The following is a 68,665-nucleotide window of genomic DNA, read 5'->3' on the forward strand; positions in this document are numbered from 1 at the left end:
GTCTGGCGAGGAAAAACTGTGCCCTCACAGAAAACAGCTCCCATCGTGTTCTAGACGTTCCACGGAGGTCTGCCAAGTGTTTGGAAGGAAGCAAAGAAAAGTTGTCCAAAACAGCTTCCAGTCGACTGTTCATGTGATTGGAAAAGTCAGGAGAGTGCTAAGGTACTGTTTTCTATCAGTTGGCAAGCTGCGCACGCAATCCCAGTGTTGTACAGCTTCCTTCTGCGCCTTTCCGAAGCTGCCGCTCTCTCCGGCTCCTGGAGGCGAAGAAGCGGCTTCTTCGCGCAAAGACGATTGTGCCGCTCGCAGGGCTCTCCTTAGCGCGGCTTCTGCCGAAAGACGCCCGGGAGCGGCGCTTAGCTCCGGAGAGCATCGTACCTTGGTCTTTAGCGTCTTTTGTAGTCTACATCTTAGCAGAAAGCTTTTCCACTATGTCTGGCGAGGAAAAGCTGTGCCAGCACAGAAAACAGCTCCCATCGTGTTCTAGACGTTCCACGGAGGTCTGCCAAGTGTTTGGAAGGAAGCAAAGAAAATTGTCCAAAACAGCATCAAATCGAATGTTCGTGTGATTGGAAAAGTCAGGAGAGTGCATAGGTACTCTTTTCTATCAGTTGGCAAGCTGCGCACACAATCCCAGTGTTGTACAGCTTCCTTCTGCGGCTTTCCGAAGCTGCCGCTCTCTCCGGCTCCCGGAGGCGAAGAAGCGGCTTCTTCGCGCAAAGACGATTGTGCCGCTCGCAGGGCTCTCCTTAGCGCCGCTTCTGCCGAAAGACGCCCGGGAGCGGCGCTTAGCTCTGGAGAGCATCGTACCTTGGTCTTTAGCATCTTTTGTAGTCTACATCTTAGCAGAAAGCTTTTCCACTATGTCTGGCAAGGAAAAACTGTGCCAGCACAGAAAACATCTCCCATCGTGTTCTGGACGTTCCACGGAGGTCTGCCAAGTGTTTGGAAGGAAGCAAAGAAAAGTTGTCCAAAACAGCTTCCAGTGGAATATTCATGAGATTGGAAAAGTCAGGAGAGTGCTAAGGTACTGTTTTCTATCAGTTGGCAAGCTGCGCACGCAATCCCAGTGTTGTACAGCTTCCTTCTGCGCCTTTCCGAAGCTGCCGCTCTCTCTGGCTCCCGGAGGCGAAGAAGCGGCTTCTTCGCGCAAAGACGATTGTGCCGCTCGCAGGGCTCTCCTTAGCGCGGCTTCTGCCGAAAGACGCCCGGGAGCGGCGCTTAGCTCCGGAGATCATCGTACATTCGTCTTTAGCGTCTTTTGTAGTCTACATCTTAGCAGAAAGCTTTTCCACTATGTCTGGCTAGGAAAAACTGTGCCAGCACAGAAAACAGCTCCCATCGTGTTCTAGACGTTCCACGGAGGTCTGCCAAATGTTTGGAAGGAAGCAAAGAAAAGTTGTCCAAAACAGCTTCCAATCGAATGTTCATGTGATTGGAAAAGTCAGGAGAGTGGTAAGGTACTGTTTTCTATCAGTTGGCAAGCTGCGCACGCAATCCCAGTGTTGTACAGCTTCCTTCTGCGCCTTTCCGAAGCTGCCGCTCTCTCCGGCTCCCGGAGGCGGAGAAGCGGCTTCTTCGCGCAAAGACGATTGTGCCGCTCGCAGGGCTCTCCTTAGCGCGGCTTCTGCCGAAAGACGCCCGGGAGCAGTGCTTATCTCCGGAGAGCATCGTACCTTGGTCTTTAGCGTCTTTTGTAGTCTTCATCTTAGCAGAAAGCTTTTCCACTATGTCTGGCGAGGAAAAACTGTGCCAGCACAGAAAACAGCTCCCATCGTGTTCTAGACGTTCCACGGAGGTCTGCCAAGTGTTTGGAAGGAAGCAAAGAAAAGTTGTCCAAAACAGCTTCCAGTCGACTGTTCATGTGATTGGAAAAGTCAGGAGAGTGCTAAGGTACTGTTTTCTATCAGTTGGCAAGCTGCGCACGCAATCCCAGTGTTGTACAGCTTCCTTCTGCGCCTTTCCGAAGCTGCCGCTCTCTCCGGCTCCCGGAGGCGGAGAAGCGGCTTCTTCGCGCAAAGACGATTGTGCCGCTCGCAGGGCTCTCCTTAGCGCGGCTTCTGCCGAAAGACGCCCGGGAGCGGCGCTTAGCTCCGGAGAGCATCGTACCTTGGTCTTTAGCGTCTTTTGTAGTCTACATCTTAGCAGAAAGCTTTTCCACTATGTCTGGCGAGGAAAAACTGTGCCAGCACAGAAAACAGCTCCCATCGTGTTCTAGACGTTCCACGGAGGTCTGCCAGGTGTTTGGAAGGAAGGAAAGAAAAGTTGTCCAAAACAGCTTCAAATCGAATGTTCGTGTGATTGGAAAAGTCAGGAGAGTGCTAAGGTACTGTTTTCTATCAGTTGGCAAGCTGTGCACAGAATCCCAGTGTTGTACAGCTTCCTTCTGCGGCTTCCCGAAGCTGCCGCTCTCTCCGGCTCCCGGAGGCGAAGAAGCGGCTTCTTCGCGCAAAGACGATTGTGCCGCTTGCAGGGTTCTCCTTAGCTCGGCTTCTGCCGAAAGACGCCCGGGAGCGGCGCTTAGCTCCGGAGAGCATCGTACCTTGGTCTTTAGCGTCTTTTGTAGTCTACATCTTAGCAGAAAGCTTTTCCACTATGTCTGGCGAGGAAAAACTGTGCCAGCACAGAAAACATCTCCCATCGTGCTCTGGACGTTCCACGGAGGTCTGCCAAGTGTTTGGAAGGAAGCAAAGAAAATTGTCCAAAACAGCTTCCAATCGAATGTTCATGTGATTGGAAAAGTCAGGAGAGTGGTAAGGTACTGTTTTCTGTCAGTTGGCAAGCTGCGCACACAATCCCAGTGTTGTACAGCTTCCTTCTGCGCCTTTCCGAAGCTGCCGCTCTCTCCGGCTCCCGGAGGCGAAGAAGCGGCTTCTTCGCGCAAAGACGATTGTGCCGCTCGCAGGGCTCTCCTTAGCTCGGCTTCTGCCGAAAGACGCCCGGAAGCGGCGCTTAGCTCCGGAGAGCATCGTACCTTGGTCTTTAGTGTCTTTTGTATTCTACATCTTAGCAGAAAGCTTTTCCACTATGTCTGGCGAGGAAAAACTGTGCCAGCACAGAAAACATCTCCCATCGTGCTCTGGACGTTCCACGGAGGTCTGCCAAGTGTTTGGAAGGAAGCAAAGAAAATTGTCCAAAACAGCTTCAAATCGAATGTTCGTGTGATTGGAAAAGTCAGGAGAGTGCATAGGTACTCTTTTCTATCAGTTGGCAAGCTGCGCACACAATCGCAGTGTTGTACAGCTTCCTTCTGCGCCTTTCCGAAGCTGCCGCTCTCTCCGGCTCCCGGAGGCGAAGAAGCGGCTTCTTCGCGCAAAGACGATTGTGCCGCTCGCAGGGCTCTCCTTAGCGCGGCTTCTGCCGAAAGACGCCCGGGAGCGGCGCTTAGCTCCGGAGAGCATCGTACCTTGGTCTTTAGCATCTTTTGTAGTCTACATCTTAGCAGAAAGCTTTTCCACTATGTCTGGCAAGGAAAAACTGTGCCAGCACAGAAAACATCTCCCATCGTGTTCTGGACGTTCCACGGAGGTCTGCCAAGTGTTTGGAAGGAAGCAAAGAAAAGTTGTCCAAAACAGCTTCCAGTGGAATATTCATGAGATTGGAAAAGTCAGGAGAGTGCGAAGGTACTGTTTTCTATCAGTTGGCAAGCTGCGCACGCAATCCCAGTGTTGTACAGCTTCCTTCTGCGCCTTTCCGAAGCTGCCGCTCTCTCTGGCTCCCGGAGGCGAAGAAGCGGCTTCTTCGCGCAAAGACGATTGTGCCGCTCGCAGGGCTCTCCTTAGCTCGGCTTCTGCCGAAAGACGCCCGGGAGCGGCGCTTAGCTCCGGAGAGCATCGTACCTTGGTCTTTAGCGTCTTTTGTAGTCTTCATCTTAGCAGAAATCTTTTCCACTATGTCTGGCGAGGGAAAACTGTGCCCTCACAGAAAACATCTCCCATCGTGTTCTGGACGTTCCACGGAGGTCTGCCAAGTGTTTGGAAGGAAGCAATGAAAAGTTGTCCAAAACAGCTTCCAGTGGAATATTCATGAGATTGGAAAAGTCAGGAGAGTGCGAAGGTACTGTTTTCTATCAGTTGGCAAGCTGCGCACGCAATCCCAGTGTTGTACAGCTTCCTTCTGCGCCTTTCCGAAGCTGCCGCTCTCTCCGGCTCCCGGAGGCGAAGAAGCGGCTTCTTCGCACAAAGACGATTGTGCCGCTCGCAGGGCTCTCCTTAGCGCGGCTTCTGCAGAAAGACGCCCGGGAGCAGCGCTTATCTCCGGAGAGCATCGTACCTTGGTCTTTAGCGTCTTTTGTAGTCTTCATCTTAGCAGAAAGCTTTTCCACTATGTCTGGCGAGGAAAAACTGTGCCCTCACAGAAAACAGCTCCCATCGTGTTCTAGACGTTCCACGGAGGTCTGCCAAGTGTTTGGAAGGAAGCAAAGAAAATTGTCCAAAACAGCTTCCAGTGGAATGTTCATGTGATTGGAAAAGTCAGGAGAGTGCGAAGGTACTGTTTTCTATCAGTTGGCAAGCTGCTAACACAATCCCAGTGTTGTACAGCTTCCTTCTGCGCCTTTCCGAAGCTGCCGCTCTCTGCGGCTCCCGGAGGCGATGAAGCGGCTTCTTCGCGCAAAGACGATTGTGCCGCTCGCAGGGCTCTCCTTAGCTCGGCTTCTGCCGAAAGACGCCCGGGAGCGGCGCTTAGCTCCGGTGAGCATCGTACCTTCGTCTTTAGCGTCTTTTGTAGTATACATCTTAGCAGAAAGCTTTTCCACTATGTCTGGCTAGGAAAAACTGTGCCAGCACAGAAAACATCTCCCATCGTGTTCTGGACGTTCCACGGAGGTCTGCCAAGTGTTTGGAAGGAAGCAAAGAAAAGTTGTCCAAAACAGCTTCCAGTTGACTGTTCATGTGATTGGAAAAGTCAGGAGAGTGGTAAGGTACTGTTTTCTATCAGTTGGCAAGCTGCGCACGCAATCCCAGTGTTGTACAGCTTCCTTCTGCGCCTTTCCGAAGCTGCCGCTCTCTCCGGCTCCCGGAGGCGAAGAAGCGGCTTCTTCGCGCAAAGACGATTGTGCCGCTCGCAGGGCTCTCCTTAGCTCGGCTTCTGCAGAAAGACGCCCGGGAGCAGTGCTTATCTCCGGAGAGCATCGTACCTTGGTCTTTAGCGTCTTTTGTAGTCTTCATCTTAGCAGAAAGCTTTTCCACTATGTCTGGCGAGGAATAACTGTGCCCTCACAGAAAACAGCTCCCATCGTGTTCTAGACGTTCCACGGAGGTCTGCCAAGTGTTTGGAAGGAAGCAAAGAAAAGTTGTCCAAAACAGCTTCCAGTCGACTGTTCATGTGATTGGAAAAGTCAGGAGAGTGCTAAGGTACTGTTTTCTATCAGTTGGCAAGCTGCGCACGCAATCCCAGTGTTGTACAGCTTCCTTCTGCGCCTTTCCGAAGCTGCCGCTCTCTCCGGCTCCCGGAGGCGAAGAAGCGGCTTCTTCGCGCAAAGACGATTGTGCCGCTCGCAGGGCTCTCCTTAGCGCGGCTTCTGCCGAAAGACGCCCGGGAGCGGCGCTTAGCTCCGGAGAGCATCGTACCTTGGTCTTTAGCGTCTTTTGTAGTCTACATCTTAGCAGAAAGCTTTTCCACTATGTCTGGCGAGGAAAAACTGTGCCAGCACAGAAAACATCTCCCATCGTGTTCTGGACGTTCCACGGAGGTCTGCCAAGTGTTTGGAAGGAAGCAAAGAAAATTGTCCAAAACAGCTTCAAATCGAATGTTCGTGTGATTGGAAAAGTCAGGAGAGTGCTAAGGTACTGTTTTCTATCAGTTGGCAAGCTGCGCACACAATCCCAGTGTTGTACAGCTTCCTTCTGCGCCTTTCCGAAGCTGCCGCTCTCTCCGGCTCCCGGAAGCGAAGAAGCGGCTTCTTCGCACAAAGACGATTGTGCCGCTCGCAGGGCTCTCCTTAGCTCGGCTTCTGCCGAAAGACGCCCGGAAGCGGCGCTTAGCTCCGGAGAGCATCGTACCTTCGTCTTTAGCGTCTTTTGTAGTCTACATCTTAGCAGAAAGCTTTTCCACTATGTCTGGCGAGGAAAAACTGTGCCAGCACAGAAAACATCTCCCATCGTGTTCTGGACGTTCCACGGAGGTCTGCCAGGTGTTTGGAAGGAAGGAAAGAAAAGTTGTCCAAAACAGCTTCAAATCGAATGTTCGTGTGATTGGAAAAGTCAGCAGAGTGCTAAGGTACTGTTTTCTATCAGTTGGCAAGCTGTGCACAGAATCCCAGTGTTGTACAGCTTCCTTCTGCGGCTTCCCGAAGCTGCCGCTCTCTCCGGCTCCCGGAGGCGAAGAAGCGGCTTCTTCGCGCAAAGACGATTGTGCCGCTTGCAGGGTTCTCCTTAGCTCGGCTTCTGCCGAAAGACGCCCGGGAGCGGCGCTTAGCTCCGGAGAGCATCGTACCTTGGTCTTTAGCATCTTTTGTAGTCTACATCTTAGCAGAAAGCTTTTCCACTATGTCTGGCGAGGAAAAACTGTGCCAGCACAGAAAACATCTCCCATCGTGCTCTGGACGTTCCACGGAGGTCTGCCAAGTGTTTGGAAGGAAGCAAAGAAAATTGTCCAAAACAGCTTCCAATCGAATGTTCATGTGATTGGAAAAGTCAGGAGAGTGGTAAGGTACTGTTTTCTGTCAGTTGGCAAGCTGCGCACACAATCCCAGTGTTGTACAGCTTCCTTCTGCGCCTTTCCGAAGCTGCCGCTCTCTCCGGCTCCCGGAGGCGAAGAAGCGGCTTCTTCGCGCAAAGACGATTGTGCCGCTCGCAGGGCTCTCCTTAGCTCGGCTTCTGCCGAAAGACGCCCGGAAGCGGCGCTTAGCTCCGGAGAGCATCGTACCTTGGTCTTTAGTGTCTTTTGTATTCTACATCTTAGCAGAAAGCTTTTCCACTATGTCTGGCGAGGAAAAACTGTGCCAGCACAGAAAACATCTCCCATCGTGCTCTGGACGTTCCACGGAGGTCTGCCAAGTGTTTGGAAGGAAGCAAAGAAAATTGTCCAAAACAGCTTCAAATCGAATGTTCGTGTGATTGGAAAAGTCAGGAGAGTGCATAGGTACTCTTTTCTATCAGTTGGCAAGCTGCGCACACAATCGCAGTGTTGTACAGCTTCCTTCTGCGCCTTTCCGAAGCTGCCGCTCTCTCCGGCTCCCGGAGGCGAAGAAGCGGCTTCTTCGCGCAAAGACGATTGTGCCGCTCGCAGGGCTCTCCTTAGCGCGGCTTCTGCCGAAAGACGCCCGGGAGCAGTGCTTATCTCCGGAGAGCATCGTACCTTGGTCTTTAGCGTCTTTTGTAGTCTTCATCTTAGCAGAAAGCTTTTCCACTATGTCTGGCGAGGAAAAACTGTGCCAGCACAGAAAACAGCTCCCATCGTGTTCTAGACGTTCCACGGAGGTCTGCCAAGTGTTTGGAAGGAAGCAAAGAAAAGTTGTCCAAAACAGCTTCCAGTCGACTGTTCATGTGATTGGAAAAGTCAGGAGAGTGCTAAGGTACTGTTTTCTATCAGTTGGCAAGCTGCGCACGCAATCCCAGTGTTGTACAGCTTCCTTCTGCGCCTTTCCGAAGCTGCCGCTCTCTCCGGCTCCCGGAGGCGGAGAAGCGGCTTCTTCGCGCAAAGACGATTGTGCCGCTCGCAGGGCTCTCCTTAGCGCGGCTTCTGCCGAAAGACGCCCGGGAGCGGCGCTTAGCTCCGGAGAGCATCGTACCTTGGTCTTTAGCGTCTTTTGTAGTCTACATCTTAGCAGAAAGCTTTTCCACTATGTCTGGCGAGGAAAAACTGTGCCAGCACAGAAAACAGCTCCCATCGTGTTCTAGACGTTCCACGGAGGTCTGCCAGGTGTTTGGAAGGAAGGAAAGAAAAGTTGTCCAAAACAGCTTCAAATCGAATGTTCGTGTGATTGGAAAAGTCAGGAGAGTGCTAAGGTACTGTTTTCTATCAGTTGGCAAGCTGTGCACAGAATCCCAGTGTTGTACAGCTTCCTTCTGCGGCTTCCCGAAGCTGCCGCTCTCTCCGGCTCCCGGAGGCGAAGAAGCGGCTTCTTCGCGCAAAGACGATTGTGCCGCTTGCAGGGTTCTCCTTAGCTCGGCTTCTGCCGAAAGACGCCCGGGAGCGGCGCTTAGCTCCGGAGAGCATCGTACCTTGGTCTTTAGCGTCTTTTGTAGTCTACATCTTAGCAGAAAGCTTTTCCACTATGTCTGGCGAGGAAAAACTGTGCCAGCACAGAAAACATCTCCCATCGTGCTCTGGACGTTCCACGGAGGTCTGCCAAGTGTTTGGAAGGAAGCAAAGAAAATTGTCCAAAACAGCTTCCAATCGAATGTTCATGTGATTGGAAAAGTCAGGAGAGTGGTAAGGTACTGTTTTCTGTCAGTTGGCAAGCTGCGCACACAATCCCAGTGTTGTACAGCTTCCTTCTGCGCCTTTCCGAAGCTGCCGCTCTCTCCGGCTCCCGGAGGCGAAGAAGCGGCTTCTTCGCGCAAAGACGATTGTGCCGCTCGCAGGGCTCTCCTTAGCTCGGCTTCTGCCGAAAGACGCCCGGAAGCGGCGCTTAGCTCCGGAGAGCATCGTACCTTGGTCTTTAGTGTCTTTTGTATTCTACATCTTAGCAGAAAGCTTTTCCACTATGTCTGGCGAGGAAAAACTGTGCCAGCACAGAAAACATCTCCCATCGTGCTCTGGACGTTCCACGGAGGTCTGCCAAGTGTTTGGAAGGAAGCAAAGAAAATTGTCCAAAACAGCTTCCAGTGGAATGTTCATGTGATTGGAAAAGTCAGGAGAGTGCGAAGGTACTGTTTTCTATCAGTTGGCAAGCTGCTAACACAATCCCAGTGTTGTACAGCTTCCTTCTGCGCCTTTCCGAAGCTGCCGCTCTCTGCGGCTCCCGGAGGCGATGAAGCGGCTTCTTCGCGCAAAGACGATTGTGCCGCTCGCAGGGCTCTCCTTAGCTCGGCTTCTGCCGAAAGACGCCCGGGAGCGGCGCTTAGCTCCGGTGAGCATCGTACCTTCGTCTTTAGCGTCTTTTGTAGTATACATCTTAGCAGAAAGCTTTTCCACTATGTCTGGCTAGGAAAAACTGTGCCAGCACAGAAAACATCTCCCATCGTGTTCTGGACGTTCCACGGAGGTCTGCCAAGTGTTTGGAAGGAAGCAAAGAAAAGTTGTCCAAAACAGCTTCCAGTTGACTGTTCATGTGATTGGAAAAGTCAGGAGAGTGGTAAGGTACTGTTTTCTATCAGTTGGCAAGCTGCGCACGCAATCCCAGTGTTGTACAGCTTCCTTCTGCGCCTTTCCGAAGCTGCCGCTCTCTCCGGCTCCCGGAGGCGAAGAAGCGGCTTCTTCGCGCAAAGACGATTGTGCCGCTCGCAGGGCTCTCCTTAGCTCGGCTTCTGCAGAAAGACGCCCGGGAGCAGTGCTTATCTCCGGAGAGCATCGTACCTTGGTCTTTAGCGTCTTTTGTAGTCTTCATCTTAGCAGAAAGCTTTTCCACTATGTCTGGCGAGGAATAACTGTGCCCTCACAGAAAACAGCTCCCATCGTGTTCTAGACGTTCCACGGAGGTCTGCCAAGTGTTTGGAAGGAAGCAAAGAAAAGTTGTCCAAAACAGCTTCCAGTCGACTGTTCATGTGATTGGAAAAGTCAGGAGAGTGCTAAGGTACTGTTTTCTATCAGTTGGCAAGCTGCGCACGCAATCCCAGTGTTGTACAGCTTCCTTCTGCGCCTTTCCGAAGCTGCCGCTCTCTCCGGCTCCCGGAGGCGAAGAAGCGGCTTCTTCGCGCAAAGACGATTGTGCCGCTCGCAGGGCTCTCCTTAGCGCGGCTTCTGCCGAAAGACGCCCGGGAGCGGCGCTTAGCTCCGGAGAGCATCGTACCTTGGTCTTTAGCGTCTTTTGTAGTCTACATCTTAGCAGAAAGCTTTTCCACTATGTCTGGCGAGGAAAAACTGTGCCAGCACAGAAAACATCTCCCATCGTGTTCTGGACGTTCCACGGAGGTCTGCCAAGTGTTTGGAAGGAAGCAAAGAAAATTGTCCAAAACAGCTTCAAATCGAATGTTCGTGTGATTGGAAAAGTCAGGAGAGTGCTAAGGTACTGTTTTCTATCAGTTGGCAAGCTGCGCACACAATCCCAGTGTTGTACAGCTTCCTTCTGCGCCTTTCCGAAGCTGCCGCTCTCTCCGGCTCCCGGAAGCGAAGAAGCGGCTTCTTCGCACAAAGACGATTGTGCCGCTCGCAGGGCTCTCCTTAGCTCGGCTTCTGCCGAAAGACGCCCGGAAGCGGCGCTTAGCTCCGGAGAGCATCGTACCTTCGTCTTTAGCGTCTTTTGTAGTCTACATCTTAGCAGAAAGCTTTTCCACTATGTCTGGCGAGGAAAAACTGTGCCAGCACAGAAAACATCTCCCATCGTGTTCTGGACGTTCCACGGAGGTCTGCCAGGTGTTTGGAAGGAAGGAAAGAAAAGTTGTCCAAAACAGCTTCAAATCGAATGTTCGTGTGATTGGAAAAGTCAGCAGAGTGCTAAGGTACTGTTTTCTATCAGTTGGCAAGCTGTGCACAGAATCCCAGTGTTGTACAGCTTCCTTCTGCGGCTTCCCGAAGCTGCCGCTCTCTCCGGCTCCCGGAGGCGAAGAAGCGGCTTCTTCGCGCAAAGACGATTGTGCCGCTTGCAGGGTTCTCCTTAGCTCGGCTTCTGCCGAAAGACGCCCGGGAGCGGCGCTTAGCTCCGGAGAGCATCGTACCTTGGTCTTTAGCATCTTTTGTAGTCTACATCTTAGCAGAAAGCTTTTCCACTATGTCTGGCGAGGAAAAACTGTGCCAGCACAGAAAACATCTCCCATCGTGCTCTGGACGTTCCACGGAGGTCTGCCAAGTGTTTGGAAGGAAGCAAAGAAAATTGTCCAAAACAGCTTCCAATCGAATGTTCATGTGATTGGAAAAGTCAGGAGAGTGCTAAGGTACTGTTTTCTGTCAGTTGGCAAGCTGCGCACACAATCCCAGTGTTGTACAGCTTCCTTCTGCGCCTTTCCGAAGCTGCCGCTCTCTCCGGCTCCCGGAGGCGAAGAAGCGGCTTCTTCGCGCAAAGACGATTGTGCCGCTCGCAGGGCTCTCCTTAGCTCGGCTTCTGCCGAAAGACGCCCGGAAGCGGCGCTTAGCTCCGGAGAGCATCGTACCTTGGTCTTTAGTGTCTTTTGTATTCTACATCTTAGCAGAAAGCTTTTCCACTATGTCTGGCGAGGAAAAACTGTGCCAGCACAGAAAACATCTCCCATCGTGCTCTGGACGTTCCACGGAGGTCTGCCAAGTGTTTGGAAGGAAGCAAAGAAAATTGTCCAAAACAGCTTCAAATCGAATGTTCGTGTGATTGGAAAAGTCAGGAGAGTGCATAGGTACTCTTTTCTATCAGTTGGCAAGCTGCGCACACAATCGCAGTGTTGTACAGCTTCCTTCTGCGCCTTTCCGAAGCTGCCGCTCTCTCTGGCTCCCGGAGGCGAAGAAGCGGCTTCTTCGCGCAAAGACGATTGTGCCGCTCGCAGGGCTCTCCTTAGCTCGGCTTCTGCCGAAAGACGCCCGGGAGCGGCGCTTAGCTCCGGAGAGCATCGTACCTTGGTCTTTAGCGTCTTTTGTAGTCTTCATCTTAGCAGAAATCTTTTCCACTATGTCTGGCGAGGGAAAACTGTGCCCTCACAGAAAACATCTCCCATCGTGTTCTGGACGTTCCACGGAGGTCTGCCAAGTGTTTGGAAGGAAGCAATGAAAAGTTGTCCAAAACACCTTCCAGTGGAATATTCATGAGATTGGAAAAGTCAGGAGAGTGCGAAGGTACTGTTTTCTATCAGTTGGCAAGCTGCGCACGCAATCCCAGTGTTGTACAGCTTCCTTCTGCGCCTTTCCGAAGCTGCCGCTCTCTCCGGCTCCCGGAGGCGAAGAAGCGGCTTCTTCGCGCAAAGACGATTGTGCCGCTCGCAGGGCTCTCCTTAGCGCGGCTTCTGCAGAAAGACGCCCGGGAGCAGCGCTTATCTCCGGAGAGCATCGTACCTTGGTCTTTAGCGTCTTTTGTAGTCTTCATCTTAGCAGAAAGCTTTTCCACTATGTCTGGCGAGGAAAAACTGTGCCCTCACAGAAAACAGCTCCCATCGTGTTCTAGACGTTCCACGGAGGTCTGCCAAGTGTTTGGAAGGAAGCAAAGAAAATTGTCCAAAACAGCTTCCAGTGGAATGTTCATGTGATTGGAAAAGTCAGGAGAGTGCGAAGGTACTGTTTTCTATCAGTTGGCAAGCTGCTAACACAATCCCAGTGTTGTACAGCTTCCTTCTGCGCCTTTCCGAAGCTGCCGCTCTCTGCGGCTCCCGGAGGCGATGAAGCGGCTTCTTCGCGCAAAGACGATTGTGCCGCTCGCAGGGCTCTCCTTAGCTCGGCTTCTGCCGAAAGACGCCCGGGAGCGGCGCTTAGCTCCGGTGAGCATCGTACCTTCGTCTTTAGCGTCTTTTGTAGTATACATCTTAGCAGAAAGCTTTTCCACTATGTCTGGCTAGGAAAAACTGTGCCAGCACAGAAAACATCTCCCATCGTGTTCTGGACGTTCCACGGAGGTCTGCCAAGTGTTTGGAAGGAAGCAAAGAAAAGTTGTCCAAAACAGCTTCCAGTTGACTGTTCATGTGATTGGAAAAGTCAGGAGAGTGGTAAGGTACTGTTTTCTATCAGTTGGCAAGCTGCGCACGCAATCCCAGTGTTGTACAGCTTCCTTCTGCGCCTTTCCGAAGCTGCCGCTCTCTCCGGCTCCCGGAGGCGAAGAAGCGGCTTCTTCGCGCAAAGACGATTGTGCCGCTCGCAGGGCTCTCCTTAGCTCGGCTTCTGCAGAAAGACGCCCGGGAGCAGTGCTTATCTCCGGAGAGCATCGTACCTTGGTCTTTAGCGTCTTTTGTAGTCTTCATCTTAGCAGAAAGCTTTTCCACTATGTCTGGCGAGGAATAACTGTGCCCTCACAGAAAACAGCTCCCATCGTGTTCTAGACGTTCCACGGAGGTCTGCCAAGTGTTTGGAAGGAAGCAAAGAAAAGTTGTCCAAAACAGCTTCCAGTCGACTGTTCATGTGATTGGAAAAGTCAGGAGAGTGCTAAGGTACTGTTTTCTATCAGTTGGCAAGCTGCGCACGCAATCCCAGTGTTGTACAGCTTCCTTCTGCGCCTTTCCGAAGCTGCCGCTCTCTCCGGCTCCCGGAGGCGAAGAAGCGGCTTCTTCGCGCAAAGACGATTGTGCCGCTCGCAGGGCTCTCCTTAGCGCGGCTTCTGCCGAAAGACGCCCGGGAGCGGCGCTTAGCTCCGGAGAGCATCGTACCTTGGTCTTTAGCGTCTTTTGTAGTCTACATCTTAGCAGAAAGCTTTTCCACTATGTCTGGCGAGGAAAAACTGTGCCAGCACAGAAAACATCTCCCATCGTGTTCTGGACGTTCCACGGAGGTCTGCCAAGTGTTTGGAAGGAAGCAAAGAAAATTGTCCAAAACAGCTTCAAATCGAATGTTCGTGTGATTGGAAAAGTCAGGAGAGTGCTAAGGTACTGTTTTCTATCAGTTGGCAAGCTGCGCACACAATCCCAGTGTTGTACAGCTTCCTTCTGCGCCTTTCCGAAGCTGCCGCTCTCTCCGGCTCCCGGAAGCGAAGAAGCGGCTTCTTCGCACAAAGACGATTGTGCCGCTCGCAGGGCTCTCCTTAGCTCGGCTTCTGCCGAAAGACGCCCGGAAGCGGCGCTTAGCTCCGGAGAGCATCGTACCTTCGTCTTTAGCGTCTTTTGTAGTCTACATCTTAGCAGAAAGCTTTTCCACTATGTCTGGCGAGGAAAAACTGTGCCAGCACAGAAAACATCTCCCATCGTGTTCTGGACGTTCCACGGAGGTCTGCCAGGTGTTTGGAAGGAAGGAAAGAAAAGTTGTCCAAAACAGCTTCAAATCGAATGTTCGTGTGATTGGAAAAGTCAGCAGAGTGCTAAGGTACTGTTTTCTATCAGTTGGCAAGCTGTGCACAGAATCCCAGTGTTGTACAGCTTCCTTCTGCGGCTTCCCGAAGCTGCCGCTCTCTCCGGCTCCCGGAGGCGAAGAAGCGGCTTCTTCGCGCAAAGACGATTGTGCCGCTTGCAGGGTTCTCCTTAGCTCGGCTTCTGCCGAAAGACGCCCGGGAGCGGCGCTTAGCTCCGGAGAGCATCGTACCTTGGTCTTTAGCATCTTTTGTAGTCTACATCTTAGCAGAAAGCTTTTCCACTATGTCTGGCGAGGAAAAACTGTGCCAGCACAGAAAACATCTCCCATCGTGCTCTGGACGTTCCACGGAGGTCTGCCAAGTGTTTGGAAGGAAGCAAAGAAAATTGTCCAAAACAGCTTCCAATCGAATGTTCATGTGATTGGAAAAGTCAGGAGAGTGCTAAGGTACTGTTTTCTGTCAGTTGGCAAGCTGCGCACACAATCCCAGTGTTGTACAGCTTCCTTCTGCGCCTTTCCGAAGCTGCCGCTCTCTCCGGCTCCCGGAGGCGAAGAAGCGGCTTCTTCGCGCAAAGACGATTGTGCCGCTCGCAGGGCTCTCCTTAGCTCGGCTTCTGCCGAAAGACGCCCGGAAGCGGCGCTTAGCTCCGGAGAGCATCGTACCTTGGTCTTTAGTGTCTTTTGTATTCTACATCTTAGCAGAAAGCTTTTCCACTATGTCTGGCGAGGAAAAACTGTGCCAGCACAGAAAACATCTCCCATCGTGCTCTGGACGTTCCACGGAGGTCTGCCAAGTGTTTGGAAGGAAGCAAAGAAAATTGTCCAAAACAGCTTCAAATCGAATGTTCGTGTGATTGGAAAAGTCAGGAGAGTGCATAGGTACTCTTTTCTATCAGTTGGCAAGCTGCGCACACAATCGCAGTGTTGTACAGCTTCCTTCTGCGCCTTTCCGAAGCTGCCGCTCTCTCTGGCTCCCGGAGGCGAAGAAGCGGCTTCTTCGCGCAAAGACGATTGTGCCGCTCGCAGGGCTCTCCTTAGCTCGGCTTCTGCCGAAAGACGCCCGGGAGCGGCGCTTAGCTCCGGAGAGCATCGTACCTTGGTCTTTAGCGTCTTTTGTAGTCTTCATCTTAGCAGAAATCTTTTCCACTATGTCTGGCGAGGGAAAACTGTGCCCTCACAGAAAACATCTCCCATCGTGTTCTGGACGTTCCACGGAGGTCTGCCAAGTGTTTGGAAGGAAGCAATGAAAAGTTGTCCAAAACACCTTCCAGTGGAATATTCATGAGATTGGAAAAGTCAGGAGAGTGCGAAGGTACTGTTTTCTATCAGTTGGCAAGCTGCGCACGCAATCCCAGTGTTGTACAGCTTCCTTCTGCGCCTTTCCGAAGCTGCCGCTCTCTCCGGCTCCCGGAGGCGAAGAAGCGGCTTCTTCGCGCAAAGACGATTGTGCCGCTCGCAGGGCTCTCCTTAGCGCGGCTTCTGCAGAAAGACGCCCGGGAGCAGCGCTTATCTCCGGAGAGCATCGTACCTTGGTCTTTAGCGTCTTTTGTAGTCTTCATCTTAGCAGAAAGCTTTTCCACTATGTCTGGCGAGGAAAAACTGTGCCCTCACAGAAAACAGCTCCCATCGTGTTCTAGACGTTCCACGGAGGTCTGCCAAGTGTTTGGAAGGAAGCAAAGAAAATTGTCCAAAACAGCTTCCAGTGGAATGTTCATGTGATTGGAAAAGTCAGGAGAGTGCGAAGGTACTGTTTTCTATCAGTTGGCAAGCTGCTAACACAATCCCAGTGTTGTACAGCTTCCTTCTGCGCCTTTCCGAAGCTGCCGCTCTCTGCGGCTCCCGGAGGCGATGAAGCGGCTTCTTCGCGCAAAGACGATTGTGCCGCTCGCAGGGCTCTCCTTAGCTCGGCTTCTGCCGAAAGACGCCCGGGAGCGGCGCTTAGCTCCGGTGAGCATCGTACCTTCGTCTTTAGCGTCTTTTGTAGTATACATCTTAGCAGAAAGCTTTTCCACTATGTCTGGCTAGGAAAAACTGTGCCAGCACAGAAAACATCTCCCATCGTGTTCTGGACGTTCCACGGAGGTCTGCCAAGTGTTTGGAAGGAAGCAAAGAAAAGTTGTCCAAAACAGCTTCCAGTTGACTGTTCATGTGATTGGAAAAGTCAGGAGAGTGGTAAGGTACTGTTTTCTATCAGTTGGCAAGCTGCGCACGCAATCCCAGTGTTGTACAGCTTCCTTCTGCGCCTTTCCGAAGCTGCCGCTCTCTCCGGCTCCCGGAGGCGAAGAAGCGGCTTCTTCGCGCAAAGACGATTGTGCCGCTCGCAGGGCTCTCCTTAGCTCGGCTTCTGCAGAAAGACGCCCGGGAGCAGTGCTTATCTCCGGAGAGCATCGTACCTTGGTCTTTAGCGTCTTTTGTAGTCTTCATCTTAGCAGAAAGCTTTTCCACTATGTCTGGCGAGGAATAACTGTGCCCTCACAGAAAACAGCTCCCATCGTGTTCTAGACGTTCCACGGAGGTCTGCCAAGTGTTTGGAAGGAAGCAAAGAAAAGTTGTCCAAAACAGCTTCCAGTCGACTGTTCATGTGATTGGAAAAGTCAGGAGAGTGCTAAGGTACTGTTTTCTATCAGTTGGCAAGCTGCGCACGCAATCCCAGTGTTGTACAGCTTCCTTCTGCGCCTTTCCGAAGCTGCCGCTCTCTCCGGCTCCCGGAGGCGAAGAAGCGGCTTCTTCGCGCAAAGACGATTGTGCCGCTCGCAGGGCTCTCCTTAGCGCGGCTTCTGCCGAAAGACGCCCGGGAGCGGCGCTTAGCTCCGGAGAGCATCGTACCTTGGTCTTTAGCGTCTTTTGTAGTCTACATCTTAGCAGAAAGCTTTTCCACTATGTCTGGCGAGGAAAAACTGTGCCAGCACAGAAAACATCTCCCATCGTGTTCTGGACGTTCCACGGAGGTCTGCCAAGTGTTTGGAAGGAAGCAAAGAAAATTGTCCAAAACAGCTTCAAATCGAATGTTCGTGTGATTGGAAAAGTCAGGAGAGTGCTAAGGTACTGTTTTCTATCAGTTGGCAAGCTGCGCACACAATCCCAGTGTTGTACAGCTTCCTTCTGCGCCTTTCCGAAGCTGCCGCTCTCTCCGGCTCCCGGAAGCGAAGAAGCGGCTTCTTCGCACAAAGACGATTGTGCCGCTCGCAGGGCTCTCCTTAGCTCGGCTTCTGCCGAAAGACGCCCGGAAGCGGCGCTTAGCTCCGGAGAGCATCGTACCTTCGTCTTTAGCGTCTTTTGTAGTCTACATCTTAGCAGAAAGCTTTTCCACTATGTCTGGCGAGGAAAAACTGTGCCAGCACAGAAAACATCTCCCATCGTGTTCTGGACGTTCCACGGAGGTCTGCCAGGTGTTTGGAAGGAAGGAAAGAAAAGTTGTCCAAAACAGCTTCAAATCGAATGTTCGTGTGATTGGAAAAGTCAGCAGAGTGCTAAGGTACTGTTTTCTATCAGTTGGCAAGCTGTGCACAGAATCCCAGTGTTGTACAGCTTCCTTCTGCGGCTTCCCGAAGCTGCCGCTCTCTCCGGCTCCCGGAGGCGAAGAAGCGGCTTCTTCGCGCAAAGACGATTGTGCCGCTTGCAGGGTTCTCCTTAGCTCGGCTTCTGCCGAAAGACGCCCGGGAGCGGCGCTTAGCTCCGGAGAGCATCGTACCTTGGTCTTTAGCATCTTTTGTAGTCTACATCTTAGCAGAAAGCTTTTCCACTATGTCTGGCGAGGAAAAACTGTGCCAGCACAGAAAACATCTCCCATCGTGCTCTGGACGTTCCACGGAGGTCTGCCAAGTGTTTGGAAGGAAGCAAAGAAAATTGTCCAAAACAGCTTCCAATCGAATGTTCATGTGATTGGAAAAGTCAGGAGAGTGGTAAGGTACTGTTTTCTGTCAGTTGGCAAGCTGCGCACACAATCCCAGTGTTGTACAGCTTCCTTCTGCGCCTTTCCGAAGCTGCCGCTCTCTCCGGCTCCCGGAGGCGAAGAAGCGGCTTCTTCGCGCAAAGACGATTGTGCCGCTCGCAGGGCTCTCCTTAGCTCGGCTTCTGCCGAAAGACGCCCGGAAGCGGCGCTTAGCTCCGGAGAGCATCGTACCTTGGTCTTTAGTGTCTTTTGTATTCTACATCTTAGCAGAAAGCTTTTCCACTATGTCTGGCGAGGAAAAACTGTGCCAGCACAGAAAACATCTCCCATCGTGCTCTGGACGTTCCACGGAGGTCTGCCAAGTGTTTGGAAGGAAGCAAAGAAAATTGTCCAAAACAGCTTCAAATCGAATGTTCGTGTGATTGGAAAAGTCAGGAGAGTGCATAGGTACTCTTTTCTATCAGTTGGCAAGCTGCGCACACAATCGCAGTGTTGTACAGCTTCCTTCTGCGCCTTTCCGAAGCTGCCGCTCTCTCCGGCTCCCGGAGGCGAAGAAGCGGCTTCTTCGCGCAAAGACGATTGTGCCGCTCGCAGGGCTCTCCTTAGCGCGGCTTCTGCCGAAAGACGCCCGGGAGCGGCGCTTAGCTCCGGAGAGCATCGTACCTTGGTCTTTAGCATCTTTTGTAGTCTACATCTTAGCAGAAAGCTTTTCCACTATGTCTGGCAAGGAAAAACTGTGCCAGCACAGAAAACATCTCCCATCGTGTTCTGGACGTTCCACGGAGGTCTGCCAAGTGTTTGGAAGGAAGCAAAGAAAAGTTGTCCAAAACAGCTTCCAGTGGAATATTCATGAGATTGGAAAAGTCAGGAGAGTGCGAAGGTACTGTTTTCTATCAGTTGGCAAGCTGCGCACGCAATCCCAGTGTTGTACAGCTTCCTTCTGCGCCTTTCCGAAGCTGCCGCTCTCTCTGGCTCCCGGAGGCGAAGAAGCGGCTTCTTCGCGCAAAGACGATTGTGCCGCTCGCAGGGCTCTCCTTAGCTCGGCTTCTGCCGAAAGACGCCCGGGAGCGGCGCTTAGCTCCGGAGAGCATCGTACCTTGGTCTTTAGCGTCTTTTGTAGTCTTCATCTTAGCAGAAATCTTTTCCACTATGTCTGGCGAGGGAAAACTGTGCCCTCACAGAAAACATCTCCCATCGTGTTCTGGACGTTCCACGGAGGTCTGCCAAGTGTTTGGAAGGAAGCAAAGAAAAGTTGTCCAAAACAGCTTCCAGTGGAATATTCATGAGATTGGAAAAGTCAGGAGAGTGCGAAGGTACTGTTTTCTATCAGTTGGCAAGCTGCGCACGCAATCCCAGTGTTGTACAGCTTCCTTCTGCGCCTTTCCGAAGCTGCCGCTCTCTCCGGCTCCCGGAGGCGAAGAAGCGGCTTCTTCGCGCAAAGACGATTGTGCCGCTCGCAGGGCTCTCCTTAGCGCGGCTTCTGCAGAAAGACGCCCGGGAGCAGCGCTTATCTCCGGAGAGCATCGTACCTTGGTCTTTAGCGTCTTTTGTAGTCTTCATCTTAGCAGAAAGCTTTTCCACTATGTCTGGCGAGGAAAAACTGTGCCCTCACAGAAAACAGCTCCCATCGTGTTCTAGACGTTCCACGGAGGTCTGCCAAGTGTTTGGAAGGAAGCAAAGAAAATTGTCCAAAACAGCTTCCAGTGGAATGTTCATGTGATTGGAAAAGTCAGGAGAGTGGTAAGGTACTGTTTTCTATCAGTTGGCAAGCTGCGCACGCAATCCCAGTGTTGTACAGCTTCCTTCTGCGCCTTTCCGAAGCTGCCGCTCTCTCCGGCTCCCGGAGGCGAAGAAGCGGCTTCTTCGCGCAAAGACGATTGTGCCGCTCGCAGGGCTCTCCTTAGCTCGGCTTCTGCAGAAAGACGCCCGGGAGCAGTGCTTATCTCCGGAGAGCATCGTACCTTGGTCTTTAGCGTCTTTTGTAGTCTTCATCTTAGCAGAAAGCTTTTCCACTATGTCTGGCGAGGAATAACTGTGCCCTCACAGAAAACAGCTCCCATCGTGTTCTAGACGTTCCACGGAGGTCTGCCAAGTGTTTGGAAGGAAGCAAAGAAAAGTTGTCCAAAACAGCTTCCAGTCGACTGTTCATGTGATTGGAAAAGTCAGGAGAGTGCTAAGGTACTGTTTTCTATCAGTTGGCAAGCTGCGCACGCAATCCCAGTGTTGTACAGCTTCCTTCTGCGCCTTTCCGAAGCTGCCGCTCTCTCCGGCTCCCGGAGGCGAAGAAGCGGCTTCTTCGCGCAAAGACGATTGTGCCGCTCGCAGGGCTCTCCTTAGCGCGGCTTCTGCCGAAAGACGCCCGGGAGCGGCGCTTAGCTCCGGAGAGCATCGTACCTTGGTCTTTAGCGTCTTTTGTAGTCTACATCTTAGCAGAAAGCTTTTCCACTATGTCTGGCGAGGAAAAACTGTGCCAGCACAGAAAACATCTCCCATCGTGTTCTGGACGTTCCACGGAGGTCTGCCAAGTGTTTGGAAGGAAGCAAAGAAAATTGTCCAAAACAGCTTCAAATCGAATGTTCGTGTGATTGGAAAAGTCAGGAGAGTGCTAAGGTACTGTTTTCTATCAGTTGGCAAGCTGCGCACACAATCCCAGTGTTGTACAGCTTCCTTCTGCGCCTTTCCGAAGCTGCCGCTCTCTCCGGCTCCCGGAAGCGAAGAAGCGGCTTCTTCGCGCAAAGACGATTGTGCCGCTCGCAGGGCTCTCCTTAGCGCGGCTTCTGCCGAAAGACGCCCGGGAGCGGCGCTTATCTCCGGAGGGCATCGTACCTTGGTCTTTAGTGTCTTTTGTAGTCTACATCTTAGCAGAAAGCTTTTCCACTATGTCTGGCGAGGAAAAACTGTGCCCTCACAGAAAACAGCTCCCATCGTGTTCTAGACGTTCCACGGAGGTCTGCCAAGTGTTTGGAAGGAAGCAAAGAAAAGTTGTCCAAAACAGCTTCCAGTCGACTGTTCATGTGATTGGAAAAGTCAGGAGAGTGCTAAGGTACTGTTTTCTATCAGTTGGCAAGCTGCGCACGCAATCCCAGTGTTGTACAGCTTCCTTCTGCGCCTTTCCGAAGCTGCCGCTCTCTCCGGCTCCCGGAGGCGAAGAAGCGGCTTCTTCGCGCAAAGACGATTGTGCCGCTCGCAGGGCTCTCCTTAGCGCGGCTTCTGCCGAAAGACGCCCGGGAGCGGCGCTTAGCTCCGGAGAGCATCGTACCTTGGTCTTTAGCGTCTTTTGTAGTCTACATTTAAGCAGAAAGCTTTTCCACTATGTCTGGCGACGAAAAACTGTGCCAGCACAGAAAACAGCTCCCATCGTGTTCTAGACGTTCCACGGAGGTCTGCCAAGTGTTTGGAAGGAAGCAAAGAAAATTGTCCAAAACTGCTTCAAATCGAATGTTCGTGTGATTGGAAAAGTCAGGAGAGTGCATAGGTACTCTTTTCTATCAGTTGGCAAGCTGCGCACACAATCCCAGTGTTGTACAGCTTCCTTCTGCGGCTTTCCGAAGCTGCCGCTCTCTCCGGCTCCCGGAGGCGAAGAAGCGGCTTCTTCGCGCAAAGACGATTGTGCCGCTCGCAGGGCTCTCCTTAGCGCCGCTTCTGCCGAAAGACGCCCGGGAGCGGCGCTTAGCTCTGGAGAGCATCGTACCTTGGTCTTTAGCATCTTTTGTAGTCTACATCTTAGCAGAAAGCTTTTCCACTATGTCTGGCAAGGAAAAACTGTGCCAGCACAGAAAACATCTCCCATCGTGTTCTGGACGTTCCACGGAGGTCTGCCAAGTGTTTGGAAGGAAGCAAAGAAAAGTTGTCCAAAACAGCTTCCAGTGGAATATTCATGAGATTGGAAAAGTCAGGAGAGTGGTAAGGTACTGTTTTCTATCAGTTGGCAAGCTGCGCACGCAATCCCAGTGTTGTACAGCTTCCTTCTGCGCCTTTCCGAAGCTGCCGCTCTCTCTGGCTCCCGGAGGCGAAGAAGCGGCTTCTTCGCGCAAAGACGATTGTGCCGCTCGCAGGGCTCTCCTTAGCGCGGCTTCTGCCGAAAGACGCCCGGGAGCGGCGCTTAGCTCCGGAGATCATCGTACCTTCGTCTTTAGCGTCTTTTGTAGTCTACATCTTAGCAGAAAGCTTTTCCACTATGTCTGGCGAGGAAAAACTGTGCCAGCACAGAAAACAGCTCCCATCGTGTTCTAGACGTTCCACGGAGGTCTGCCAAGTGTTTGGAAGGAAGCAAAGAAAAGTTGTCCAAAACAGCTTCCAATCGAATGTTCATGTGATTGGAAAAGTCAGGAGAGTGGTAAGGTACTGTTTTCTATCAGTTGGCAAGCTGCGCACACAATCCCAGTGCTGTACAGCTTCCTTCTGCGCCTTTCCGAAGCTGCCGCTCTCTCCGGCTCCCGGAGGCGAAGAAGCGGCTTCTTCGCGCAAAGACGATTGTGCCGCTCGCAGGGCTCTCCTTAGCGCGGCTTCTGCCGAAAGACGCCCGGGAGCGGCGCTTAGCTCCGGAGAGCATTGTACCTTCGTCTTTAGCGTCTTTTGTAGTCTACATCTTAGCAGAAAGCTTTTCCACTATGTCTGGCGAGGAAAAACTGTGCCAGCACAGAAAACATCTCCCATCGTGTTCTGGACGTTCCACGGAGGTCTGCCAGGTGTTTGGAAGGAAGCAAAGAAAAGTTGTCCAAAACAGCTTCCAATCGAATGTTCATGTGATTGGAAAAGTCAGGAGAGTGGTAAGGTACTGTTTTCTGTCAGTTGGCAAGCTGCGCACACAATCCCAGTGCTGTACAGCTTCCTTCTGCGCCTTTCCGAAGCTGCCGCTCTCTCCGGCTCCCGGAGGCGAAGAAGCGGCTTCTTCGCGCAAAGACGATTGTGCCGCTCGCAGGGCTCTCCTTAGCTCGGCTTCTGCCGAAAGACGCCCGGGAGCGGCGCTTAGCTCCGGAGAGCATTGTACCTTCGTCTTTAGCGTCTTTTGTAGTCTACATCTTAGCAGAAAGCTTTTCCACTATGTCTGGCGAGGAAAAACTGTGCCAGCACAGAAAACATCTCCCATCGTGTTCTGGACGTTCCACGGAGGTCTGCCAGGTGTTTGGAAGGAAGGAAAGAAAAGTTGTCCAAAACAGCTTCAAATCGAATGTTCGTGTGATTGGAAAAGTCAGCAGAGTGCTAAGGTACTGTTTTCTATCAGTTGGCAAGCTGTGCACAGAATCCCAGTGTTGTACAGCTTCCTTCTGCGGCTTCACGAAGCTGCCGCTCTCTCCGGCTCCCGGAGGCGAAGAAGCGGCTTCTTCGCGCAAAGACGATTGTGCCGCTTGCAGGGTTCTCCTTAGCTCGGCTTCTGCCGAAAGACGCCCGGGAGCGGCGCTTAGCTCCGGAGAGCATCGTACCTTGGTCTTTAGCATCTTTTGTAGTCTACATCTTAGCAGAAAGCTTTTCCACTATGTCTGGCGAGGAAAAACTGTGCCAGCACAGAAAACATCTCCCATCGTGCTCTGGACGTTCCACGGAGGTCTGCCAAGTGTTTGGAAGGAAGCAAAGAAAATTGTCCAAAACAGCTTCCAATCGAATGTTCATGTGATTGGAAAAGTCAGGAGAGTGGTAAGGTACTGTTTTCTGTCAGTTGGCAAGCTGCGCACACAATCCCAGTGTTGTACAGCTTCCTTCTGCGCCTTTCCGAAGCTGCCGCTCTCTCCGGCTCCCGGAGGCGAAGAAGCGGCTTCTTCGCGCAAAGACGATTGTGCCGCTCGCAGGGCTCTCCTTAGCTCGGCTTCTGCCGAAAGACGCCCGGAAGCGGCGCTTAGCTCCGGAGAGCATCGTACCTTGGTCTTTAGTGTCTTTTGTATTCTACATCTTAGCAGAAAGCTTTTCCACTATGTCTGGCGAGGAAAAACTGTGCCAGCACAGAAAACATCTCCCATCGTGCTCTGGACGTTCCACGGAGGTCTGCCAAGTGTTTGGAAGGAAGCAAAGAAAATTGTCCAAAACAGCTTCAAATCGAATGTTCGTGTGATTGGAAAAGTCAGGAGAGTGCATAGGTACTCTTTTCTATCAGTTGGCAAGCTGCGCACGCAATCGCAGTGTTGTACAGCTTCCTTCTGCGCCTTTCCGAAGCTGCCGCTCTCTCCGGCTCCCGGAGGCGAAGAAGCGGCTTCTTCGCGCAAAGACGATTGTGCCGCTCGCAGGGCTCTCCTTAGCGCGGCTTCTGCCGAAAGACGCCCGGGAGCGGCGCTTAGCTCCGGAGAGCATCGTACCTTGGTCTTTAGCATCTTTTGTAGTCTACATCTTAGCAGAAAGCTTTTCCACTATGTCTGGCAAGGAAAAACTGTGCCAGCACAGAAAACATCTCCCATCGTGTTCTGGACGTTCCACGGAGGTCTGCCAAGTGTTTGGAAGGAAGCAAAGAAAAGTTGTCCAAAACAGCTTCCAGTGGAATATTCATGAGATTGGAAAAGTCAGGAGAGTGCGAAGGTACTGTTTTCTATCAGTTGGCAAGCTGCGCACGCAATCCCAGTGTTGTACAGCTTCCTTCTGCGCCTTTCCGAAGCTGCCGCTCTCTCTGGCTCCCGGAGGCGAAGAAGCGGCTTCTTCGCGCAAAGACGATTGTGCCGCTCGCAGGGCTCTCCTTAGCTCGGCTTCTGCCGAAAGACGCCCGGGAGCGGCGCTTAGCTCCGGAGAGCATCGTACCTTGGTCTTTAGCGTCTTTTGTAGTCTTCATCTTAGCAGAAATCTTTTCCACTATGTCTGGCGAGGGAAAACTGTGCCCTCACAGAAAACATCTCCCATCGTGTTCTGGACGTTCCACGGAGGTCTGCCAAGTGTTTGGAAGGAAGCAATGAAAAGTTGTCCAAAACAGCTTCCAGTGGAATATTCATGAGATTGGAAAAGTCAGGAGAGTGCGAAGGTACTGTTTTCTATCAGTTGGCAAGCTGCGCACGCAATCCCAGTGTTGTACAGCTTCCTTCTGCGCCTTTCCGAAGCTGCCGCTCTCTCCGGCTCCCGGAGGCGAAGAAGCGGCTTCTTCGCGCAAAGACGATTGTGCCGCTCGCAGGGCTCTCCTTAGCGCGGCTTCTGCAGAAAGACGCCCGGGAGCAGCGCTTATCTCCGGAGAGCATCGTACCTTGGTCTTTAGCGTCTTTTGTAGTCTTCATCTTAGCAGAAAGCTTTTCCACTATGTCTGGCGAGGAATAACTGTGCCCTCACAGAAAACAGCTCCCATCGTGTTCTAGACGTTCCACGGAGGTCTGCCAGGTGTTTGGAAGGAAGGAAAGAAAAGTTGTCCAAAACAGCTTCAAATCGAAAGTTCGTGTGATTGGAAAAGTCAGGAGAGTGCTAAGGTACTGTTTTCTATCAGTTGGCAAGCTGTGCACAGAATCCCAGTGTTGTACAGCTTCCTTCTGCGGCTTCCCGAAGCTGCCGCTCTCTCCGGCTCCCGGAGGCGAAGAAGCGGCTTCTTCGCGCAAAGACGATTGTGCCGCTTGCAGGGTTCTCCTCAGCTCGGCTTCTGCCGAAAGACGCCCGGGAGCGGCGCTTAGCTCCGGAGAGCATCGTACCTTGGTCTTTAGCGTCTTTTGTAGTCTACATCTTAGCAGAAAGCTTTTCCACTATGTCTGGCGAGGAAAAACTGTGCCAGCACAGAAAACATCTCCCATCGTGCTCTGGACGTTCCACGGAGGTCTGCCAAGTGTTTGGAAGGAAGCAAAGAAAATTGTCCAAAACAGCTTCCAATCGAATGTTCATGTGATTGGAAAAGTCAGGAGAGTGGTAAGGTACTGTTTTCTGTCAGTTGGCAAGCTGCGCACACAATCCCAGTGTTGTACAGCTTCCTTCTGCGCCTTTCCGAAGCTGCCGCTCTCTCCGGCTCCCGGAGGCGAAGAAGCGGCTTCTTCGCGCAAAGACGATTGTGCCGCTCGCAGGGCTCTCCTTAGCTCGGCTTCTGCCGAAAGACGCCCGGAAGCGGCGCTTAGCTCCGGAGAGCATCGTACCTTGGTCTTTAGTGTCTTTTGTATTCTACATCTTAGCAGAAAGCTTTTCCACTATGTCTGGCGAGGAAAAACTGTGCCAGCACAGAAAACATCTCCCATCGTGCTCTGGACGTTCCACGGAGGTCTGCCAAGTGTTTGGAAGGAAGCAAAGAAAATTGTCCAAAACAGCTTCAAATCGAATGTTCGTGTGATTGGAAAAGTCAGGAGAGTGCATAGGTACTCTTTTCTATCAGTTGGCAAGCTGCGCACACAATCGCAGTGTTGTACAGCTTCCTTCTGCGCCTTTCCGAAGCTGCCGCTCTCTCCGGCTCCCGGAGGCGAAGAAGCGGCTTCTTCGCGCAAAGACGATTGTGCCGCTCGCAGGGCTCTCCTTAGCGCGGCTTCTGCCGAAAGACGCCCGGGAGCGGCGCTTAGCTCCGGAGAGCATCGTACCTTGGTCTTTAGCATCTTTTGTAGTCTACATCTTAGCAGAAAGCTTTTCCACTATGTCTGGCAAGGAAAAACTGTGCCAGCACAGAAAACATCTCCCATCGTGTTCTGGACGTTCCACGGAGGTCTGCCAAGTGTTTGGAAGGAAGCAAAGAAAAGTTGTCCAAAACAGCTTCCAGTGGAATATTCATGAGATTGGAAAAGTCAGGAGAGTGCGAAGGTACTGTTTTCTATCAGTTGGCAAGCTGCGCACGCAATCCCAGTGTTGTACAGCTTCCTTCTGCGCCTTTCCGAAGCTGCCGCTCTCTCTGGCTCCCGGAGGCGAAGAAGCGGCTTCTTCGCGCAAAGACGATTGTGCCGCTCGCAGGGCTCTCCTTAGCTCGGCTTCTGCCGAAAGACGCCCGGGAGCGGCGCTTAGCTCCGGAGAGCATCGTACCTTGGTCTTTAGCGTCTTTTGTAGTCTTCATCTTAGCAGAAATCTTTTCCACTATGTCTGGCGAGGGAAAAACTGTGCCCTCACAGAAAACATCTCCCATCGTGTTCTGGACGTTCCACGGAGGTCTGCCAAGTGTTTGGAAGGAAGCAATGAAAAGTTGTCCAAAACAGCTTCCAGTGGAATATTCATGAGATTGGAAAAGTCAGGAGAGTGCGAAGGTACTGTTTTCTATCAGTTGGCAAGCTGCGCACGCAATCCCAGTGTTGTACAGCTTCCTTCTGCGCCTTTCCGAAGCTGCCGCTCTCTCCGGCTCCCGGAGGCGAAGAAGCGGCTTCTTCGCGCAAAGACGATTGTGCCGCTCGCAGGGCTCTCCTTCGCGCGGCTTCTGCAGAAAGACGCCCGGGAGCAGCGCTTATCTCCGGAGAGCATCGTACCTTGGTCTTTAGCGTCTTTTGTAGTGTTCATCTTAGCAGAAAGCTTTTCCACTATGTCTGGCGAGGAAAAACTGTGCCCTCACAGAAAACAGCTCCCATCGTGTTCTAGACGTTCCACGGAGGTCTGCCAAGTGTTTGGAAGGAAGCAAAGAAAATTGTCCAAAACAGCTTCCAGTGGAATGTTCATGTGATTGGAAAAGTCAGGAGAGTGCGAAGGTACTGTTTTCTATCAGTTGGCAAGCTGCGCACGCAATCCCAGTGCTGTACAGCTTCCTTCTGCGCCTTTCCGAAGCTGCCGCTCTCTCCGGCTCCCGGAGGCGAAGAAGCGGCTTCTTCGCGCAAAGACGATTGTGCCGCTCGCAGGGCTCTCCTTAGCTCGGCTTCTGCCGAAAGACGCCCGGGAGCGGCGCTTAGCTCCGGAGAGCATCGTACCTTGGTCTTTAGCGTCTTTTGTAGTCTTCATCTTAGCAGAAATCTTTTCCACTATGTCTGGCGAGGGAAAAATGTGCCCTCACAGAAAACATCTCCCATCGTGTTCTGGACGTTCCACGGAGGTCTGCCAAGTGTTTGGAAGGAAGCAAAGAAAAGTTGTCCAAAACAGCTTCAAATCGAATGTTCGTGTGATTGGAAAAGTCAGGAGAGTGCGAAGGTACTGTTTTCTATCAGTTGGCAAGGTGCGCACGCAATCCCAGTGTTGTACAGCTTCCTTCTGCGCCTTTCCGAAGCTGCCGCTCTCTCCGGCTCCCGGAGGCGAAGAAGCGGCTTCTTCACGCAAAGACAATTGTGCCGCTCGCAGGGCTCTCCTTAGCGCGGCTTCTGCAGAAAGACGCCCGGGAGCAGCGCTTATCTCCGGAGAGCATCGTACCTTGGTCTTTAGCGTCTTTTGTAGTCTTCATCTTAGCAGAAAGCTTTTCCACTATGTCTGGCGAGGAAAAACTGTGCCCTCACAGAAAACAGCTCCCATCGTGTTCTAGACGTTCCACGGAGGTCTGCCAAGTGTTTGGAAGGAAGCAATGAAAAGTTGTCCAAAACAGCTTCCAGTGGAATGTTCATGTGATTGGAAAAGTCAGGAGAGTGCTAAGGTACTGTTTTCTATCAGTTGGCAAGCTGCGCACACAATCCCAGTGTTGTACAGCTTCCTTCTGCGCCTTTCCGAAGCTGCCGCTCTCTGCGGCTCCCGGAGGCGATGAAGCGGCTTCTTCGCGCAAAGACGATTGTGCCGCTCGCAGGGCTCTCCTTAGCTCGGCTTCTGCCGAAAGACGCCCGGGAGCGGCGCTTAGCTCCGGTGAGCATCGTACCTTCGTCTTTAGCGTCTTTTGTAGTATACATCTTAGCAGAAAGCTTTTCCACTATGTCTGGCTAGGAAAAACTGTGCCAGCACAGAAAACATCTCCCATCGTGTTCTGGACGTTCCACGGAGGTCTGCCAAGTGTTTGGAAGGAAGCAAAGAAAAGTTGTCAAAAACAGCTTCCAGTCGACTGTTCATGTGATTGGAAAAGTCAGGAGAGTGGTAAGGTACTGTTTTCTATCAGTTGGCAAGCTGCGCACGCAATCCCAGTGTTGTACAGCTTCCTTCTGCGCCTTTCCGAAGCTGCCGCTCTCACCGGCTCCCGGAGGCGGAGAAGCGGCTTCTTCGCGCAAAGACGATTGTGCCGCTCGCAGGGCTCTCCTTAGCGCGGCTTCTGCCGAAAGACGCCCGGGAGCAGTGCTTATCTCCGGAGAGCATCGTACCTTGGTCTTTAGCGTCTTTTGTAGTCTTCATCTTAGCAGAAAGCTTTTCCACTATGTCTGGCGAGGAAAAGCTGTGCCAGCACAGAAAACAGCTCCCATCGTGTTCTAGACGTTCCACGGACGTCTGCCAAGTGTTTGGAAGGAAGCAAAGAAAAGTTGTCCAAAACAGCTTCCAATCGAATGTTCATGTGATTGGAAAAGTCAGGAGAGTGGTAAGGTACTGTTTTCTATCAGTTGGCAAGCTGCGCACACAATCCCAGTGCTGTACAGCTTCCTTCTGCGCCTTTCCGAAGCTGCCGCTCTCTCCGGCTCCCGGAGGCGAAGAAGCGGCTTCTTCGCGCAAAGACGATTGTGCCGCTCGCAGGGCTCTCCTTAGCTCGGCTTCTGCCGAAAGACGCCCGGGAGCGCCGCTTAGCTCCGGTGAGCATCGTACCTTCGTCTTTAGCGTCTTTTGTAGTCTACATCTTAGCAGAAAGCTTTTCCACTATGTCTGGCGAGGAAAAACTGTGCCAGCACAGAAAACATCTCCCATCGTGTTCTGGACGTTCCACGGAGGTCTGCCAGGTGTTTGGAAGGAAGCAAAGAAAAGTTGTCCAAAACAGCTTCCAATCGAATGTTCATGTGATTGGAAAAGTCAGGAGAGTGGTAAGGTACTGTTTTCTGTCAGTTGGCAAGCTGCGCACACAATCCCAGTGCTGTACAGCTTCCTTCTGCGCCTTTCCGAAGCTGCCGCTCTCTCCGGCTCCCGGAGGCGAAGAAGCGGCTTCTTCGCGCAAAGACGATTGTGCCGCTCGCAGGGCTCTCCTTAGCTCGGCTTCTGCCGAAAGACGCCCGGGAGCGGCGCTTAGCTCCGGAGAGCATTGTACCTTCGTCTTTAGCGTCTTTTGTAGTCTACATCTTAGCAGAAAGCTTTTCCACTATGTCTGGCGAGGAAAAACTGTGCCAGCACAGAAAACATCTCCCATCGTGTTCTGGACGTTCCACGGAGGTCTGCCAGGTGTTTGGAAGGAAGGAAAGAAAAGTTGTCCAAAACAGCTTCAAATCGAATGTTCGTGTGATTGGAAAAGTCAGGAGAGTGCTAAGGTACTGTTTTCTATCAGTTGGCAAGCTGTGCACAGAATCCCAGTGTTGTACAGCTTCCTTCTGCGGCTTCCCGAAGCTGCCGCTCTCTCCGGCTCCCGGAGGCGAAGAAGCGGCTTCTTCGCGCAAAGACGATTGTGCCGCTTGCAGGGTTCTCCTTAGCTCGGCTTCTGCCGAAAGACGCCCGGGAGCGGCGCTTAGCTCCGGAGAGCATCGTACCTTGGTCTTTAGCATCTTTTGTAGTCTACATCTTAGCAGAAAGCTTTTCCACTATGTCTGGCGAGGAAAAACTGTGCCAGCACAGAAAACATCTCCCATCGTGCTCTGGACGTTCCACGGAGGTCTGCCAAGTGTTTGGAAGGAAGCAAAGAAAATTGTCCAAAACAGCTTCCAATCGAATGTTCATGTGATTGGAAAAGTCAGGAGAGTGGTAAGGTACTGTTTTCTGTCAGTTGGCAAGCTGCGCACACAATCCCAGTGCTGTACAGCTTCCTTCTGCGCCTTTCCGAAGCTGCCGCTCTCTCCGGCTCCCGGAGGCGAAGAAGCGGCTTCTTCGCGCAAAGACGATTGTGCCGCTCGCAGGGCTCTCCTTAGCTCGGCTTCTGCCGAAAGACGCCCGGGAGCGCCGCTTAGCTCCGGTGAGCATCGTACCTTCGTCTTTAGCGTCTTTTGTAGTCTACATCTTAGCAGAAAGCTTTTCCACTATGTCTGGCGAGGAAAAACTGTGCCAGCACAGAAAACATCTCCCATCGTGTTCTGGACGTTCCACGGAGGTCTGCCAGGTGTTTGGAAGGAAGCAAAGAAAAGTTGTCCAAAACAGCTTCCAATCGAATGTTCATGTGATTGGAAAAGTCAGGAGAGTGGTAAGGTACTGTTTTCTGTCAGTTGGCAAGCTGCGCACACAATCCCAGTGCTGTACAGCTTCCTTCTGCGCCTTTCCGAAGCTGCCGCTCTCTCCGGCTCCCGGAGGCGAAGAAGCGGCTTCTTCGCGCAAAGACGATTGTGCCGCTCGCAGGGCTCTCCTTAGCTCGGCTTCTGCCGAAAGACGCCCGGGAGCGGCGCTTAGCTCCGGAGAGCATTGTACCTTCGTCTTTAGCGTCTTTTGTAGTCTACATCTTAGCAGAAAGCTTTTCCACTATGTCTGGCGAGGAAAAACTGTGCCAGCACAGAAAACATCTCCCATCGTGTTCTGGACGTTCCACGGAGGTCTGCCAGGTGTTTGGAAGGAAGGAAAGAAAAGTTGTCCAAAACAGCTTCAAATCGAATGTTCGTGTGATTGGAAAAGTCAGGAGAGTGCTAAGGTACTGTTTTCTATCAGTTGGCAAGCTGTGCACAGAATCCCAGTGTTGTACAGCTTCCTTCTGCGGCTTCCCGAAGCTGCCGCTCTCTCCGGCTCCCGGAGGCGAAGAAGCGGCTTCTTCGCGCAAAGACGATTGTGCCGCTTGCAGGGTTCTCCTTAGCTCGGCTTCTGCCGAAAGACGCCCGGGAGCGGCGCTTAGCTCCGGAGAGCATCGTACCTTGGTCTTTAGCATCTTTTGTAGTCTACATCTTAGCAGAAAGCTTTTCCACTATGTCTGGCGAGGAAAAACTGTGCCAGCACAGAAAACATCTCCCATCGTGCTCTGGACGTTCCACGGAGGTCTGCCAAGTGTTTGGAAGGAAGCAAAGAAAATTGTCCAAAACAGCTTCCAATCGAATGTTCATGTGATTGGAAAAGTCAGGAGAGTGGTAAGGTACTGTTTTCTGTCAGTTGGCAAGCTGCGCACACAATCCCAGTGTTGTACAGCTTCCTTCTGCGCCTTTCCGAAGCTGCCGCTCTCTCCGGCTCCCGGAGGCGAAGAAGCGGCTTCTTCGCGCAAAGACGATTGTGCCGCTCGCAGGGCTCTCCTTAGCTCGGCTTCTGCCGAAAGACGCCCGGAAGCGGCGCTTAGCTCCGGAGAGCATCGTACCTTGGTCTTTAGTGTCTTTTGTATTCTACATCTTAGCAGAAAGCTTTTCCACTATGTCTGGCGAGGAAAAACTGTGCCAGCACAGAAAACATCTCCCATCGTGCTCTGGACGTTCCACGGAGGTCTGCCAAGTGTTTGGAAGGAAGCAAAGAATATTGTCCAAAACAGCTTCAAATCGAATGTTCGTGTGATTGGAAAAGTCAGGAGAGTGCATAGGTACTCTTTTCTATCAGTTGGCAAGCTGCGCACACAATCGCAGTGTTGTACAGCTTCCTTCTGCGCCTTTCCGAAGCTGCCGCTCTCTCCGGCTCCCGGAGGCGAAGAAGCGGCTTCTTCGCGCAAAGACGATTGTGCCGCTCGCAGGGCTCTCCTTAGCGCGGCTTCTGCCGAAAGACGCCCGGGAGCGGCGCTTAGCTCCGGAGAGCATCGTACCTTGGTCTTTAGCATCTTTTGTAGTCTACATCTTAGCAGAAAGCTTTTCCACTATGTCTGGCAAGGAAAAACTGTGCCAGCACAGAAAACATCTCCCATCGTGTTCTGGACGTTCCACGGAGGTCTGCCAAGTGTTTGGAAGGAAGCAAAGAAAAGTTGTCCAAAACAGCTTCCAGTGGAATATTCATGAGATTGGAAAAGTCAGGAGAGTGCGAAGGTACTGTTTTCTATCAGTTGGCAAGCTGCGCACGCAATCCCAGTGTTGTACAGCTTCCTTCTGCGCCTTTCCGAAGCTGCCGCTCTCTCTGGCTCCCGGAGGCGAAGAAGCGGCTTCTTCGCGCAAAGACGATTGTGCCGCTCGCAGGGCTCTCCTTAGCTCGGCTTCTGCCGAAAGACGCCCGGGAGCGGCGCTTAGCTCCGGAGAGCATCGTACCTTGGTCTTTAGCGTCTTTTGTAGTCTTCATCTTAGCAGAAATCTTTTCCACTATGTCTGGCGAGGGAAAACTGTGCCCTCACAGAAAACATCTCCCATCGTGTTCTGGACGTTCCACGGAGGTCTGCCAAGTGTTTGGAAGGAAGCAAAGAAAAGTTGTCCAAAACAGCTTCCAGTGGAATATTCATGAGATTGGAAAAGTCAGGAGAGTGCGAAGGTACTGTTTTCTATCAGTTGGCAAGCTGCGCACGCAATCCCAGTGTTGTACAGCTTCCTTCTGCGCCTTTCCGAAGCTGCCGCTCTCTCCGGCTCCCGGAGGCGAAGAAGCGGCTTCTTCGCGCAAAGACGATTGTGCCGCTCGCAGGGCTCTCCTTAGCGCGGCTTCTGCAGAAAGACGCCCGGGAGCAGCGCTTATCTCCGGAGAGCATCGTACCTTGGTCTTTAGCGTCTTTTGTAGTCTTCATCTTAGCAGAAAGCTTTTCCACTATGTCTGGCGAGGAAAAACTGTGCCCTCACAGAAAACAGCTCCCATCGTGTTCTAGACGTTCCACGGAGGTCTGCCAAGTGTTTGGAAGGAAGCAAAGAAAATTGTCCAAAACAGCTTCCAGTGGAATGTTCATGTGATTGGAAAAGTCAGGAGAGTGCGAAGGTACTGTTTTCTATCAGTTGGCAAGCTGCTAACACAATCCCAGTGTTGTACAGCTTCCTTCTGCGCCTTTCCGAAGCTGCCGCTCTCTGCGGCTCCCGGAGGCGATGAAGCGGCTTCTTCGCGCAAAGACGATTGTGCCGCTCGCAGGGCTCTCCTTAGCTCGGCTTCTGCCGAAAGACGCCCGGGAGCGGCGCTTAGCTCCGGTGAGCATCGTACCTTCGTCTTTAGCGTCTTTTGTAGTATACATCTTAGCAGAAAGCTTTTCCACTATGTCTGGCTAGGAAAAACTGTGCCAGCACAGAAAACATCTCCCATCGTGTTCTGGACGTTCCACGGAGGTCTGCCAAGTGTTTGGAAGGAAGCAAAGAAAAGTTGTCCAAAACAGCTTCCAGTTGACTGTTCATGTGATTGGAAAAGTCAGGAGAGTGGTAAGGTACTGTTTTCTATCAGTTGGCAAGCTGCGCACGCAATCCCAGTGTTGTACAGCTTCCTTCTGCGCCTTTCCGAAGCTGCCGCTCTCTCCGGCTCCCGGAGGCGAAGAAGCGGCTTCTTCGCGCAAAGACGATTGTGCCGCTCGCAGGGCTCTCCTTAGCTCGGCTTCTGCAGAAAGACGCCCGGGAGCAGTGCTTATCTCCGGAGAGCATCGTACCTTGGTCTTTAGCGTCTTTTGTAGTCTTCATCTTAGCAGAAAGCTTTTCCACTATGTCTGGCGAGGAATAACTGTGCCCTCACAGAAAACAGCTCCCATCGTGTTCTAGACGTTCCACGGAGGTCTGCCAAGTGTTTGGAAGGAAGCAAAGAAAAGTTGTCCAAAACAGCTTCCAGTCGACTGTTCATGTGATTGGAAAAGTCAGGAGAGTGCTAAGGTACTGTTTTCTATCAGTTGGCAAGCTGCGCACGCAATCCCAGTGTTGTACAGCTTCCTTCTGCGCCTTTCCGAAGCTGCCGCTCTCTCCGGCTCCCGGAGGCGAAGAAGCGGCTTCTTCGCGCAAAGACGATTGTGCCGCTCGCAGGGCTCTCCTTAGCGCGGCTTCTGCCGAAAGACGCCCGGGAGCGGCGCTTAGCTCCGGAGATCATCGTACCTTCGTCTTTAGCGTCTTTTGTAGTCTACATCTTAGCAGAAAGCTTTTCCACTATGTCTGGCGAGGAAAAACTGTGCCAGCACAGAAAACAGCTCCCATCGTGTTCTAGACGTTCCACGGAGGTCTGCCAAGTGTTTGGAAGGAAGCAAAGAAAAGTTGTCCAAAACAGCTTCCAATCGAATGTTCATGTGATTGGAAAAGTCAGGAGAGTGGTAAGGTACTGTTTTCTATCAGTTGGCAAGCTGCGCACACAATCCCAGTGTTGTACAGCTTCCTTCTGCGGCTTTCCGAAGCTGCCGCTCTCTCCGGCTCCCGGAGGCGAAGAAGCGGCTTCTTCGCGCAAAGACGATTGTGCCGCTCGCAGGGCTCTCCTTAGCGCGGCTTCTGCCGAAAGACGCCCGGGAGCGGCGCTTAGCTCCGGAGAGCATCGTACCTTGGTCTTTAGCATCTTTTGTAGTCTACATCTTAGCAGAAAGCTTTTCCACTATGTCTGGCGAGGAAAAACTGTGCCAGCACAGAAAACATCTCCCATCGTGCTCTGGACGTTCCACGGAGGTCTGCCAAGTGTTTGGAAGGAAGCAAAGAAAATTGTCCAAAACAGCTTCCAATCGAATGTTCATGTGATTGGAAAAGTCAGGAGAGTGGTAAGGTACTGTTTTCTGTCAGTTGGCAAGCTGCGCACACAATCCCAGTGTTGTACAGCTTCCTTCTGCGCCTTTCCGAAGCTGCCGCTCTCTCCGGCTCCCGGAGGCGAAGAAGCGGCTTCTTCGCGCAAAGACGATTGTGCCGCTCGCAGGGCTCTCCTTAGCTCGGCTTCTGCCGAAAGACGCCCGGAAGCGGCGCTTAGCTCCGGAGAGCATCGTACCTTGGTCTTTAGTGTCTTTTGTATTCTACATCTTAGCAGAAAGCTTTTCCACTATGTCTGGCGAGGAAAAACTGTGCCAGCACAGAAAACATCTCCCATCGTGCTCTGGACGTTCCACGGAGGTCTGCCAAGTGTTTGGAAGGAAGCAAAGAATATTGTCCAAAACAGCTTCAAATCGAATGTTCGTGTGATTGGAAAAGTCAGGAGAGTGCATAGGTACTCTTTTCTATCAGTTGGCAAGCTGCGCACACAATCGCAGTGTTGTACAGCTTCCTTCTGCGCCTTTCCGAAGCTGCCGCTCTCTCCGGCTCCCGGAGGCGAAGAAGCGGCTTCTTCGCGCAAAGACGATTGTGCCGCTCGCAGGGCTCTCCTTAGCGCGGCTTCTGCCGAAAGACGCCCGGGAGCGGCGCTTAGCTCCGGAGAGCATCGTACCTTGGTCTTTAGCATCTTTTGTAGTCTACATCTTAGCAGAAAGCTTTTCCACTATGTCTGGCAAGGAAAAACTGTGCCAGCACAGAAAACATCTCCCATCGTGTTCTGGACGTTCCACGGAGGTCTGCCAAGTGTTTGGAAGGAAGCAAAGAAAAGTTGTCCAAAACAGCTTCCAGTGGAATATTCATGAGATTGGAAAAGTCAGGAGAGTGCGAAGGTACTGTTTTCTATCAGTTGGCAAGCTGCGCACGCAATCCCAGTGTTGTACAGCTTCCTTCTGCGCCTTTCCGAAGCTGCCGCTCTCTCTGGCTCCCGGAGGCGAAGAAGCGGCTTCTTCGCGCAAAGACGATTGTGCCGCTCGCAGGGCTCTCCTTAGCTCGGCTTCTGCCGAAAGACGCCCGGGAGCGGCGCTTAGCTCCGGAGAGCATCGTACCTTGGTCTTTAGCGTCTTTTGTAGTCTTCATCTTAGCAGAAATCTTTTCCACTATGTCTGGCGAGGAAAAACTGTGCCCTCACAGAAAACATCTCCCATCGTGTTCTGGACGTTCCACGGAGGTCTGCCAAGTGTTTGGAAGGAAGCAAAGAAAATTGTCCAAAACAGCTTCAAATCGAATGTTCGTGTGATTGGAAAAGTCAGGAGAGTGGTAAGGTACTGTTTTCTATCAGTTGGCAAGCTGCGCACGCAATCCCAGTGTTGTACAGCTTCCTTCTGCGCCTTTCCGAAGCTGCCGCTCTCTCCGGCTCCCGTAGGCGATGAAGCGGCTTCTTCGCGCAAAGACGATTGTGCCGCTCGCAGGGCTCTCCTTAGCTCGGCTTCTGCAGAAAGACGCCCGGGAGCAGTGCTTATCTCCGGAGAGCATCGTACCTTGGTCTTTAGCGTCTTTTGTAGTCTTCATCTTAGCAGAAAGCTTTTCCACTATGTCTGGCGAGGAATAACTGTGCCCTCACAGAAAACAGCTCCCATCGTGTTCTAGACGTTCCACGGAGGTCTGCCAAGTGTTTGGAAGGAAGCAAAGAAAAGTTGTCCAAAACAGCTTCCAGTCGACTGTTCATGTGATTGGAAAAGTCAGGAGAGTGCTAAGGTACTGTTTTCTATCAGTTGGCAAGCTGCGCACGCAATCCCAGTGTTGTACAGCTTCCTTCTGCGCCTTTCCGAAGCTGCCGCTCTCTCCGGCTCCCGGAGGCGAAGAAGCGGCTTCTTCGCGCAAAGACGATTGTGCCGCTCGCAGGGCTCTCCTTAGCGCGGCTTCTGCCGAAAGACGCCCGGGAGCGGCGCTTAGCTCCGGAGATCATCGTACCTTCGTCTTTAGCGTCTTTTGTAGTCTACATCTTAGAAGAAAGCTTTTCCACTATGTCTGGCGAGGAAAAACTGTGCCAGCACAGAAAACAGCTCCCATCGTGTTCTAGACGTTCCACGGAGGTCTGCCAAGTGTTTGGAAGGAAGCAAAGAAAAGTTGTCCAAAACAGCTTCCAATCGAATGTTCATGTGATTGGAAAAGTCAGGAGAGTGGTAAGGTACTGTTTTCTATCAGTTGGCAAGCTGCGCACACAATCCCAGTGCTGTACAGCTTCCTTCTGCGCCTTTCCGAAGCTGCCGCTCTCTCCGGCTCCCGGAGGCGAAGAAGCGGCTTCTTCGCGCAAAGACGATTGTGCCGCTCGCAGGGCTCTCCTTAGCGCGGCTTCTGCCGAAAGACGCCCGGGAGCGGCGCTTAGCTCCGGAGAGCATCGTACCTTGGTCTTTAGCATCTTTTGTAGTCTACATCTTAGCAGAAAGCTTTTCCACTATGTCTGGCGAGGAAAAACTGTGCCAGCACAGAAAACATCTCCCATCGTGCTCTGGACGTTCCACGGAGGTCTGCCAAGTGTTTGGAAGGAAGCAAAGAAAATTGTCCAAAACAGCTTCCAATCGAATGTTCATGTGATTGGAAAAGTCAGGAGAGTGGTAAGGTACTGTTTTCTGTCAGTTGGCAAGCTGCGCACACAATCCCAGTGTTGTACAGCTTCCTTCTGCGCCTTTCCGAAGCTGCCGCTCTCTCCGGCTCCCGGAGGCGAAGAAGCGGCTTCTTCGCGCAAAGACGATTGTGCCGCTCGCAGGGCTCTCCTTAGCTCGGCTTCTGCCGAAAGACGCCCGGAAGCGGCGCTTAGCTCCGGAGAGCATCGTACCTTGGTCTTTAGTGTCTTTTGTATTCTACATCTTAGCAGAAAGCTTTTCCACTATGTCTGGCGAGGAAAAACTGTGCCAGCACAGAAAACATCTCCCATCGTGCTCTGGACGTTCCACGGAGGTCTGCCAAGTGTTTGGAAGGAAGCAAAGAAAATTGTCCAAAACAGCTTCAAATCGAATGTTCGTGTGATTGGAAAAGTCAGGAGAGTGCATAGGTACTCTTTTCTATCAGTTGGCAAGCTGCGCACACAATCGCAGTGTTGTACAGCTTCCTTCTGCGCCTTTCCGAAGCTGCCGCTCTCTCCGGCTCCCGGAGGCGAAGAAGCGGCTTCTTCGCGCAAAGACGATTGTGCCGCTCGCAGGGCTCTCCTTAGCGCGGCTTCTGCCGAAAGACGCCCGGGAGCGGCGCTTAGCTCCGGAGAGCATCGTACCTTGGTCTTTAGCATCTTTTGTAGTCTACATCTTAGCAGAAAGCTTTTCCACTATGTCTGGCAAGGAAAAACTGTGCCAGCACAGAAAACATCTCCCATCGTGTTCTGGACGTTCCACGGAGGTCTGCCAAGTGTTTGGAAGGAAGCAAAGAAAAGTTGTCCAAAACAGCTTCCAGTGGAATATTCATGAGATTGGAAAAGTCAGGAGAGTGCGAAGGTACTGTTTTCTATCAGTTGGCAAGCTGCGCACGCAATCCCAGTGTTGTACAGCTTCCTTCTGCGCCTTTCCGAAGCTGCCGCTCTCTCTGGCTCCCGGAGGCGAAGAAGCGGCTTCTTCGCGCAAAGACGATTGTGCCGCTCGCAGGGCTCTCCTTAGCTCGGCTTCTGCCGAAAGACGCCCGGGAGCGGCGCTTAGCTCCGGAGAGCATCGTACCTTGGTCTTTAGCGTCTTTTGTAGTCTTCATCTTAGCAGAAATCTTTTCCACTATGTCTGGCGAGGAAAAACTGTGCCCTCACACAAAACATCTCCCATCGTGTTCTGGACGTTCCACGGAGGTCTGCCAAGTGTTTGGAAGGAAGCAATGAAAAGTTGTCCAAAACAGCTTCCAGTGGAATATTCATGAGATTGGAAAAGTCAGGAGAGTGCGAAGGTACTGTTTTCTATCAGTTGGCAAGCTGCGCACGCAATCCCAGTGTTGTACAGCTTCCTTCTGCGCCTTTCCGAAGCTGCCGCTCTCTCCGGCTCCCGGAGGCGAAGAAGCGGCTTCTTCGCGCAAAGACGATTGTGCCGCTCGCAGGGCTCTCCTTAGCGCGGCTTCTGCAGAAAGACGCCCGGGAGCAGCGCTTATCTCCGGAGAGCATCGTACCTTGGTCTTTAGCGTCTTTTGTAGTCTTCATCTTAGCAGAAAGCTTTTCCACTATGTCTGGCGAGGAAAAACTGTGCCCTCACAGAAAACAGCTCCCATCGTGTTCTAGACGTTCCACGGAGGTCTGCCAAGTGTTTGGAAGGAAGCAAAGAAAATTGTCCAAAACAGCTTCCAGTGGAATGTTCATGTGATTGGAAAAGTCAGGAGAGTGCGAAGGTACTGTTTTCTATCAGTTGGCAAGCTGCTAACACAATCCCAGTGTTGTACAGCTTCCTTCTGCGCCTTTCCGAAGCTGCCGCTCTCTGCGGCTTCCGGAGGCGATGAAGCGGCTTCTTCGCGCAAAGACGATTGTGCCGCTCGCAGGGCTCTCCTTAGCTCGGCTTCTGCCGAAAGACGCCCGGGAGCGGCGCTTAGCTCCGGTGAGCATCGTACCTTCGTCTTTAGCGTCTTTTGTAGTATACATCTTAGCAGAAAGCTTTTCCACTATGTCTGGCTAGGAAAAACTGTGCCAGCACAGAAAACATCTCCCATCGTGTTCTGGACGTTCCACGGAGGTCTGCCAAGTGTTTGGAAGGAAGCAAAGAAAAGTTGTCCAAAACAGCTTCCAGTTGACTGTTCATGTGATTGGAAAAGTCAGGAGAGTGGTAAGGTACTGTTTTCTATCAGTTGGCAAGCTGCGCACGCAATCCCAGTGTTGTACAGCTTCCTTCTGCGCCTTTCCGAAGCTGCCGCTCTCTCCGGCTCCCGGAGGCGAAGAAGCGGCTTCTTCGCGCAAAGACGATTGTGCCGCTCGCAGGGCTCTCCTTAGCTCGGCTTCTGCAGAAAGACGCCCGGGAGCAGTGCTTATCTCCGGAGAGCATCGTACCTTGGTCTTTAGCGTCTTTTGTAGTCTTCATCTTAGCAGAAAGCTTTTCCACTATGTCTGGCGAGGAATAACTGTGCCCTCACAGAAAACAGCTCCCATCGTGTTCTAGACGTTCCACGGAGGTCTGCCAAGTGTTTGGAAGGAAGCAAAGAAAAGTTGTCCAAAACAGCTTCCAGTCGACTGTTCATGTGATTGGAAAAGTCAGGAGAGTGCTAAGGTACTGTTTTCTATCAGTTGGCAAGCTGCGCACGCAATCCCAGTGTTGTACAGCTTCCTTCTGCGCCTTTCCGAAGCTGCCGCTCTCTCCGGCTCCCGGAGGCGAAGAAGCGGCTTCTTCGCGCAAAGACGATTGTGCCGCTCGCAGGGCTCTCCTTAGCGCGGCTTCTGCCGAAAGACGCCCGGGAGCGGCGCTTAGCTCCGGAGATCATCGTACCTTCGTCTTTAGCGTCTTTTGTAGTCTACATCTTAGCAGAAAGCTTTTCCACTATGTCTGGCGAGGAAAAACTGTGCCAGCACAGAAAACATCTCCCATCGTGTTCTGGACGTTCCACGGAGGTCTGCCAAGTGTTTGGAAGGAAGCAAAGAAAATTGTCCAAAACAGCTTCAAATCGAATGTTCGTGTGATTGGAAAAGTCAGGAGAGTGCTAAGGTACTGTTTTCTATCAGTTGGCAAGCTGCGCACACAATCCCAGTGTTGTACAGCTTCCTTCTGCGCCTTTCCGAAGCTGCCGCTCTCTCCGGCTCCCGGAAGCGAAGAAGCGGCTTCTTCGCGCAAAGACGATTGTGCCGCTCGCAGGGCTCTCCTTAGCGCGGCTTCTGCCGAAAGACGCCCGGGAGCGGCGCTTAGCTCCGGAGAGCATCGTACCTTGGTCTTTAGTGTCTTTTGTAGTCTACATCTTAGCAGAAAGCTTTTCCACTATGTCTGGCGAGGAAAAACTGTGCCCTCACAGAAAACAGCTCCCATCGTGTTCTAGACGTTCCACGGAGGTCTGCCAAGTGTTTGGAAGGAAGCAAAGAAAAGTTGTCCAAAACAGCTTCCAGTCGACTGTTCATGTGATTGGAAAAGTCAGGAGAGTGCTAAGGTACTGTTTTCTATCAGTTGGCAAGCTGCGCACGCAATCCCAGTGTTGTACAGCTTCCTTCTGCGCCTTTCCGAAGCTGCCGCTCTCTCCGGCTCCCGGAGGCGAAGAAGCGGCTTCTTCGCGCAAAGACGATTGTGCCGCTCGCAGGGCTCTCCTTAGCGCGGCTTCTGCCGAAAGACGCCCGGGAGCGGCGCTTAGCTCCGGAGAGCATCGTACCTTGGTCTTTAGTGTCTTTTGTAGTCTACATTTTAGCAGAAAGCTTTTCCACTATGTCTGGCGACGAAAAACTGTGCCAGCACAGAAAACAGCTCCCATCGTGTTCTAGACGTTCCACGGAGGTCTGCCAAGTGTTTGGAAGGAAGCAAAGAAAATTGTCCAAAACTGCTTCAAATCGAATGTTCGTGTGATTGGAAAAGTCAGGAGAGTGCATAGGTACTCTTTTCTATCAGTTGGCAAGCTGCGCACGCAATCCCAGTGTTGTACAGCTTCCTTCTGCGCCTTTCCGAAGCTGCCGCTCTCTCTGGCTCCCGGAGGCGAAGAAGCGGCTTCTTCGCGCAAAGACGATTGTGCCGCTCGCAGGGCTCTCCTTAGCTCGGCTTCTGCCGAAAGACGCCCGGAAGCGGCGCTTAGCTCCGGAGAGCATCGTACCTTGGTCTTTAGCATCTTTTGTAGTCTACATCTTAGCAGAAAGCTTTTCCACTATGTCTGGCTAGGAAAAACTGTGCCAGCACAGAAAACAGCTCCCATCGTGTTCTAGACGTTCCACGGAGGTCTGCCAAGTGTTTGGAAGGAAGCAAAGAAAAGTTGTCCAAAACAGCTTCCAGTGGAATGTTCATGTGATTGGAAAAGTCAGGAGAGTGCTAAGGTACTGTTTTCTATCAGTTGGCAAGCTGCGCAAACAATCCCAGTGTTGTACAGCTTCCTTCTGCGCCTTTCCGAAGCTGCCGCTCTCTCCGGCTCCCGGAGGCGAAGAAGCGGCTTCTTCGCGCAAATACGATTGTGCCGCTCGCAGGGCTCTCCTTAGCGCGGCTTCTGCCGAAAGACGCCCGGGAGCGGCGCTTAGCTCCGGAGAGCATCGTACCTTGGTCTTTAGCGTCTTTTGTAGTCTACATCTTAGCAGAAAGCTTTTCCACTATGTCTGGCGAGGAAAAGCTGTGCCAGCACAGAAAACAGCTCCCATCGTGTTCTAGACGTTCCACGGAGGTCTGCCAAGTGTTTGGAAGGAAGCAAAGAAAATTGTCCAAAACAGCATCAAATCGAATGTTCGTGTGATTGGAAAAGTCAGGAGAGTGCATAGGTACTCTTTTCTATCAGTTGGCAAGCTGCGCACACAATCCCAGTGTTGTACAGCTTCCTTCTGCGCCTTTCCAATGCTGCCGCTCTCTCCGGCTCCCGGAGGCGAAGAAGCGGCTTCTTCGCGCAAAGACGATTGTGCCGCTCGCAGGGCTCTCCTTAGCGCGGCTTCTGCCGAAAGACGCCCGGGAGCGGCGCTTAGCTCTGGAGAGCATCGTACCTTGGTCTTTAGCATCTTTTGTAGTCTACATCTTAGCAGAAAGCTTTTCCACTATGTCTGGCAAGGAAAAACTGTGCCAGCACAGAAAACATCTCCCATCGTGTTCTGGACGTTCCACGGAGGTCTGCCAAGTGTTTGGAAGGAAGCAAAGAAAAGTTGTCCAAAACAGCTTCCAGTGGAATATTCATGAGATTGGAAAAGTCAGGAGAGTGCGAAGGTACTGTTTTCTATCAGTTGGCAAGCTGCGCACGCAATCCCAGTGTTGTACAGCTTCCTTCTGCGCCTTTCCGAAGCTGCCGCTCTCTCTGGCTCCCGGAGGCGAAGAAGCGGCTTCTTCGCGCAAAGACGATTGTGCCGCTCGCAGGGCTCTCCTTAGCGCGGCTTCTGCCGAAAGACGCCCGGGAGCGGCGCTTAGCTCCGGAGATCATCGTACATTCGTCTTTAGCGTCTTTTGTAGTCTACATCTTAGCAGAAAGCTTTTCCACTATGTCTGGCTAGGAAAAACTGTGCCAGCACAGAAAACAGCTCCCATCGTGTTCTAGACGTTCCACGGAGGTCTGCCAAATGTTTGGAAGGAAGCAAAGAAAAGTTGTCCAAAACAGCTTCCAATCGAATGTTCATGTGATTGGAAAAGTCAGGAGAGTGGTAAGGTACTGTTTTCTATCAGTTGGCAAGCTGCGCACGCAATCCCAGTGTTGTACAGCTTCCTTCTGCGCCTTTCCGAAGCTGCCGCTCTCTCCGGCTCCCGGAGGCGGAGAAGCGGCTTCTTCGCGCAAAGACGATTGTGCCGCTCGCAGGGCTCTCCTTAGCGCGGCTTCTGCCGAAAGACGCCCGGGAGCAGTGCTTATCTCCGGAGAGCATCGTACCTTGGTCTTTAGCGTCTTTTGTAGTCTTCATCTTAGCAGAAAGCTTTTCCACTATGTCTGGCGAGGAAAAACTGTGCCAGCACAGAAAACAGCTCCCATCGTGTTCTAGACGTTCCACGGAGGTCTGCCAAGTGTTTGGAAGGAAGCAAAGAAAAGTTGTCCAAAACAGCTTCCAGTCGACTGTTCATGTGATTGGAAAAGTCAGGAGAGTGCTAAGGTACTGTTTTCTATCAGTTGGCAAGCTGCGCACGCAATCCCAGTGTTGTACAGCTTCCTTCTGCGCCTTTCCGAAGCTGCCGCTCTCTCCGGCTCCCGGAGGCGGAGAAGCGGCTTCTTCGCGCAAAGACGATTGTGCCGCTCGCAGGGCTCTCCTTAGCGCGGCTTCTGCCGAAAGACGCCCGGGAGCGGCGCTTTGCTCCGGAGAGCATCGTACCTTGGTCTTTAGCGTCTTTTGTAGTCTACATCTTAGCAGAAAGCTTTTCCACTATGTCTGGCGAGGAAAAACTGTGCCAGCACAGAAAACAGCTCCCATCGTGTTCTAGACGTTCCACGGAGGTCTGCCAGGTGTTTGGAAGGAAGGAAAGAAAAGTTGTCCAAAACAGCTTCAAATCGAATGTTCGTGTGATTGGAAAAGTCAGGAGAGTGCTAAGGTACTGTTTTCTATCAGTTGGCAAGCTGTGCACAGAATCCCAGTGTTGTACAGCTTCCTTCTGCGGCTTCCCGAAGCTGCCGCTCTCTCCGGCTCCCGGAGGCGAAGAAGCGGCTTCTTCGCGCAAAGACGATTGTGCCGCTTGCAGGGTTCTCCTTAGCTCGGCTTCTGCCGAAAGACGCCCGGGAGCGGCGCTTAGCTCCGGAGAGCATCGTACCTTGGTCTTTAGCGTCTTTTGTAGTCTACATCCTAGCAGAAAGCTTTTCCACTATGTCTGGCGAGGAAAAACTGTGCCAGCACAGAAAACATCTCCCATCGTGCTCTGGACGTTCCACGGAGGTCTGCCAAGTGTTTGGAAGGAAGCAAAGAAAATTGTCCAAAACAGCTTCCAATCGAATGTTCATGTGATTGGAAAAGTCAGGAGAGTGGTAAGGTACTGTTTTCTGTCAGTTGGCAAGCTGCGCACACAATCCCAGTGTTGTACAGCTTCCTTCTGCGCCTTTCCGAAGCTGCCGCTCTCTCCGGCTCCCGGAGGCGAAGAAGCGGCTTCTTCGCGCAAAGACGATTGTGCCGCTCGCAGGGCTCTCCTTAGCTCGGCTTCTGCCGAAAGACGCCCGGAAGCGGCGCTTAGCTCCGGAGAGCATCGTACCTTGGTCTTTAGTGTCTTTTGTATTCTACATCTTAGCAGAAAGCTTTTCCACTATGTCTGGCGAGGAAAAACTGTGCCAGCACAGAAAACATCTCCCATCGTGCTCTGGACGTTCCACGGAGGTCTGCCAAGTGTTTGGAAGGAAGCAAAGAAAATTGTCCAAAACAGCTTCAAATCGAATGTTCGTGTGATTGGAAAAGTCAGGAGAGTGCATAGGTACTCTTTTCTATCAGTTGGCAAGCTGCGCACACAATCGCAGTGTTGTACAGCTTCCTTCTGCGCCTTTCCGAAGCTGCCGCTCTCTCCGGCTCCCGGAGGCGAAGAAGCGGCTTCTTCGCGCAAAGACGATTGTGCCGCTCGCAGGGCTCTCCTTAGCGCGGCTTCTGCCGAAAGACGCCCGGGAGCGGCGCTTAGCTCCGGAGAGCATCGTACCTTGGTCTTTAGCATCTTTTGTAGTCTACATCTTAGCAGAAAGCTTTTCCACTATGTCTGGCAAGGAAAAACTGTGCCAGCACAGAAAACATCTCCCATCGTGTTCTGGACGTTCCACGGAGGTCTGCCAAGTGTTTGGAAGGAAGCAAAGAAAAGTTGTCCAAAACAGCTTCCAGTGGAATATTCATGAGATTGGAAAAGTCAGGAGAGTGCGAAGGTACTGTTTTCTATCAGTTGGCAAGCTGCGCACGCAATCCCAGTGTTGTACAGCTTCCTTCTGCGCCTTTCCGAAGCTGCCGCTCTCTCTGGCTCCCGGAGGCGAAGAAGCGGCTTCTTCGCGCAAAGACGATTGTGCCGCTCGCAGGGCTCTCCTTAGCTCGGCTTCTGCCGAAAGACGCCCGGGAGCGGCGCTTAGCTCCGGAGAGCATCGTACCTTGGTCTTTAGCGTCTTTTGTAGTCTTCATCTTAGCAGAAATCTTTTCCACTATGTCTGGCGAGGGAAAACTGTGCCCTCACAGAAAACATCTCCCATCGTGTTCTGGACGTTCCACGGAGGTCTGCCAAGTGTTTGGAAGGAAGCAATGAAAAGTTGTCCAAAACAGCTTCCAGTGGAATATTCATGAGATTGGAAAAGTCAGGAGAGTGCGAAGGTACTGTTTTCTATCAGTTGGCAAGCTGCGCACGCAATCCCAGTGTTGTACAGCTTCCTTCTGCGCCTTTCCGAAGCTGCCGCTCTCTCCGGCTCCCGGAGGCGAAGAAGCGGCTTCTTCGCGCAAAGACGATTGTGCCGCTCGCAGGGCTCTCCTTAGCGCGGCTTCTGCAGAAAGACGCCCGGGAGCAGCGCTTATCTCCGGAGAGCATCGTACCTTGGTCTTTAGCGTCTTTTGTAGTCTTCATCTTAGCAGAAAGCTTTTCCACTATGTCTGGCGAGGAAAAACTGTGCCCTCACAGAAAACAGCTCCCATCGTGTTCTAGACGTTCCACGGAGGTCTGCCAAGTGTTTGGAAGGAAGCAAAGAAAATTGTCCAAAACAGCTTCCAGTGGAATGTTCATGTGATTGGAAAAGTCAGGAGAGTGCGAAGGTACTGTTTTCTATCAGTTGGCAAGCTGCTAACACAATCCCAGTGTTGTACAGCTTCCTTCTGCGCCTTTCCGAAGCTGCCGCTCTCTGCGGCTCCCGGAGGCGATGAAGCGGCTTCTTCGCGCAAAGACGATTGTGCCGCTCGCAGGGCTCTCCTTAGCTCGGCTTCTGCCGAAAGACGCCCGGGAGCGGCGCTTAGCTCCGGTGAGCATCGTACCTTCGTCTTTAGCGTCTTTTGTAGTATACATCTTAGCAGAAAGCTTTTCCACTATGTCTGGCTAGGAAAAACTGTGCCAGCACAGAAAACATCTCCCATCGTGTTCTGGACGTTCCACGGAGGTCTGCCAAGTGTTTGGAAGGAAGCAAAGAAAAGTTGTCCAAAACAGCTTCCAGTTGACTGTTCATGTGATTGGAAAAGTCAGGAGAGTGGTAAGGTACTGTTTTCTATCAGTTGGCAAGCTGCGCACGCAATCCCAGTGTTGTACAGCTTCCTTCTGCGCCTTTCCGAAGCTGCCGCTCTCTCCGGCTCCCGGAGGCGAAGAAGCGGCTTCTTCGCGCAAAGACGATTGTGCCGCTCGCAGGGTTCTCCTTAGCTCGGCTTCTGCAGAAAGACGCCCGGGAGCAGTGCTTATCTCCGGAGAGCATCGTACCTTGGTCTTTAGCGTCTTTTGTAGTCTTCATCTTAGCAGAAAGCTTTTCCACTATGTCTGGCGAGGAATAACTGTGCCCTCACAGAAAACAGCTCCCATCGTGTTCTAGACGTTCCACGGAGGTCTGCCAAGTGTTTGGAAGGAAGCAAAGAAAAGTTGTCCAAAACAGCTTCCAGTCGACTGTTCATGTGATTGGAAAAGTCAGGAGAGTGCTAAGGTACTGTTTTCTATCAGTTGGCAAGCTGCGCACGCAATCCCAGTGTTGTACAGCTTCCTTCTGCGCCTTTCCGAAGCTGCCGCTCTCTCCGGCTCCCGGAGGCGAAGAAGCGGCTTCTTCGCGCAAAGACGATTGTGCCGCTCGCAGGGCTCTCCTTAGCGCGGCTTCTGCCGAAAGACGCCCGGGAGCGGCGCTTAGCTCCGGAGAGCATCGTACCTTGGTCTTTAGCGTCTTTTGTAGTCTACATCTTAGCAGAAAGCTTTTCCACTATGTCTGGCGAGGAAAAACTGTGCCAGCACAGAAAACATCTCCCATCGTGTTCTGGACGTTCCACGGAGGTCTGCCAAGTGTTTGGAAGGAAGCAAAGAAAATTGTCCAAAACAGCTTCAAATCGAATGTTCGTGTGATTGGAAAAGTCAGGAGAGTGCTAAGGTACTGTTTTCTATCAGTTGGCAAGCTGCGCACACAATCCCAGTGTTGTACAGCTTCCTTCTGCGCCTTTCCGAAGCTGCCGCTCTCTCCGGCTCCCGGAAGCGAAGAAGCGGCTTCTTCGCGCAAAGACGATTGTGCCGCTCGCAGGGCTCTCCTTAGCTCGGCTTCTGCCGAAAGACGCCCGGAAGCGGCGCTTAGCTCCGGAGAGCATCGTACCTTGGTCTTTAGCGTCTTTTGTAGTCTACATCTTAGCAGAAAGCTTTTCCACTATGTCTGGCGAGGAAAAACTGTGCCAGCACAGAAAACATCTCCCAACGTGTTCTGGACGTTCCACGGAGGTCTGCCAGGTGTTTGGAAGGAAGGAAAGAAAAGTTGTCCAAAACAGCTTCAAATCGAATGTTCGTGTGATTGGAAAAGTCAGCAGAGTGCTAAGGTACTGTTTTCTATCAGTTGGCAAGCTGTGCACAGAATCCCAGTGTTGTACAGCTTCCTTCTGCGGCTTCCCGAAGCTGCCGCTCTCTCCGGCTCCCGGAGGCGAAGAAGCGGCTTCTTCGCGCAAAGACGATTGTGCCGCTTGCAGGGTTCTCCTTAGCTCGGCTTCTGCCGAAAGACGCCCGGGAGCGGCGCTTAGCTCCGGAGAGCATCGTACCTTGGTCTTTAGCATCTTTTGTAGTCTACATCTTACCAGAAAGCTTTTCCACTATGTCTGGCGAGGAAAAACTGTGCCAGCACAGAAAACATCTCCCATCGTGCTCTGGACGTTCCACGGAGGTCTGCCAAGTGTTTGGAAGGAAGCAAAGAAAATTGTCCAAAACAGCTTCCAATCGAATGTTCATGTGATTGGAAAAGTCAGGAGAGTGGTAAGGTACTGTTTTCTGTCAGTTGGCAAGCTGCGCACACAATCCCAGTGTTGTACAGCTTCCTTCTGCGCCTTTCCGAAGCTGCCGCTCTCTCCGGCTCCCGGAGGCGAAGAAGCGGCTTCTTCGCGCAAAGACGATTGTGCCGCTCGCAGGGCTCTCCTTAGCTCGGCTTCTGCCGAAAGACGCCCGGAAGCGGCGCTTAGCTCCGGAGAGCATCGTACCTTGGTCTTTAGTGTCTTTTGTATTCTACATCTTAGCAGAAAGCTTTTCCACTATGTCTGGCGAGGAAAAACTGTGCCAGCACAGAAAACATCTCCCATCGTGCTCTGGACGTTCCACGGAGGTCTGCCAAGTGTTTGGAAGGAAGCAAAGAAAATTGTCCAAAACAGCTTCAAATCGAATGTTCGTGTGATTGGAAAAGTCAGGAGAGTGCATAGGTACTCTTTTCTATCAGTTGGCAAGCTGCGCACACAATCGCAGTGTTGTACAGCTTCCTTCTGCGCCTTTCCGAAGCTGCCGCTCTCTCCGGCTCCCGGAGGCGAAGAAGCGGCTTCTTCGCGCAAAGACGATTGTGCCGCTCGCAGGGCTCTCCTTAGCGCGGCTTCTGCCGAAAGACGCCCGGGAGCGGCGCTTAGCTCCGGAGAGCATCGTACCTTGGTCTTTAGCATCTTTTGTAGTCTACATCTTAGCAGAAAGCTTTTCCACTATGTCTGGCAAGGAAAAACTGTGCCAGCACAGAAAACATCTCCCATCGTGTTCTGGACGTTCCACGGAGGTCTGCCAAGTGTTTGGAAGGAAGCAAAGAAAAGTTGTCCAAAACAGCTTCCAGTGGAATATTCATGAGATTGGAAAAGTCAGGAGAGTGCGAAGGTACTGTTTTCTATCAGTTGGCAAGCTGCGCACGCAATCCCAGTGTTGTACAGCTTCCTTCTGCGCCTTTCCGAAGCTGCCGCTCTCTCCGGCTCCCGGAGGCGAAGAAGCGGCTTCTTCGCGCAAAGACGATTGTGCCGCTCGCAGGGCTCTCCTTAGCTCGGCTTCTGCCGAAAGACGCCCGGGAGCGGCGCTTAGCTCCGGAGAGCATCGTACCTTGGTCTTTAGCGTCTTTTGTAGTCTTCATCTTAGCAGAAATCTTTTCCACTATGTCTGGCGAGGGAAAACTGTGCCCTCACAGAAAACATCTCCCATCGTGTTCTGGACGTTCCACGGAGGTCTGCCAAGTGTTTGGAAGGAAGCAATGAAAAGTTGTCCAAAACAGCTTCCAGTGGAATATTCATGAGATTGGAAAAGTCAGGAGAGTGCGAAGGTACTGTTTTCTATCAGTTGGCAAGCTGCGCACGCAATCCCAGTGTTGTACAGCTTCCTTCTGCGCCTTTCCGAAGCTGCCGCTCTCTCTGGCTCCCGGAGGCGAAGAAGCGGCTTCTTCGCGCAAAGACGATTGTGCCGCTCGCAGGGCTCTCCTTCGCGCGGCTTCTGCAGAAAGACGCCCGGGAGCAGCGCTTATCTCCGGAGAGCATCGTACCTTGGTCTTTAGCGTCTTTTGTAGTCTTCATCTTAGCAGAAAGCTTTTCCACTATGTCTGGCGAGGAAAAACTGTGCCAGCACAGAAAACAGCTCCCATCGTGTTCTAGACGTTCCACGGAGGTCTGCCAAGTGTTTGGAAGGAAGCAAAGAAAATTGTCCAAAACAGCTTCCAGTGGAATGTTCATGTGATTGGAAAAGTCAGGAGAGTGCGAAGGTACTGTTTTCTATCAGTTGGCAAGCTGCGCACGCAATCCCAGTGCTGTACAGCTTCCTTCTGCGCCTTTCCGAAGCTGCCGCTCTCTCCGGCTCCCGGAGGCGAAGAAGCGGCTTCTTCGCGCAAAGACGATTGTGCCGCTCGCAGGGCTCTCCTTAGCTCGGCTTCTGCCGAAAGACGCCCGGGAGCGGCGCTTAGCTCCGGAGAGCATCGTACCTTGGTCTTTAGCGTCTTTTGTAGTCTTCATCTTAGCAGAAATCTTTTCCACTATGTCTGGCGAGGGAAAAATGTGCCCTCACAGAAAACATCTCCCATCGTGTTCTGGACGTTCCACGGAGGTCTGCCAAGTGTTTGGAAGGAAGCAAAGAAAAGTTGTCCAAAACAGCTTCAAATCGAATGTTCGTGTGATTGGAAAAGTCAGGAGAGTGCGAAGGTACTGTTTTCTATCAGTTGGCAAGTTGCGCACGCAATCCCAGTGTTGTACAGCTTCCTTCTGCGCCTTTCCGAAGCTGCCGCTCTCTCCGGCTCCCGGAGGCGAAGAAGCGGCTTCTTCGCGCAAAGACAATTGTGCCGCTCGCAGGGCTCTCCTTAGCGCGGCTTCTGCAGAAAGACGCCCGGGAGCAGCGCTTATCTCCGGGGAGCATCGTACCTTGGTCTTTAGCGTCTTTTGTAGTCTTCATCTTAGCAGAAAGCTTTTCCACTATGTCTGGCGAGGAAAAACTGTGCCCTCACAGAAAACAGCTCCCATCGTGTTCTAGACGTTCCACGGAGGTCTGCCAAGTGTTTGGAAGGAAGCAATGAAAAGTTGTCCAAAACAGCTTCCAGTCGACTGTTCATGTGATTGGAAAAGTCAGGAGAGTGCTAAGGTACTGTTTTCTATCAGTTGGCAAGCTGCGCACACAATCCCAGTGTTGTACAGCTTCCTTCTGCGCCTTTCCGAAGCTGCCGCTCTCTGCGGCTCCCGGAGGCGATGAAGCGGCTTCTTCGCGCAAAGACGATTGTGCCGCTCGCAGGGCTCTCCTTAGCTCGGCTTCTGCCGAAAGACGCCCGGGAGCGGCGCTTAGCTCCGGTGAGCATCGTACCTTCGTCTTTAGCGTCTTTTGTAGTATACATCTTAGCAGAAAGCTTTTCCACTATGTCTGGCTAGGAAAAACTGTGCCAGCACAGAAAACATCTCCCATCGTGTTCTGGACGTTCCACGGAGGTCTGCCAAGTGTTTGGAAGGAAGCAAAGAAAAGTTGTCAAAAACAGCTTCCAGTCGACTGTTCATGTGATTGGAAAAGTCAGGAGAGTGGTAAGGTACTGTTTTCTATCAGTTGGCAAGCTGCGCACGCAATCCCAGTGTTGTACAGCTTCCTTCTGCGCCTTTCCGAAGCTGCCGCTCTCACCGGCTCCCGGAGGCGGAGAAGCGGCTTCTTCGCGCAAAGACGATTGTGCCGCTCGCAGGGCTCTCCTTAGCGCGGCTTCTGCCGAAAGACGCCCGGGAGCAGTGCTTATCTCCGGAGAGCATCGTACCTTGGTCTTTAGCGTCTTTTGTAGTCTTCATCTTAGCAGAAAGCTTTTCCACTATGTCTGGCGAGGAAAAGCTGTGCCAGCACAGAAAACAGCTCCCATCGTGTTCTAGACGTTCCACGGACGTCTGCCAAGTGTTTGGAAGGAAGCAAAGAAAAGTTGTCCAAAACAGCTTCCAATCGAATGTTCATGTGATTGGAAAAGTCAGGAGAGTGGTAAGGTACTGTTTTCTATCAGTTGGCAAGCTGCGCACACAATCCCAGTGCTGTACAGCTTCCTTCTGCGCCTTTCCGAAGCTGCCGCTCTCTCCGGCTCCCGGAGGCGAAGAAGCGGCTTCTTCGCGCAAAGACGATTGTGCCGCTCGCAGGGCTCTCCTTAGCTCGGCTTCTGCCGAAAGACGCCCGGGAGCGGCGCTTAGCTCCGGTGAGCATCGTACCTTCGTCTTTAGCGTCTTTTGTAGTCTACATCTTAGCAGAAAGCTTTTCCACTATGTCTGGCGAGGAAAAACTGTGCCAGCACAGAAAACATCTCCCATCGTGTTCTGGACGTTCCACGGAGGTCTGCCAGGTGTTTGGAAGGAAGCAAAGAAAAGTTGTCCAAAACAGCTTCCAATCGAATGTTCATGTGATTGGAAAAGTCAGGAGAGTGGTAAGGTACTGTTTTCTGTCAGTTGGCAAGCTGTGCACAGAATCCCAGTGCTGTACAGCTTCCTTCTGCGCCTTTCCGAAGCTGCCGCTCTCTCCGGCTCCCGGAGGCGAAGAAGCGGCTTCTTCGCGCAAAGACGATTGTGCCGCTCGCAGGGCTCTCCTTAGCTCGGCTTCTGCCGAAAGACGCCCGGGAGCGGCGCTTAGCTCCGGAGAGCATTGTACCTTCGTCTTTAGCGTCTTTTGTAGTCTACATCTTAGCAGAAAGCTTTTCCACTATGTCTGGCGAGGAAAAACTGTGCCAGCACAGAAAACATCTCCCATCGTGTTCTGGACGTTCCACGGAGGTCTGCCAGGTGTTTGGAAGGAAGGAAAGAAAAGTTGTCCAAAACAGCTTCAAATCGAATGTTCGTGTGATTGGAAAAGTCAGGAGAGTGCTAAGGTACTGTTTTCTATCAGTTGGCAAGCTGTGCACAGAATCCCAGTGTTGTACAGCTTCCTTCTGCGGCTTCCCGAAGCTGCCGCTCTCTCCGGCTCCCGGAGGCGAAGAAGCGGCTTCTTCGCGCAAAGACGATTGTGCCGCTTGCAGGGTTCTCCTTAGCTCGGCTTCTGCCGAAAGACGCCCGGGAGCGGCGCTTAGCTCCGGAGAGCATCGTACCTTGGTCTTTAGCATCTTTTGTAGTCTACATCTTAGCAGAAAGCTTTTCCACTATGTCTGGCGAGGAAAAACTGTGCCAGCACAGAAAACATCTCCCATCGTGCTCTGGACGTTCCACGGAGGTCTGCCAAGTGTTTGGAAGGAAGCAAAGAAAATTGTCCAAAACAGCTTCCAATCGAATGTTCATGTGATTGGAAAAGTCAGGAGAGTGGTAAGGTACTGTTTTCTGTCAGTTGGCAAGCTGCGCACACAATCCCAGTGTTGTACAGCTTCCTTCTGCGCCTTTCCGAAGCTGCCGCTCTCTCCGGCTCCCGGAGGCGAAGAAGCGGCTTCTTCGCGCAAAGACGATTGTGCCGCTCGCAGGGCTCTCCTTAGCTCGGCTTCTGCCGAAAGACGCCCGGAAGCGGCGCTTAGCTCCGGAGAGCATCGTACCTTGGTCTTTAGTGTCTTTTGTATTCTACATCTTAGCAGAAAGCTTTTCCACTATGTCTGGCGAGGAAAAACTGTGCCAGCACAGAAAACATCTCCCATCGTGCTCTGGACGTTCCACGGAGGTCTGCCAAGTGTTTGGAAGGAAGCAAAGAAAATTGTCCAAAACAGCTTCAAATCGAATGTTCGTGTGATTGGAAAAGTCAGGAGAGTGCATAGGTACTCTTTTCTATCAGTTGGCAAGCTGCGCACACAATCGCAGTGTTGTACAGCTTCCTTCTGCGCCTTTCCGAAGCTGCCGCTCTCTCCGGCTCCCGGAGGCGAAGAAGCGGCTTCTTCGCGCAAAGACGATTGTGCCGCTCGCAGGGCTCTCCTTAGCGCGGCTTCTGCCGAAAGACGCCCGGGAGCGGCGCTTAGCTCCGGAGAGCATCGTACCTTGGTCTTTAGCATCTTTTGTAGTCTACATCTTAGCAGAAAGCTTTTCCACTATGTCTGGCAAGGAAAAACTGTGCCAGCACAGAAAACATCTCCCATCGTGTTCTGGACGTTCCACGGAGGTCTGCCAAGTGTTTGGAAGGAAGCAAAGAAAAGTTGTCCAAAACAGCTTCCAGTGGAATATTCATGAGATTGGAAAAGTCAGGAGAGTGCGAAGGTACTGTTTTCTATCAGTTGGCAAGCTGCGCACGCAATCCCAGTGTTGTACAGCTTCCTTCTGCGCCTTTCCGAAGCTGCCGCTCTCTCTGGCTCCCGGAGGCGAAGAAGCGGCTTCTTCGCGCAAAGACGATTGTGCCGCTCGCAGGGCTCTCCTTAGCTCGGCTTCTGCCGAAAGACGCCCGGGAGCGGCGCTTAGCTCCGGAGAGCATCGTACCTTGGTCTTTAGCGTCTTTTGTAGTCTTCATCTTAGCAGAAATCTTTTCCACTATGTCTGGCGAGGGAAAACTGTGCCCTCACAGAAAACATCTCCCATCGTGTTCTGGACGTTCCACGGAGGTCTGCCAAGTGTTTGGAAGGAAGCAAAGAAAAGTTGTCCAAAACAGCTTCCAGTGGAATATTCATGAGATTGGAAAAGTCAGGAGAGTGCGAAGGTACTGTTTTCTATCAGTTGGCAAGCTGCGCACGCAATCCCAGTGTTGTACAGCTTCCTTCTGCGCCTTTCCGAAGCTGCCGCTCTCTCCGGCTCCCGGAGGCGAAGAAGCGGCTTCTTCGCGCAAAGACGATTGTGCCGCTCGCAGGGCTCTCCTTAGCGCGGCTTCTGCAGAAAGACGCCCGGGAGCAGCGCTTATCTCCGGAGAGCATCGTACCTTGGTCTTTAGCGTCTTTTGTAGTCTTCATCTTAGCAGAAAGCTTTTCCACTATGTCTGGCGAGGAAAAACTGTGCCCTCACAGAAAACAGCTCCCATCGTGTTCTAGACGTTCCACGGAGGTCTGCCAAGTGTTTGGAAGGAAGCAAAGAAAATTGTCCAAAACAGCTTCCAGTGGAATGTTCATGTGATTGGAAAAGTCAGGAGAGTGCGAAGGTACTGTTTTCTATCAGTTGGCAAGCTGCTAACACAATCCCAGTGTTGTACAGCTTCCTTCTGCGCCTTTCCGAAGCTGCCGCTCTCTGCGGCTCCCGGAGGCGATGAAGCGGCTTCTTCGCGCAAAGACGATTGTGCCGCTCGCAGGGCTCTCCTTAGCTCGGCTTCTGCCGAAAGACGCCCGGGAGCGGCGCTTAGCTCCGGTGAGCATCGTACCTTCGTCTTTAGCGTCTTTTGTAGTATACATCTTAGCAGAAAGCTTTTCCACTATGTCTGGCTAGGAAAAACTGTGCCAGCACAGAAAACATCTCCCATCGTGTTCTGGACGTTCCACGGAGGTCTGCCAAGTGTTTGGAAGGAAGCAAAGAAAAGTTGTCCAAAACAGCTTCCAGTTGACTGTTCATGTGATTGGAAAAGTCAGGAGAGTGGTAAGGTACTGTTTTCTATCAGTTGGCAAGCTGCGCACGCAATCGCAGTGTTGTACAGCTTCCTTCTGCGCCTTTCCGAAGCTGCCGCTCTCTCCGGCTCCCGGAGGCGAAGAAGCGGCTTCTTCGCGCAAAGACGATTGTGCCGCTCGCAGGGCTCTCCTTAGCTCGGCTTCTGCAGAAAGACGCCCGGGAGCAGTGCTTATCTCCGGAGAGCATCGTACCTTGGTCTTTAGCGTCTTTTGTAGTCTTCATCTTAGCAGAAAGCTTTTCCACTATGTCTGGCGAGGAATAACTGTGCCCTCACAGAAAACAGCTCCCATCGTGTTCTAGACGTTCCACGGAGGTCTGCCAAGTGTTTGGAAGGAAGCAAAGAAAAGTTGTCCAAAACAGCTTCCAGTCGACTGTTCATGTGATTGGAAAAGTCAGGAGAGTGCTAAGGTACTGTTTTCTATCAGTTGGCAAGCTGCGCACGCAATCCCAGTGTTGTACAGCTTCCTTCTGCGCCTTTCCGAAGCTGCCGCTCTCTCCGGCTCCCGGAGGCGAAGAAGCGGCTTCTTCGCGCAAAGACGATTGTGCCGCTCGCAGGGCTCTCCTTAGCGCGGCTTCTGCCGAAAGACGCCCGGGAGCGGCGCTTAGCTCCGGAGAGCATCGTACCTTGGTCTTTAGCGTCTTTTGTAGTCTACATCTTAGCAGAAAGCTTTTCCACTATGTCTGGCGAGGAAAAACTGTGCCAGCACAGAAAACATCTCCCATCGTGTTCTGGACGTTCCACGGAGGTCTGCCAAGTGTTTGGAAGGAAGCAAAGAAAATTGTCCAAAACAGCTTCAAATCGAATGTTCGTGTGATTGGAAAAGTCAGGAGAGTGCTAAGGTACTGTTTTCTATCAGTTGGCAAGCTGCGCACACAATCCCAGTGTTGTACAGCTTCCTTCTGCGCCTTTCCGAAGCTGCCGCTCTCTCCGGCTCCCGGAAGCGAAGAAGCGGCTTCTTCGCGCAAAGACGATTGTGCCGCTCGCAGGGCTCTCCTTAGCGCGGCTTCTGCCGAAAGACGCCCGGGAGCGGCGCTTATCTCCGGAGAGCATCGTACCTTGGTCTTTAGTGTCTTTTGTAGTCTACATCTTAGCAGAAAGCTTTTCCACTATGTCTGGCGAGGAAAAACTGTGCCCTCACAGAAAACAGCTCCCATCGTGTTCTAGACGTTCCACGGAGGTCTGCCAAGTGTTTGGAAGGAAGCAAAGAAAAGTTGTCCAAAACAGCTTCCAGTCGACTGTTCATGTGATTGGAAAAGTCAGGAGAGTGCTAAGGTACTGTTTTCTATCAGTTGGCAAGCTGCGCACGCAATCCCAGTGTTGTACAGCTTCCTTCTGCGCCTTTCCGAAGCTGCCGCTCTCTCCGGCTCCCGGAGGCGAAGAAGCGGCTTCTTCGCGCAAAGACGATTGTGCCGCTCGCAGGGCTCTCCTTAGCGCGGCTTCTGCCGAAAGACGCCCGGGAGCGGCGCTTAGCTCCGGAGAGCATCGTACCTTGGTCTTTAGCGTCTTTTGTAGTCTACATCCTAGCAGAAAGCTTTTCCACTATGTCTGGCGACGAAAAACTGTGCCAGCACAGAAAACAGCTCCCATCGTGTTCTAGACGTTCCACGGAGGTCTGCCAAGTGTTTGGAAGGAAGCAAAGAAAATAGTCCAAAACTGCTTCAAATAGAATGTTCGTGTGATTGGAAAAGTCAGGAGAGTGCATAGGTACTCTTTTCTATCAGTTGGCAAGCTGCTAACACAATCCCAGTGTTGTACAGCTTCCTTCTGCGGCTTTCCGAAGCTGCCGCTCTCTCCGGCTCCCGGAGGCGAAGAAGCGGCTTCTTCGCGCAAAGACGATTGTGCCGCTCGCAGGGCTCTCCTTAGCGCCGCTTCTGCCGAAAGACGCCCGGGAGCGGCGCTTAGCTCTGGAGAGCATCGTACCTTGGTCTTTAGCATCTTTTGTAGTCTACATCTTAGCAGAAAGCTTTTCCACTATGTCTGGCAAGGAAAAACTGTGCCAGCACAGAAAACATCTCCCATCGTGTTCTGGACGTTCCACGGAGGTCTGCCAAGTGTTTGGAAGGAAGCAAAGAAAAGTTGTCCAAAACAGCTTCCAGTGGAATATTCATGAGATTGGAAAAGTCAGGAGAGTGCTAAGGTACTGTTTTCTATCAGTTGGCAAGCTGCGCACGCAATCCCAGTGTTGTACAGCTTCCTTCTGCGCCTTTCCGAAGCTGCCGCTCTCTCTGGCTCCCGGAGGCGAAGAAGCGGCTTCTTCGCGCAAAGACGATTGTGCCGCTCGCAGGGCTCTCCTTAGCGCGGCTTCTGCCGAAAGACGCCCGGGAGCGGCGCTTAGCTCCGGAGATCATCGTACCTTCGTCTTTAGCGTCTTTTGTAGTCTACATCTTAGCAGAAAGCTTTTCCACTATGTCTGGCGAGGAAAAACTGTGCCAGCACAGAAAACAGCTCCCATCGTGTTCTAGACGTTCCACGGAGGTCTGCCAAGTGTTTGGAAGGAAGCAAAGAAAAGTTGTCCAAAACAGCTTCCAATCGAATGTTCATGTGATTGGAAAAGTCAGGAGAGTGGTAAGGTACTGTTTTCTATCAGTTGGCAAGCTGCGCACACAATCCCAGTGCTGTACAGCTTCCTTCTGCGCCTTTCCGAAGCTGCCGCTCTCTCCGGCTCCCGGAGGCGAAGAAGCGGCTTCTTCGCGCAAAGACGATTGTGCCGCTCGCAGGGCTCTCCTTAGCGCGGCTTCTGCCGAAAGACGCCCGGGAGCGGCGCTTAGCTCCGGAGAGCATTGTACCTTCGTCTTTAGCGTCTTTTGTAGTCTACATCTTAGCAGAAAGCTTTTCCACTATGTCTGGCGAGGAAAAACTGTGCCAGCACAGAAAACATCTCCCATCGTGTTCTGGACGTTCCACGGAGGTCTGCCAGGTGTTTGGAAGGAAGCAAAGAAAAGTTGTCCAAAACAGCTTCCAATCGAATGTTCATGTGATTGGAAAAGTCAGGAGAGTGGTAAGGTACTGTTTTCTGTCAGTTGGCAAGCTGCGCACACAATCCCAGTGCTGTACAGCTTCCTTCTGCGCCTTTCCGAAGCTGCCGCTCTCTCCGGCTCCCGGAGGCGAAGAAGCGGCTTCTTCGCGCAAAGACGATTGTGCCGCTCGCAGGGCTCTCCTTAGCTCGGCTTCTGCCGAAAGACGCCCGGGAGCGGCGCTTAGCTCCGGAGAGCATTGTACCTTCGTCTTTAGCGTCTTTTGTAGTCTACATCTTAGCAGAAAGCTTTTCCACTATGTCTGGCGAGGAAAAACTGTGCCAGCACAGAAAACATCTCCCATCGTGTTCTGGACGTTCCACGGAGGTCTGCCAGGTGTTTGGAAGGAAGGAAAGAAAAGTTGTCCAAAACAGCTTCAAATCGAATGTTCGTGTGATTGGAAAAGTCAGCAGAGTGCTAAGGTACTGTTTTCTATCAGTTGGCAAGCTGTGCACAGAATCCCAGTGTTGTACAGCTTCCTTCTGCGGCTTCCCGAAGCTGCCGCTCTCTCCGGCTCCCGGAGGCGAAGAAGCGGCTTCTTCGCGCAAAGACGATTGTGCCGCTTGCAGGGTTCTCCTTAGCTCGGCTTCTGCCGAAAGACGCCCGGGAGCGGCGCTTAGCTCCGGAGAGCATCGTACCTTGGTCTTTAGCATCTTTTGTAGTCTACATCTTAGCAGAAAGCTTTTCCACTATGTCTGGCGAGGAAAAACTGTGCCAGCACAGAAAACATCTCCCATCGTGCTCTGGACGTTCCACGGAGGTCTGCCAAGTGTTTGGAAGGAAGCAAAGAAAATTGTCCAAAACAGCTTCCAATCGAATGTTCATGTGATTGGAAAAGTCAGGAGAGTGGTAAGGTACTGTTTTCTGTCAGTTGGCAAGCTGCGCACACAATCCCAGTGTTGTACAGCTTCCTTCTGCGCCTTTCCGAAGCTGCCGCTCTCTCCGGCTCCCGGAGGCGAAGAAGCGGCTTCTTCGCGCAAAGACGATTGTGCCGCTCGCAGGGCTCTCCTTAGCTCGGCTTCTGCCGAAAGACGCCCGGAAGCGGCGCTTAGCTCCGGAGAGCATCGTACCTTGGTCTTTAGTGTCTTTTGTATTCTACATCTTAGCAGAAAGCTTTTCCACTATGTCTGGCGAGGAAAAACTGTGCCAGCACAGAAAACATCTCCCATCGTGCTCTGGACGTTCCACGGAGGTCTGCCAAGTGTTTGGAAGGAAGCAAAGAAAATTGTCCAAAACAGCTTCAAATCGAATGTTCGTGTGATTGGAAAAGTCAGGAGAGTGCATAGGTACTCTTTTCTATCAGTTGGCAAGCTGCGCACACAATCGCAGTGTTGTACAGCTTCCTTCTGCGCCTTTCCGAAGCTGCCGCTCTCTCCGGCTCCCGGAGGCGAAGAAGCGGCTTCTTCGCGCAAAGACGATTGTGCCGCTCGCAGGGCTCTCCTTAGCGCGGCTTCTGCCGAAAGACGCCCGGGAGCGGCGCTTAGCTCCGGAGAGCATCGTACCTTGGTCTTTAGCATCTTTTGTAGTCTACATCTTAGCAGAAAGCTTTTCCACTATGTCTGGCAAGGAAAAACTGTGCCAGCACAGAAAACATCTCCCATCGTGTTCTGGACTATCCACGGAGGTCTGCCAAGTGTTTGGAAGGAAGCAAAGAAAAGTTGTCCAAAACAGCTTCCAGTGGAATGTTCATGTGATTGGAAAAGTCAGGAGAGTGGTAAGGTACTGTTTTCTATCAGTTGGCAAGCTGCGCACGCAATCCCAGTGTTGTACAGCTTCCTTCTGCGCCTTTCCGAAGCTGCCGCTCTCTCTGGCTCCCGGAGGCGAAGAAGCGGCTTCTTCGCGCAAAGACGATTGTGCCGCTCGCAGGGCTCTCCTTAGCTCGGCTTCTGCCGAAAGACGCCCGGGAGCGGCGCTTAGCTCCGGAGAGCATCGTACCTTGGTCTTTAGCGTCTTTTGTAGTCTTCATCTTAGCAGAAATCTTTTCCACTATGTCTGGCGAGGGAAAACTGTGCCCTCACAGAAAACATCTCCCATCGTGTTCTGGACGTTCCACGGAGGTCTGCCAAGTGTTTGGAAGGAAGCAATGAAAAGTTGTCCAAAACAGCTTCCAGTGGAATATTCATGAGATTGGAAAAGTCAGGAGAGTGCGAAGGTACTGTTTTCTATCAGTTGGCAAGCTGCGCACGCAATCCCAGTGTTGTACAGCTTCCTTCTGCGCCTTTCCGAAGCTGCCGCTCTCTCCGGCTCCCGGAGGCGAAGAAGCGGCTTCTTCGCGCAAAGACGATTGTGCCGCTCGCAGGGCTCTCCTTAGCGCGGCTTCTGCAGAAAGACGCCCGGGAGCAGCGCTTATCTCCGGAGAGCATCGTACCTTGGTCTTTAGCGTCTTTTGTAGTCTTCATCTTAGCAGAAAGCTTTTCCACTATGTCTGGCGAGGAAAAACTGTGCCCTCACAGAAAACAGCTCCCATCGTGTTCTAGACGTTCCACGGAGGTCTGCCAAGTGTTTGGAAGGAAGCAAAGAAAATTGTCCAAAACAGCTTCCAGTGGAATGTTCATGTGATTGGAAAAGTCAGGAGAGTGCGAAGGTACTGTTTTCTATCAGTTGGCAAGCTGCTAACACAATCCCAGTGTTGTACAGCTTCCTTCTGCGCCTTTCCGAAGCTGCCGCTCTCTGCGGCTTCCGGAGGCGATGAAGCGGCTTCTTCGCGCAAAGACGATTGTGCCGCTCGCAGGGCTCTCCTTAGCTCGGCTTCTGCCGAAAGACGCCCGGGAGCGGCGCTTAGCTCCGGTGAGCATCGTACCTTCGTCTTTAGCGTCTTTTGTAGTATACATCTTAGCAGAAAGCTTTTCCACTATGTCTGGCGAGGAAAAACTGTGCCAGCACAGAAAACATCTCCCATCGTGTTCTGGACGTTCCACGGAGGTCTGCCAAGTGTTTGGAAGGAAGCAAAGAAAAGTTGTCCAAAACAGCTTCCAGTTGACTGTTCATGTGATTGGAAAAGTCAGGAGAGTGGTAAGGTACTGTTTTCTATCAGTTGGCAAGCTGCGCACGCAATCCCAGTGTTGTACAGCTTCCTTCTGCGCCTTTCCGAAGCTGCCGCTCTCTCCGGCTCCCGGAGGCGAAGAAGCGGCTTCTTCGCGCAAAGACGATTGTGCCGCTCGCAGGGCTCTCCTTAGCTCGGCTTCTGCAGAAAGACGCCCGGGAGCAGTGCTTATCTCCGGAGAGCATCGTACCTTGGTCTTTAGCGTCTTTTGTAGTCTTCATCTTAGCAGAAAGCTTTTCCACTATGTCTGGCGAGGAATAACTGTGCCCTCACAGAAAACAGCTCCCATCGTGTTCTAGACGTTCCACGGAGGTCTGCCAAGTGTTTGGAAGGAAGCAAAGAAAAGTTGTCCAAAACAGCTTCCAGTCGACTGTTCATGTGATTGGAAAAGTCAGGAGAGTGCTAAGGTACTGTTTTCTATCAGTTGGCAAGCTGCGCACGCAATCCCAGTGTTGTACAGCTTCCTTCTGCGCCTTTCCGAAGCTGCCGCTCTCTCCGGCTCCCGGAGGCGAAGAAGCGGCTTCTTCGCGCAAAGACGATTGTGCCGCTCGCAGGGCTCTCCTTAGCGCGGCTTCTGCCGAAAGACGCCCGGGAGCGGCGCTTAGCTCCGGAGAGCATCGTACCTTGGTCTTTAGCGTCTTTTGTAGTCTACATCTTAGCAGAAAGCTTTTCCACTATGTCTGGCGAGGAAAAACTGTGCCAGCACAGAAAACATCTCCCATCGTGTTCTGGACGTTCCACGGAGGTCTGCCAAGTGTTTGGAAGGAAGCAAAGAAAATTGTCCAAAACAGCTTCAAATCGAATGTTCGTGTGATTGGAAAAGTCAGGAGAGTGCTAAGGTACTGTTTTCTATCAGTTGGCAAGCTGCGCACACAATCCCAGTGTTGTACAGCTTCCTTCTGCGCCTTTCCGAAGCTGCCGCTCTCTCCGGCTCCCGGAAGCGAAGAAGCGGCTTCTTCGCGCAAAGACGATTGTGCCGCTCGCAGGGCTCTCCTTAGCGCGGCTTCTGCCGAAAGACGCCCGGGAGCGGCGCTTAGCTCCGGAGAGCATCGTACCTTGGTCTTTAGTGTCATTTGTAGTCTACATCTTAGCAGAAAGCTTTTCCACTATGTCTGGCGAGGAAAAACTGTGCCCTCACAGAAAACAGCTCCCATCGTGTTCTAGACGTTCCACGGAGGTCTGCCAAGTGTTTGGAAGGAAGCAAAGAAAAGTTGTCCAAAACAGCTTCCAGTCGACTGTTCATGTGATTGGAAAAGTCAGGAGAGTGCTAAGGTACTGTTTTCTATCAGTTGGCAAGCTGCGCACGCAATCCCAGTGTTGTACAGCTTCCTTCTGCGCCTTTCCGAAGCTGCCGCTCTCTCCGGCTCCCGGAGGCGAAGAAGCGGCTTCTTCGCGCAAAGACGATTGTGCCGCTCGCAGGGCTCTCCTTAGCGCGGCTTCTGCCGAAAGACGCCCGGGAGCGGCGCTTAGCTCTGGAGAGCATCGTACCTTGGTCTTTAGCGTCTTTTGTAGTCTACATTTTAGCAGAAAGCTTTTCCACTATGTCTGGCGACGAAAAACTGTGCCAGCACAGAAAACAGCTCCCATCGTGTTCTAGACGTTCCACGGAGGTCTGCCAAGTGTTTGGAAGGAAGCAAAGAAAATTGTCCAAAACTGCTTCAAATCGAATGTTCGTGTGATTGGAAAAGTCAGGAGAGTGCATAGGTACTCTTTTCTATCAGTTGGCAAGCTGCGCACGCAATCCCAGTGTTGTACAGCTTCCTTCTGCGCCTTTCCGAAGCTGCCGCTCTCTCTGGCTCCCGGAGGCGAAGAAGCGGCTTCTTCGCGCAAAGACGATTGTGCCGCTCGCAGGGCTCTCCTTAGCTCGGCTTCTGCCGAAAGACGCCCGGAAGCGGCGCTTAGCTACGGAGAGCATCGTACCTTCGTCTTTAGCATCTTTTGTAGTCTACATCTTAGCAGAAAGCTTTTCCACTATGTCTGGCTAGGAAAAACTGTGCCAGCACAGAAAACAGCTCCCATCGTGTTCTAGACGTTCCACGGAGGTCTGCCAAGTGTTTGGAAGGAAGCAAAGAAAAGTTGTCCAAAACAGCTTCCAGTGGAATGTTCATGTGATTGGAAAAGTCAGGAGAGTGCTAAGGTACTGTTTTCTATCAGTTGGCAAGCTGCGCAAACAATCCCAGTGTTGTACAGCTTCCTTCTGCGCCTTTCCGAAGCTGCCGCTCTCTCCGGCTCCCGGAGGCGAAGAAGCGGCTTCTTCGCGCAAATACGATTGTGCCGCTCGCAGGGCTCTCCTTAGCGCGGCTTCTGCCGAAAGACGCCCGGGAGCGGCGCTTAGCTCCGGAGAGCATCGTACCTTGGTCTTTAGCGTCTTTTGTAGTCTACATCTTAGCAGAAAGCTTTTCCACTATGTCTGGCGAGGAAAAGCTGTGCCAGCACAGAAAACAGCTCCCATCGTGTTCTAGACGTTCCACGGAGGTCTGCCAAGTGTTTGGAAGGAAGCAAAGAAAATTGTCCAAAACAGCATCAAATCGAATGTTCGTGTGATTGGAAAAGTCAGGAGAGTGCATAGGTACTCTTTTCTATCAGTTGGCAAGCTGCGCACACAATCCCAGTGTTGTACAGCTTCCTTCTGCGGCTTTCCGAAGCTGCCGCTCTCTCCGGCTCCCGGAGGCGAAGAAGCGGCTTCTTCGCGCAAAGACGATTGTGCCGCTCGCAGGGCTCTCCTTAGCGCCGCTTCTGCCGAAAGACGCCCGGGAGCGGCGCTTAGCTCTGGAGAGCATCGTACCTTGGTCTTTAGCATCTTTTGTAGTCTACATCTTAGCAGAAAGCTTTTCCACTATGTCTGGCAAGGAAAAACTGTGCCAGCACAGAAAACATCTCCCATCGTGTTCTGGACGTTCCACGGAGGTCTGCCAAGTGTTTGGAAGGAAGCAAAGAAAAGTTGTCCAAAACAGCTTCCAGTGGAATATTCATGAGATTGGAAAAGTCAGGAGAGTGCTAAGGTACTGTTTTCTATCAGTTGGCAAGCTGCGCACGCAATCCCAGTGTTGTACAGCTTCCTTCTGCGCCTTTCCGAAGCTGCCGCTCTCTCTGGCTCCCGGAGGCGAAGAAGCGGCTTCTTCGCGCAAAGACGATTGTGCCGCTCGCAGGGCTCTCCTTAGCGCGGCTTCTGCCGAAAGACGCCCGGGAGCGGCGCTTAGCTCCGGAGATCATCGTACATTCGTCTTTAGCGTCTTTTGTAGTCTACATCTTAGCAGAAAGCTTTTCCACTATGTCTGGCTAGGAAAAACTGTGCCAGCACAGAAAACAGCTCCCATCGTGTTCTAGACGTTCCACGGAGGTCTGCCAAATGTTTGGAAGGAAGCAAAGAAAAGTTGTCCAAAACAGCTTCCAATCGAATGTTCATATGATTGGAAAAGTCAGGAGAGTGGTAAGGTACTGTTTTCTATCAGTTGGCAAGCTGCGCACGCAATCCCAGTGTTGTACAGCTTCCTTCTGCGCCTTTCCGAAGCTGCCGCTCTCTCCGGCTCCCGGAGGCGGAGAAGCGGCTTCTTCGCGCAAAGACGATTGTGCCGCTCGCAGGGCTCTCCTTAGCGCGGCTTCTGCCGAAAGACGCCCGGGAGCAGTGCTTATCTCCGGAGAGCATCGTACCTTGGTCTTTAGCGTCTTTTGTAGTCTACATCTTAGCAGAAAGCTTTTCCACTATGTCTGGCGAGGAAAAACTGTGCCAGCACAGAAAACAGCTCCCATCGTGTTCTAGACGTTCCACGGAGGTCTGCCAGGTGTTTGGAAGGAAGGAAAGAAAAGTTGTCCAAAACAGCTTCAAATCGAATGTTCGTGTGATTGGAAAAGTCAGGAGAGTGCTAAGGTACTGTTTTCTATCAGTTGGCAAGCTGTGCACAGAATCCCAGTGTTCTACAGCTTCCTTCTGCGGCTTCCCGAAGCTGCCGCTCTCTCCGGCTCCCGGAGGCGAAGAAGCGGCTTCTTCGCGCAAAGACGATTGTGCCGCTTGCAGGGTTCTCCTTAGCTCGTCTTCTGCCGAAAGACGCCCGGGAGCGGCGCTTAGCTCCGGAGAGCATCGTACCTTGGTCTTTAGCGTCTTTTGTAGTCTACATCTTAGCAGAAAGCTTTTCCACTATGTCTGGCGAGGAAAAACTGTGCCAGCACAGAAAACATCTCCCATCGTGCTCTGGACGTTCCACGGAGGTCTGCCAAGTGTTTGGAAGGAAGCAAAGAAAATTGTCCAAAACAGCTTCCAATCGAATGTTCATGTGATTGGAAAAGTCAGGAGAGTGGTAAGGTACTGTTTTCTGTCAGTTGGCAAGCTGCGCACACAATCCCAGTGTTGTACAGCTTCCTTCTGCGCCTTTCCGAAGCTGCCGCTCTCTCCGGCTCCCGGAGGCGAAGAAGCGGCTTCTTCGCGCAAAGACGATTGTGCCGCTCGCAGGGCTCTCCTTAGCTCGGCTTCTGCCGAAAGACGCCCGGAAGCGGCGCTTAGCTCCGGAGAGCATCGTACCTTGGTCTTTAGTGTCTTTTGTATTCTACATCTTAGCAGAAAGCTTTTCCACTATGTCTGGCGAGGAAAAACTGTGCCAGCACAGAAAACATCTCCCATCGTGCTCTGGACGTTCCACGGAGGTCTGCCAAGTGTTTGGAAGGAAGCAAAGAAAATTGTCCAAAACAGCTTCAAATCGAATGTTCGTGTGATTGGAAAAGTCAGGAGAGTGCATAGGTACTCTTTTCTATCAGTTGGCAAGCTGCGCACACAATCGCAGTGTTGTACAGCTTCCTTCTGCGCCTTTCCGAAGCTGCCGCTCTCTCCGGCTCCCGGAGGCGAAGAAGCGGCTTCTTCGCGCAAAGACGATTGTGCCGCTCGCAGGGCTCTCCTTAGCGCGGCTTCTGCCGAAAGACGCCCGGGAGCGGCGCTTAGCTCCGGAGAGCATCGTACCTTGGTCTTTAGCATCTTTTGTAGTCTACATCTTAGCAGAAAGCTTTTCCACTATGTCTGGCAAGGAAAAACTGTGCCAGCACAGAAAACATCTCCCATCGTGTTCTGGACGTTCCACGGAGGTCTGCCAAGTGTTTGGAAGGAAGCAAAGAAAAGTTGTCCAAAACAGCTTCCAGTGGAATATTCATGAGATTGGAAAAGTCAGGAGAGTGCGAAGGTACTGTTTTCTATCAGTTGGCAAGCTGCGCACGCAATCCCAGTGTTGTACAGCTTCCTTCTGCGCCTTTCCGAAGCTGCCGCTCTCTCTGGCTCCCGGAGGCGAAGAAGCGGCTTCTTCGCGCAAAGACGATTGTGCCGCTCGCAGGGCTCTCCTTAGCTCGGCTTCTGCCGAAAGACGCCCGGGAGCGGCGCTTAGCTCCGGAGAGCATCGTACCTTGGTCTTTAGCGTCTTTTGTAGTCTTCATCTTAGCAGAAATCTTTTCCACTATGTCTGGCGAGGGAAAACTGTGCCCTCACAGAAAACATCTCCCATCGTGTTCTGGACGTTCCACGGAGGTCTGCCAAGTGTTTGGAAGGAAGCAATGAAAAGTTGTCCAAAACAGCTTCCAGTGGAATATTCATGAGATTGGAAAAGTCAGGAGAGTGCGAAGGTACTGTTTTCTATCAGTTGGCAAGCTGCGCACGCAATCCCAGTGTTGTACAGCTTCCTTCTGCGCCTTTCCGAAGCTGCCGCTCTCTCCGGCTCCCGGAGGCGAAGAAGCGGCTTCTTCGCGCAAAGACGATTGTGCCGCTCGCAGGGCTCTCCTTAGCGCGGCTTCTGCAGAAAGACGCCCGGGAGCAGCGCTTATCTCCGGAGAGCATCGTACCTTGGTCTTTAGCGTCTTTTGTAGTCTTCATCTTAGCAGAAAGCTTTTCCACTATGTCTGGCGAGGAAAAACTGTGCCCTCACAGAAAACAGCTCCCATCGTGTTCTAGACGTTCCACGGAGGTCTGCCAAGTGTTTGGAAGGAAGCAAAGAAAATTGTCCAAAACAGCTTCCAGTGGAATGTTCATGTGATTGGAAAAGTCAGGAGAGTGCGAAGGTACTGTTTTCTATCAGTTGGCAAGCTGCTAACACAATCCCAGTGTTGTACAGCTTCCTTCTGCGCCTTTCCGAAGCTGCCGCTCTCTGCGGCTCCCGGAGGCGATGAAGCGGCTTCTTCGCGCAAAGACGATTGTGCCGCTCGCAGGGCTCTCCTTAGCTCGGCTTCTGCCGAAAGACGCCCGGGAGCGGCGCTTAGCTCCGGTGAGCATCGTACCTTCGTCTTTAGCGTCTTTTGTAGTATACATCTTAGCAGAAAGCTTTTCCACTATGTCTGGCTAGGAAAAACTGTGCCAGCACAGAAAACATCTCCCATCGTGTTCTGGACGTTCCACGGAGGTCTGCCAAGTGTTTGGAAGGAAGCAAAGAAAAGTTGTCCAAAACAGCTTCCAGTTGACTGTTCATGTGATTGGAAAAGTCAGGAGAGTGGTAAGGTACTGTTTTCTATCAGTTGGCAAGCTGCGCACGCAATCCCAGTGTTGTACAGCTTCCTTCTGCGCCTTTCCGAAGCTGCCGCTCTCTCCGGCTCCCGGAGGCGAAGAAGCGGCTTCTTCGCGCAAAGACGATTGTGCCGCTCGCAGGGCTCTCCTTAGCTCGGCTTCTGCAGAAAGACGCCCGGGAGCAGTGCTTATCTCCGGAGAGCATCGTACCTTGGTCTTTAGCGTCTTTTGTAGTCTTCATCTTAGCAGAAAGCTTTTCCACTATGTCTGGCGAGGAATAACTGTGCCCTCACAGAAAACAGCTCCCATCGTGTTCTAGACGTTCCACGGAGGTCTGCCAAGTGTTTGGAAGGAAGCAAAGAAAAGTTGTCCAAAACAGCTTCCAGTCGACTGTTCATGTGATTGGAAAAGTCAGGAGAGTGCTAAGGTACTGTTTTCTATCAGTTGGCAAGCTGCGCACGCAATCCCAGTGTTGTACAGCTTCCTTCTGCGCCTTTCCGAAGCTGCCGCTCTCTCCGGCTCCCGGAGGCGAAGAAGCGGCTTCTTCGCGCAAAGACGATTGTGCCGCTCGCAGGGC

This window comes from Ammospiza caudacuta, chromosome 2, assembly GCF_027887145.1.
Source record: "Ammospiza caudacuta isolate bAmmCau1 chromosome 2, bAmmCau1.pri, whole genome shotgun sequence".
Taxonomy (NCBI): domain Eukaryota; kingdom Metazoa; phylum Chordata; class Aves; order Passeriformes; family Passerellidae; genus Ammospiza; species Ammospiza caudacuta.